We start from the raw sequence: 72,089 nt of genomic DNA on the forward strand, positions 1-72,089 counted from the left end.
GGCTTGAAATGAGTCTTAAGTAATACCTTTTCACCTACATGGTAATTTACAACTTTGTTTTCTTTTTTATCATAGCCTTTCTTCCTTAATTGAGCATTGGTGGTAATGGAACTTAAAGCTTCTCGAATTTTGACATCTAGATCTACCTCAGGGCTAGGTATCTTGGGAAGAGGATCAACCCACTCATTCTGTTCCTTCTTTCGAGATATCAACTCGTGTGGAGAAAAACCTGTGGAAGTGTGTGGCAAATTATTAACTATCTCCTCAAATGGTGTCACAAAATCAACCCAACGAGTTTGCTTGTCTGGAATGTACGTCCGAACAAATCTGTTAAACTCCTTGAAGATCCGCTCAGTCTAATTCGACTGAGGCCTAAAACGTGATATTAAGATCTGCTTCACATTGTGATGGGCCAAAAACTCACGCCATTTGCGGCAAGTAAAGTTTGATGCATTATCTGAAAGTATAGATTCGGGGACTCCGAATCGAGGGAAATAGTCATTTTCAAGAAGCGTATAATAGGCGGAGCACAAGATGTCTTCATAACATACATTCGAACGTATTTAGTGAAGTTGTCGAGAACAGCAACGAGGTATTTGACACCTCCCCTACCCATCGGTAGAGGGCCAGCCAGGTCAATGCTAATGAGCTGATTAGGTCTTTCTGCGATGATCGGATTCAATGGAATTAAAGTAGGAATATTCAGAGCTTTCGCCTTTTGGCAGATGACACAGAATTTTAGCAACTTGTGTATCCGACGATGTAGTTTGGGCACATAACAGTAAGTAGCAATCTTCTTTTTACACTTCTCTGGACCATAGTGGCCCCAAGAAATGTGGGTATACCACAAAAGATGTTCGAAAAAACTGCTAGGTATACAAACAAGCCAGTTGTCTGATGACACAGAGGTACGATGAAATAATACCTGATTATGAATCTTGAAGAATTTGGACAACTTATGGTTTGGATTTTCTTGAAGAAGTCTGATTACTTTTCCCCACTTAGGATCTGTGGTCTGTAGTGTCTGGATTTGCTTGCACAGTTCCAAGAAATATTTTCTATGAATGGGATCCTGCATAAGAAGAACTTTGTAATTCGACATCTGTTCTACCAACTCAATTGTCTCAGGCAGACCTTCTGGTGAACGAGAAAGTGCGTCTGCAATAATGTTATCCTTGCCCTTTATATACACAATATCAAAATCGTATTCTTGCAAAAATAAACACCACCTGGTCAGGCGCGGATGTTGTAATTTACAGGTCAAAAGATACGAAAGTGCTTGATGGTCCGTAAACACTTTTATCTTTCTGCCAAAAATGTAATAATTAAACCTCTTGAAGGACCAAATAACTGCAAGTGCCTCCAGCTCAGTAACTGAATAGGACTTTTCTCATTCTGTTAAGACCCTACTCGCAAAACTAATCACTCTGATCTGCTCTGTTTCGTCTACTAATTCAATCTGAAACAAACAAGATCCAATTCCAACAAACGAAGCGTCTGAGGTGATACAAAATTCTTTGTCCATTTGTGGATGACAGAGAATGTTATTGTTTACAAGACCATCTTTAATTGCCTGAAAAGCTTTCTGACACTCTGGTGTCCAAATCCAATGCGTACTTTTCTTCAGAAGATTGTGCAAAGCGGGATTGTTCATTACTTGACCAGACAGAAATCGTCGAAAGAAAGACGAAAGACCGAGAAATCCTCTTAGTTGCCTCTTAGTTACCGGCGTAGGGAAATTCTTAATCGCAGACAACTTTTCCGGGTCGGGTTTAATCCCTTCAGGTGTAATCACATGACCTAAAAACTTTACCTCACGTTTTCCAAATTTTGACTTTTTCAGATTCGCTGTAACACCATGTTCTTGAAATCTCTGAAACACCTTTCGTAGAATAGCTAAATGATCTTCCCAGTTCTTAGTGGCTATCAACACGTCATCTACATAAACAGTTACCTCATCCAGAAGTTCAGGTCCTAACACAAAATCGAGAGCAGAAATAAATATTACCGAGCTTACATTTAAACCAAAAGGCATGACCTTAAACTGATATGAGCGGCCGGCAAATATAAAAGCAGTATATTTTCTGGATTCCTTGGCCAATTTCAGCTGCCAATAGCTACTTCTTAAATCGAGTGTACTCAAAAATCTAATGCCATGAAATTTTTGCAAGTGCTCCTCAAGTGCTTCAGGCCGAGTCCTTATCGGTACAATTATTTTGTTTATTGATCTGGCGTCCAGTACTAGTCTGACACTACCGTCGTGTTTAAGTACGGACAACAAGGGACTTGAGTACGGCGAATTCGATAACTCGATAACATCCCAAAACAGCATTTTCCTAATCTCATGCTTTACCGCTTCTCGTCGGGCGTAGGGTACTGAATAGCTTGCTTTGCAGAACGTTGAGTGGGGAAGCACTTCCATTTTATACTCGAACCCTTTTATTACTCCTGGTTTCTTTGAAAAGATTTTCTTGTAACTTACTAATAAATGGAACAACTCATATTTCTGCTCCCCCCTGAGTTCAGTCGATTCCTTGGCTTTAGCATCGATCTCGTCTGTGTCAGGAAGTAAGTCTTCATACTCATTGTCATTTATGTCATCCCATTTACTCAGGTCATTTGTCTGATCAAAGCACGGTTTGGCGGTCCTCTGTCGTCTCCAAACCTGATGCAATGTCAACACTGCCTTCACTTTACTCCTTAACAAGTTAACAACAACTTGTTGTTGATTTACGATAAAGGTACACATTCCAGATTCAATATCTATCACTGCTTTTGTTTGTCGAAGAAACTCCATCCGCAAGAGACATGGAACTGACAAGTTCTTTACTATTAGAAAGTGGCAAAAAACCAAAACAGATTCTATCTGCAGTTGAAGCTACGTCTGTAAACTAACTCTCTGTTTCAATGGACCAATCGCTCCCGATATGGAGCAGCCCTGAATCGGCAATGATAAAACTTTTGAAACAGAAGACACCTGTCTGAAGAGACATGATGACATCACATTGATGTTTGCTCCTGTATCAACAATGGCTGTGACAGGAATGTTGGCAATAGAAATCTTAATCGAAGCCTGGACCTGTTCATCATAAATGTCATTAATGACTTGAGCTTCTAGGTCAGGTGCAAGGTCATCTCGTAAGTCAGTCTCATGGTCGTACCGTATCGCATTAACATACTCAGAATCAGAGTATTCGTTAGTACCCCCACTGGAACCGGCAGCGACCTCTACGAGGCTGAAAGGTGCTGCCTCTAATTTTCCGCAGGATGTTTAACCTGTTTGTCATTCATGGCCTTAAGTGTTTGTTCCGTTTCATATTGGTGCTGGTTATGTGGTACAAATGCCGGTGTAGAGGGGTAAAATCCACTGGGTGCATTCACTTGTGAATAAAATACTTGAGACGGCTGCTGTCGCCCGATCTTTTGGTTGCCGGCAGAATCATTTCCTTGTGAAGGAAAGTTCGCATTTGGCACCGTTTGAAAATTGTTCCGCGGTCCTCTATTCTGTGAAAAGTAGTTCTGATGTGCTGGGTGGCCTCCGCCTTGCCCATGCCACTTGCTATTTTTCGACCTATAACTTTGAATGTACACTGGTCCATTTGAAAAATTACCAATCGTTTGTGGAGAATTTCCATACTGCTCAGGCGCAGAATTAAAGGGTGGGTTTCCGTACTGATGTTGTACCTGGTGGTTGTAAATTGGGTGGTATCTCTGCTGATTACTGTAATTGGTTTTCTGCTTCCATTTAAAGTTATTGCCATTTGCGTTTTCATAACGGCTGGCAGGTTGGCAACAGCGGTCGCAGTAGCTCGCTCTCTCCTTCGGCGCATTGTTGTCCGCGTGCGATGCATTCTGCTGGCTGCCAGGGAAGAATTTGCCGCTGCCAACCTTGGAGCGCACATAATCGCTAATTAAATCTAAGGAATCCAGCACAGAAAGGAATGCATCCGTGTCTTCTTCGGACACATTTACTAGTTTCTCTCTAATAGACACAGGGAGTTTGCTTTTGAGAATCATAATTACGTCCTTGGAAGAAATCGGAGAATCCCAGAATTTAATTTTTGCTAGTTACTTCTCGAAGTATCGCCGGAGACTTCCATGCTTCTCATTGAAAATTTCCGCACCATACACCTCCTTCCTTAATCTTTGCTGTACCCCATTACTCCAAAATTTTGCCAAGAACATTTTCTCAAACTCTTCATAATTCCTACACGTGTCTACCATTTCCGTTCCCCATAATGCTGCATCACCAGATATAAAGCCAGTGACGAACTGAATACGCTGTCTGTCTGTCCAGCTCCTGGGAAATATGCCGGAAAAATTCTTTAGGAACACGATGGGGTGTATTTCTCGCTTCTGCGGATGAAAAACAGGAAAAGTGCGATGCTTAACCACACTTTCCTCTTGCATTAAACTCACGATTGTGGGCGGATCATTTATTTTCCCTACTCGGGACTCAACAGGACTGTCGTTTTGCATGTAATCAGGCGGTGAACGATAAGGAGTTGACTGACATTCGTCACCGTCTAAAGAGTTGTTCCCTATAGTTTGCGTATACGTGTGCGGATTTTCTACCCAGTTTCTCAGCATTCTGACTTCGTCCACTACTTGCTGCTTCCACTCGGGAAGATCCCGAGTAAGTGTCCTCCGAATCTGTCCCAATTCAGAAACCACTGTGTCTCCAGACTTACCAGGAGCAGCTAAGATTTCATAAGTTACATCCTTGACAGTCTCCCTAAGCTCCTCCCTGACCTTCTTTTCGATAAAAATATCTTTACCCTTTATCTATTCACCGTAGTGTTCCGACAATGCCTCCGTGTGTGCTTTCACGGTGCTCTAAACCTGTTCTTCAATATTGATTGAGTCTATCTGCCTCGACAGATCCTCCACTACACCTTCAATGTCAGATACTGCATGTCTAACTGAGTTTATTTCTTTGGTAGCTGCCTGAATTTTTGTGTTTGATGTTCCAGATACTTCAGCTATTTCACTTTTCACCTGTTTCTGCATTTTCTGAATTTGATCACTGATCTTAGTTTGCACCTCACCCAAATGGGTATTTAATTCAGCCGTAATTTCTTTACGCAGATCTGTTTTGATTGTGCCTAGCTGTGTTTTTAATGATTCGCTTACAGCATCTAATCGGACGTTAACAGCCTCAATTTGTGTTTTTACTGATTCGCTTACAGCATCTAATCGGGCGTTAACAGTCTCATTTTGTGTTTTTACTGATTCGCTTACAGCATCTAATCGGGCGTTAACAGTCTCATTTTGTGTTTTTACTGATTCGCTTACAGCATCTAATCGGGCGTTAACAGTCTCATTTTGTGTTTTTATAGTCTCATTTACTGCGTCAAACTGTTGTTTCAGCATTTCCATTAACGCACCGAGGTCATTTGTAGCTGCAGCAGGAAGAATTTGGACTTTAGGGTCACTTTCCCCTGTTACAGACATGATTAGTTCAGTTTCCACACGGGAACCTACCGTTCGCGATCGTAAAGGGTATGGGATACTATTAACGTCTTCACTCCCGTCTCCTGTTGTCACCTGTCTCTGTTTACTATCTGCCATTTTCGTCAGTAAACCACGTGTTACGCAAGGCTTTCGTCGTTTGTCAGTGACGTGGTGAGTCCGCTAAGAGCACCACTCTCGCGTGAGCAACAAATGAAATTCTATCTGGCGAGAAGACAAGATGGAACCTAAACGTTTCAGACAAATGAATGAAGATGCTCTTCACTGCAAATTGCACACACTATCCACCATGTTGAAAATGTAATACAGCTATACTAACAATGGGGAGAAATAATTTCTATTATCAGACTACGAATAATTTTACTTTGAAAGATAAAATAAAGCAGATTTTCTATAACGGGAAGGAGATAGAAAGGATGTGGATCGACTTGGAAAAGCAACGTTGCTACTGAAGCACTACACTGCATATGCAAAATTCTGACTTACTTTTTGATGGCTTGATTACCGCTATCTTGTCTCAGCAAATTCACGTCTCTTTTCTTTTCTTTTCTCTCGGTAATTAAACTGCGTTATTCACCAGCATATTTTACGTCATTCTCACAGAGAGATGATGTGTACATGAAACGACAGAACATATATTAACACAAGCACATAGAAATTTTTCAAGAATTTGAACTAATTTTTGGTCAAGTCCCTGTTCGGGCGCCAAGTGTGATGTTACAAAATAAGAGTGATGTTGTTATTCAATGGAAAGTTGGAAATTGAGATTTAGCTTACTGTGTTATCAATCGCAATTAGCGTGAGAATCATGGATTGACCATTGTCATAAAATATTGCATGATGAGATGTGAATAGTTTCTACTTGCAGTTTCGCGTGGCTTGAGGCAGTCTCAACTAGCGTGCTATTGATTAAGAAATTGCGTTATCGTCTTTCTAATTACTTCATGATCGTAGATACGATCATACCCGGTTGTGAAGTTATTGTTATGACAAAACAATTTCCTAAGGGACCAGAAAGTTCTTAAGGGCGCAAAAACAACTGTAACATCACACAAAAGGGAAATTCGATATTAAAGCTGATGCAAGAAGACGATAAAACAGTTTTCTTTTTATCAATGTAACACGCACATTAGACTGCTGATCTTGGTGTCTGTAATATTAGCAAAATGCATATTTAAAATGAAAATAATACTGAGGAGATAATAGGAATGAGCACTGCTAAATGATTCAGTATTCCCAGAACAAATATTTATTATAACTAAAACATATATCGTACCTGAAGCTTAGTACTACAATGACGGTAGATTTATATGTCCATATCATGTCCATTGAGCGCTCTTTTATATGGCCATTGTCTTCTTTGAGTCGCTCGTGCGTCGTCACGGTAAGTTATAACAGTTCTTTACACGTCACTCAAACGTAGACATAACACGTTTTTACACATTTAGTAAAAAATTGGATCAGACTACCACAAATCTGCGTGCGTCTTACGTGAGAAAAACAGTACAAGTCTTCTTAGCGCTCCAGGCTTCATTTGCTCTCCAGCGAACAAAATAGTGAAGGATCGTATATCTATCCGTATTTTTCTGTTTTTATTGCCACCCAAAGACGACAAATTACATCACTAGAAAATTCCACCGTCGCTATGCGACGCCTCATTCTACATTAATCATTATTTACAAACAAGTATTTGCCTTCTGGCTGAAAGTATTAACTACTCGTATTTGCTGTTTTAATGAAGTCAAAAATAGCGATTATCTCAACCAGTGCAGGTTTACTGTATCCCTTGGACTTTCACACTGACAATGAAACACAGAAATTTCATAGGGATTGAATACAAAGGGGACAATGCCGACTTCGGTACGAGAAGAGTGAATCATCCAAGTGTTTGTGTTTGAGCGGCTCCTGGGAGACCAGTATTAGATTCCAATGCACCAGTGCAGGTTTACTGTATCCCTTGGACGTTCACATTGACCATGAAACACAGAAATTGCATCGGAATAGAATACAATAGGGACAACGCCGACTTAAGTACAAGAAGAGTGAATGTTCTATGAGTTTGTGCTTTTGAGCGGCTCCTGGGAGACCAGTATTAGATTTCGATGCAGCAGTGCCGGTTTACTGTATCCCTTGGACCTTCACATTGACCATGAAACACAGAAATTGCATCGGGATTGAATACAAAAAGCACAATGCCTAATTAAGTACAAGAAGAGTGAATCTTCTGAGAGTTGGTGCTTTGCGCGGCTCATGGGAGATTAGCATTAGGTTCCGATTCACCAGTGCAGGTTTAATGTATCCCTTGGACCTTCAAATTGGCCATGAAACGCAGAAATTGCATCGGGATTTAATGCAAAATGCACAATGCCAACTTAAGTACAAGAAGAGTGTATCTTCTACGAGTTTGTGGTTTGAGCGGCTGCTGGGAGACCAGTATTAGATTCTGATGCACCAGTGCAGGTTTACTGTATCCCTTGGACATTCACATTGACCATGAAACACAGAAATTGCACCAGGAATGAATACAAAAGGGACAAAGCCGACTTAAGTTCAAGAAGAGTGAATTCTCTACGAGTTTGTGCTTTGAGCGGCTCCTGGGAGACCAGTATGTGATTGCGATGCACACGTGCAGGTTTACTGTATTCCTTGGACCTTCACATTTACGATGAAACGTAGAAATTGTTTCGAGATTGAATACGAAACACACAATGCCGTCTTAAGTAAAATAAGAGTAAATCTTCTAAGTGTTTGTGCTTTCAGCGGCTCATGGGAGACCAGTATTAGATTACGATTCAACAGTGCGGTTTACCGTATCGCTAGGACCGTCACATTGACCATGAAACACAGCAATTGCATCGTGATTGAATACAAATGGGACAATGCCGTCTTAAGTACAAGATGAGTGAATCTTCTAAGGGTTTGTGCTTTGAGCGGCTCATGGGAGACCAGTATTATATTCCGATGCACCAGTGCAGGTTCCCTGTATCCCTTGGACCTACACATTGACCATGAAACACAGAAATTTCATCGGCATTGAATACAGAAGTCACAATGCCGACTAAAGTTCAAGTAGAGTGAATCTTCTAAGAGTTTGTGCTTTGAGCGGCTCCTGGGAGACCAGTATTAGATTCCGATGCACCAGTGCAGGTGTACTGTATCCCTTGGACCTTCACAATGACCATGAAACACAGAAAGTGCATCGGGAATGGATACAAAAGGGACTATGCCGACATAAGTTCAAGAAGAGTGAAGCCTCTACGAGTTTGTGATTTGAGTGGCTCCTGGGATACCAGTATAAGTTTCCGATGCACCAGTGCAGCTTTACTGTATTCCTTGGACCTTCACTTTGACGATGAAACATAGAAATTGCTTCGGGATTGAATACAAAAGGACAATGCGGACTTAAGTTCAAGAAGAGTGAATCCTCAGCGATTTTGTGTTTTGAGTGGCTCCTGGGAGACCAGTATGAGATTCCGATGCACCAGTGCAGTTTTACTGTATTTCTTGGACCTTCAAATTGACGATGAAACATTGAAATTCCTTCGGGATTGAATACAAAAGACACAATGCCGTCCTAAGTAAAAGAAGGGTGAAACTTCTAAGAGTTTGTGCTTTGAGCGGCTCCTGGGAGCGCAGTATTAGATTCCGATGCACCAGTGCAGGTTTGCTGTATCCCTTGGACCTTCACATTGACCATGAAACACAGAAATTGTATCGGGAATGAATACAAAAGGGGCAATGCTGACCTAAGTTCAAGAAGAGTGAATCCGCTACGAGTTTGTGCTTTGAGCGGCTCCTGGGACACCAGTATGACATTCCGATACACAAGTGCAGGTTTACTGTATTCCTTGGACCTTCACATTGACGATGAACCATAGAAATTGCTTCGGGATTGAATACAAAAGGCACAATGCCGTCTTAAGTAAAAGAAGAGTGAATCTTCTAAGACTTTGTGCTCTCAGCGGCTCATGGGAGGCCAGTATTAGATTCCGATTCACCAGTGCAGGTTTACTGTATCCCTAGGACCGTCACATTGACCATGAAACACAGCAATTGCATCGTGATTGAATACAAATGGGACAATGCCGTCTTAAGTACAAGATGAAAGAATCTTCTAAGAGTTTGTGCTTAGAGCGGCACCTGGGAGATCAGTATTATTTTCCGATGCACCTGTGCAGGTTCCCTGTATCCCTTGGACCTTCACATTGACCATGAAACACAGAAATTGCGTCGGAATTGAATACAGTTGGCACAATGCCGACTGAAGTACAAAATGAGTGAATCTTCTAAGAGTTTGTGCTTTTTGCGGCTCATGGGAGACCAGTATTAGATTCCAATACACCAGTGCAGGTTTACTGTATCCCTTGGACCTTCACATTGACCATGATACACAGAATTTGCATCGGGATTGAATACAAGAGGGACAATGCCTACTTAAGTACAAGAAGAGAGTATCTTATTGGTGTTTGTGCATTGAGCGGCTCCTGGGATACCAGTATTGGATTCCGATGCAGCAGTGCAGGTTTACTGTAACCCTTGGACCTTCACATTGACCATGAACCACAGTAATTGCATCGGGATTGAATACCAAAAGCACAATGCCTACTTAAGTACAAGAAGAGTGAATCTTCTAAGAGTTTGTGCTTTGAGCGGCTCCTTGGGAGACCAGTATTGTATTCCGATGCACCAGTGCAGGTTTACTGTATCCCTTGGACCTTCACATTGACCATGAAGCACAGAAATTGCATCGGGATTGAACACAAAATGCACAATGCCGACTTAGGTACAACAAGAGTGAATCTTCTAAGAGTTTGTGCTTTGACCGGCTCCTGGAAGACCAGTATTAGACACCGATGCACCAGTGCAGGTTTACTGTATCCCTAGGACCGTCACATTGACCATGAAACACAGCAATTGCATCGTGATTGAATACAAATGGGACAATGCCGTTTTAAGTACAATAAGAGTGAATCTTCTAAGAGTTTATGCTTTGAGCGGCTCATGGTAGAGCAGTATTAGATTCCGAAGCACCAGTGCAGGTTTTGCTGTATCCCTTGGAACTTCACATTGACCATGATACACAGAAATTGCATCGGGATTGAATACATGAGGGACAATGCCGACTTAAGTACATAAGGGTGAGTCTTCGAAGAGTTAGTGTTTTGAGCGGCTCCTGGGAGACCAGTTTTAGATTCCAATCCAACAGTGCAGGTTTTCTGTAACCCTTGGAACTTCACATTGACAATGAAACCCAGAATTTGCAACGGGATTGAATATAAAGGGTAATATGCCGACTTAAGTACAAGAAGAGTGAATATTCTAAGAGTTTGTGCTGTGAGCGGCTCCTGGGAGACCAGTATTAGATTCCGGTGCACCAGTGCAGGGCTACTGTATCCCTTGGACCTTCACATTGACCATGAAACACAGAAATTGCATCGGGATTGAATACAAAAGGCACAATGCCTACGTAAGTACAAGAAGAGTGAATCTCCTAAGAGGTTGTGCTTTGAGCGGCTCATGGGAGACTAGTACTAAATTCCGATGCACGTGTGCAGGTTTACTGTACCCCAGGGACGTTCACATTGACCATGAGACACAGCAATTGCATCGTGATTGAATACAAATGGGACAATGCCGTCTTAAGTTCGAGAAGAGTAAATATCCTAAGAGTTTGTGGTCTATGCGGCTCCTGGGAGACCAGTATTAGATTCCGATGCACCAGTGCAGGTTTGCTGTATCCCTTGGACCTTCACATTGACCATGAAACAGAGAAATCGCATCGTGATTGAATACAAAGGCACAATGCCGAATCAAGTAATGGAAGAGTGAATATTCTAAGAGTTTGTGGTTTGAGCGGCGCCTGGGAGACCTGTATTAGATTCCGATGCACCAGTGCAGGTTTACTGTATCTCTTGCACCTCCAACTTGATCATTAGACACAGAAATTAAATCGGGATCGAATACAAAAGCCACAGTGCCGACTTAAGTACTAGAAGATTGAAATTTCTAAGAGTTTGTGCTATGAGCGGCGCCTTAGAAGACCAGTATTAGATTCCGATGCATCGCGCAGTTTTATTGTATCCCTTGGACCTTCACATTGACCATGAAACACAGTAATTGGAACCTGATTGAATACAAGAAGGACAATGCCGACTTGTGTTCAAGAAGAGTGAATTTTCTAAGAGTTTGTGCTTTGAGTGGCTCCTGGGAGCCCAGTATTATATTCCAATGCACCTGTGCAGGGTTACCGTATCCCTTGGACCTTCACATTGACCATGAAACACAGAAATCGCATCGTGATTGAATACAAAGGCACATTGCCGAATCACGTAAAGGAAGAGTGAAATTTCGAAGAGTTTGTGGTTTGAGCGGCTCCTAGGAGACCAGTATTAGATTTCGATGCACCGTAGCAGGTGGACTGTATCATCTGGATCTTCACATTGACCATGATGCACAGAAATTGCATCGGGATTGGACTCAAATGGACAATACGGACTTAAGTACAAGAAGAGTGAATCTTCTAAGAGTTTGTGCTCTGAGCTGCTTCTGGGAGACAAGTATTAGATTCCGATGTCCCAGTGCACGTTTACTGTATCTGTAGGACCCTCACATTGACCATGAAACGTAGAAACAGCATATGGATTGAACACAAAAGGCAAATTGCCGACTAGAGTACAGGAAGAGTGATTCTTTTAAGAGTTTGTGCTTTGAGCACTCCTGGGAGACCAGTATTAGATTCCGATGCACCAGTGCAGGTTTACTGTATTCCTTGCACCTCCAACTTGATCATGAGACACAGAAATTAAATCGGGATCGAACACAGAAGGCACAGTGATGACTTAAGTACAAGAAGATTGAATTTTCTGAGAGTTTGTGCTATGAGCAGCGCCTTGGAAGATTTGTATTAGATTCCAATGCACCGCGCAGGTTAACTGTATCCCTTGGACCTTCACATTGACCATGAAGCACAGACATTGCTTCGGGATTGAATACAAACGTCACAATGCCGACGTAAAGACAAGAAGAGTGAGTGTTCTAAGAAATTGTGCTTTGAGCGGCCCCTGGGAGACCAGTATTAGATTCCGATGCACCAGTACATGTTTACTGTATCCCTTGGACCTGCACATAGACCATGAAACACAGATATTGCTTTGGGATTGAATACAAATGGCACAATGCCAACTAAAGGAAAAGAAAGTGAATCTTCTTCGAGTTTGTGGTTTGAGCGGCTCCTGGGAGACCTGTATTAAATTTCGATGCACCAGTGCACGGTTACTGTATCCTTTTGACCTTCACATTGACCATGAAACACCGAAATTGCATCGGGATTGAATACAAATGGGACAATGCCGACTTAAGTTCAAGAAGAGTGAATTTCCTAAGAGTTTGTGGTCTGTGCGGCTCCTGGGAGACCAGTATTAGATTCCGTTGCACCAGTGCCGGTTTACTGTATCCCTTGGACCTTCACATTGACCATGAAACACAGAAATCGCATCGTGATTGAATACAAATGCACAATGCCGAATCAAGTAAAGGATGCGTGAATATTGTAAGAGTTTGTGGTTTGAGCGGCTCCTGGGAGACCAGTAATAGATTCCGATGCACCAGTGCAGGTTTACTGTATCTCTTGCACCTCCAACTTGATCATTAGACACAGAAATTAAATCGGGATCGAATACAAAAGCCACAGTGCCGACTTAAGTACGAGAAGATTGAAATTTCTAAGAGTTTGTGCTATTAGTGGCGCCTTAGAAGACCAGTATTAGATTCCGATGCACCGCGCAGTTTTACTGTATCCCTTGGACCTTCACATTGGCCATGAAACACATTAATTGCATCCTGATTGAATACAAGAGGTACAATGACGACTTATGTACAAGAAGAGTGAATTTTCTAGGAGTTTGTGCTTTGAGTGGCTCCTGGGAGCCCATTATTAAATTCCATTGCACCTGTGCAGAGTTACCGTATCCCTTGGACCTTCACATTGACCATGAAAAGCAAAAATCGCATCGTGATTGAATACAAAGGCCCAATGCCGAAACAAGTAAAGGAAGAGTGACTATTCTAAGGGTTTGTTGTTTGAGCGGCTCCAGGGAGACCAGTATTAGATTTCGATGCACCGGTGCAGGTTGACTGTGTCATTTGGATCTTCACATTGGCCATGATACACAGAAATTGCATCGGGATTGAACACAAATGGACAATGCCGACTTAAGTAAAAGAAGAGTGAATCTTCTAAGAGTATGTGCTCTGAGCTGCTTGTGGGAGACAAGTATTAGATTCCGATGTACCAGTGCACTTTTACTGTATCCCTTCGACATTCACATTGACCATGAAACGCAGAAACTGCAACGGGGGTTGAATACAAAAGGCACAATGCCGACTTGTGTACAAGAAGAGTGAATCTTTTAAGAGTTTGTGCTTAGAGAGGCTCCTGGGAGACCAGTATTAGATTCCGATGCACCAGTGCAGGTTTACTGTATCCCTAGCACCTCCAACGTGATCATGAGACACAGAAATTAAATCGGGATCGAACACAAAAGGCTCAGTGCCGACTTAAGTACAAGAAGATTAAATTTTCTGAGAGTTTGTGCTATGAGCGGCGCCTTGGAAGACCTGTATTAGATTTCAATGCACCGCGCAGGTTTACTGTATCCCTTGGACCTTCAGATTGACCATGAAGCACAGAAATTGCTTCGGGATTGAATACAATAGTCACAATGCCGACGTAAGTACAAGAAGAGTGAATCTTCTAAGAATATGTGCCTTGAGCGGCTCCTGGGAGACCAGTATTATATTTCGATGCACCAATGCACGGTTACAGTATCCTTTTGACCTTCACATTGACCATGAAACACAGAAATTGCATCCAGATTGAATACAAAAGGAACAATGCCGACTAAAGGAAAAGAAGAGTGAAACTTCTTCGAGTTTGTGGTTTGAAAGGCTCCTGGGAGACCTGTATTAGATTTCGATGCACCAGTGCACGGTTACAGTATCCTTTTGACCTTCACATTGACCATGAAACACAGAAATTGCATCGTGATTGAATACAAAAGGGCAATGCCGAATCCAGTAAAGGAAGAGTGAATAATCTAAGAGTTTGTGGTTTGAGCGGCTCCTGGGAGACCAGTATTAGATCCCGATGCACCAGTGCAGGTTAACTGTATCCCTTGGACCTTCACATTGACCATGAAAGACAGAAATTGCATCGGTATTTAAAACAAAAGTCTCAATGCCGACATAAGTGCAAGAAGAGTGAATTGTCTAAAAGTTTGTGTTTGAGGGGTTCTTTGGGTGACCAGTATTAGATTCCGATGCACCAGCGCAGGCTTACTGTATTCCTTGGACCTTCACATTGACCATGAAACACAGAAATTGTATCGAGATTGAAATCAAAAGGGACAATGCCGACTTAAGTACAAGAAGAGTGAATCTTCCACGAGTTTGTGCTTTGAGCTGTTCATTGGGAGACCAGTATTAGATTCCGATGCACTAGTGCAAGTTTTCTGTGTCCCTTGGACCTTTACATTGACCATGAAACACAGAAATTGCATCGGGATTCAATACAAAAGGCACAATGCCGACTTAATTACAAGAAGAGTGAATCTTCTAAGAGGTTGTACTTTGAGCACCTAATTGGAGACCAGTATTAGATTCCGATGCACCAATGCAGGTATACTGTAACCCTGGGACCTTTACATTGACCATGAAGCACAGAGATTTCATTGGGATTCAATACAAAAGGCACAATGCCGACTTAATTACAAGAGGAGTGAATCTTCTAAGAGGTTGTGCTTAGAGCGGCTCCTGGGAGACCAGTATTAGATTCCGATGCACCAGTGCAGGTTGACTGTATAATTTGGACTTTCACATTGACCACGAAACACAGAGATTGCATCGGGATCGAACACAAAAGGGACAATGCAGACTTAAGGACAAGAAGAGTGAATCTTCTAAGAGTTTGTGCTTTCTACGGCTCAAGGGAGACCACAATAATATTCCGATGCTCCGGTGCAGGTATACAGTATCGCTTGGAATTTTAATTTGACCATGAAACACAGAAATTGCATCGGGATTGAATACAAAAATCACAATGCCGACTTAAGTACAAGAAGAGTGAATCTCCTAAGAGTTTGTACTTTGAACCTTTCGTGGGAGACCAGTATTAGATTCCGATGCGCCAGTGCTGGTTTAATGTATCCCTAGGACCTTCACATTGACCATGAAACACAGAAATCGCATCGTGATTGAATACAAAGGCACAATGCCGAATCAAGTAAAGGAAGAGTGAATATTCTAAGAGTTTGTGGTTTGAGCGGCTCCTGGGAGACATGTATTAGATTTCGATGCACCAGTGCACGGTTACTGTATCCTTTTGACCTTCACATTGACCATGAAACACAGAAATTGCATCGGGATTGAATACAAATGGGCCAATGCCGACTTAAGTTCAAGAGGAGTGAATTTCCTAAGAGTTTGTGGTCTATGCGGCTCCTGGGAGACCAGTATTAGATTCCGATGCACCAGTGCAGGTTTACTGTATCCCTTGGACCTTCACATTGACCATGAAACACAGAAATCGCATCGTGATTGAATACAAAGGCCCAATGCCGAAACAAGTAAAGGAAGAGTGACTATTCTAAGGGTTTGTGGTTTGAGCGGCTCCAGGGAGACCAGTATTAGATTTAGATGCACCGGTACAGGTTGACTGTGTCATTTGGATCTTCACATTGGCCATGATACACAGAAATTGCATCGGGATTGAACACAAATGGACAATGGCGACTTAAGTACAAGAAGAGTGAATCTTCTAAGAGTATGTGCTCTGAGCTGCTTGTGGGAGACAAGTATTAGATTCCGATGTACCATTGCACGTTTACTGTATCCCTTCGACATTCACATTGACCATGAAACGCAGAAACTGCATCGGGATTGAATACAAAAGGCACAATGCCGACCTGTGTACAAGAAGAGTGAATCTTTTAAGAGTTTGTGCTTTGAGAGGCTCCTGGGAGACCAGTATTAGATTCCGATGCACCAGTGCAGGTTTACTGTATCCCTAGCACCTCCAACTTGATCATGAGACACAGAAATTAAATCGGGATCGAACACAAAAGGCACAGTGCCGACTTAAGTACAAGAAGTTTAAATTTTCTGAGAGTTTGTGCTATGAGCGGCGCCTTGGAAGACCTGTATTAGATTTCAATGCACCGCGCAGGTTTACTGTATCCCTTGGACCTTCAGATTGACCATGAAGCACAGAAATTGCTTCGGGATTGAATACAAAAGTCACAATGCCGACGTAAGTACAAGAAGAGTGAATCTTCTAAGAATTTGTGCCTTGAACAGCTCCTGGGAGACCAGTATTATATTTTCAATGCACCAGTGCACGGTTACAATATCCTTTTGACCTTCACATTGACCATGAAACACTGAAATTGCATCGTGATTGAATACAAAAGGACAATGCCGAATCAAGTAAACGAAGAGTGAATATTCTAAGAGTTTGTGGTTTGAGCGTCTCCTGGGAGACCAGTATTAGATACCGATGCACCAGTGCAGGTTTACTGTATCATTTGGACTTTCACATTGACCATGAAACACAGAAATCTCATCGTGATTGAATACAAGGGCACAATGCCGAATCAAGTAAAGGAAGAGTGACTATTCTAAGAGTTTGTGGTTTGAGCGGCTCCTGGGAGACCAGTATTAGATACCGATGCACATGTGCAGGTTTACTGTATCCCGTGGATGTTCACATTGACTATGAAACACAGAAATTGCATCGGGATTGAATACAAAATGGACAATGCCTACTTAAGTACAAGATGAGTGAATCTTCTAAGAGTTCGTGCTTTGAGCGTCTCCTAGGAGACCAGTATTAGATTTCGATGCACCAGTGCAGGTTAACTGTATCCCGTGGACTTCCAACTTGACCATGAGACACAGAAATTAAATCGGGATCGAATACAAAAGGGACAGTGCCGACTTAAGTACAAGAAGAGTGCACTTTCTAAGAGTCTGTGCTTTGTGCGGGTCCTTGGCAGACCAGTATTAGATTACGATTTACCAGTGCAGGTTAACTGCATCCCTTTGACCTTCAGATTGACCATGATACAAAGAAATTGAATCGGGATTGAACATAAAGGGACAATGCCGACTTAAGTACAAGAAGAGTGAATCTTCTAAGACTTAGCGTTCTCGGCGGCTCCTGGGAGACCAGTATTCGTTTCCGATGCACCAGTGCAGGTATACTGTATCTCTAGGACCGTCAAATTACCATGAAACACTGAAATCGCATCGGGATTGATTGCAAATGGCACAAAGCGCGACTTAAGTACAAGAAGAGTTAATGTTCTTAGGTTTTGTGCTTTGAGCGGCTCCTGGGAGCCCAGTAGTAGATTCCGATGCACCAGTGCAGGTTTACTGTATCCCTTGGACCTTCACATTGACCATGAAACATAGAACTTGCATTGGGATTGAATACAAAAAGCACAATGCCGACTTACGTACAAGAAAAGTGATTCTTCTAAGAATTTGTGTTTGAGCGGCTCATGGGAGACCAGTATTAGATTCCGATGCACAAGTGCAGGTTTACTGTATCCATTGGACCTTCACATTGACTATGAAACATAGAAAATGCATCAGTACTGAATACAAATGGCACAATGCCGACTTAAGTACAAGAAGAGTGAATCGTCTAAGAGTTTGTGCTTTGCGCGGCTCCTGGGAGACCAGTATTAGATCCCGATGCACCAGTGCAGGTTAACTGTATCCCTTGGACCTTCACATTGGCCATGAAACACAGAAATTGCATCGAGATTGAAATCAAAAGGGACAATGCCGACTTAAGTACAAGAAGAGTGAATCTTCCACGAGTTTGTGCTTTGAGCTGTTCATTGGGAGACCAGTATTAGGTTCCGATGCACCAGTGCAGTTTTTCTGTGTCCCTTGGACCTTTACATTGACCATGAAACACAGAAATTGCATCGGGATTCAATACAAACGGCACAATGCCGACTTAATTACAAGAAGAGTGAATCTTCTAAGAGGTTGTACTTTGAGCACCTCCTTGGAGACCAGTATTAGATTCCGATGCACCAATGTTGGTTTAATGAATCCCTAGGACCATCACATTGACCATGAAACACAGAAATCGCATCGTGATTGAATACAAAGGCACAATGCCGAATCAAGTAAAGGAAGAGTGAATATTCTAAGAGTTTGTGGTTTGAGCGGCTCCTGGGAGACCAGTATCAGATTTCGATACACCGGTGCAGGTTGACTGTATCATTTGGATCTTCACATTGACCATGATACACAGAAATTGCATCGGGATTGAACACAAAAGGACAATGCAGTCTTAAGTACAAGAAGAGTAAATCTTCTAAGACTTTGCGCTTTCGGCGGCTCCTGGGAGACCAGTATTAGATTCCGATGCACCGCGCAGGTTTAATGTATCCCTTGGACCTCCACATTGACCATGAAACACAGAAATTGCATCGGGATTGAATACAAAAGACACAATGCCGACTTAAGTACAAGAAGAGTGAATCTTCTACGACTTTGCGCTTTCGGTGGCTCCTGGGAGATCAGTATTCGATTCCGATGCACCAGTGCAGGTATACTGTATCTCTTGCACCTTCAAATTACCATGATACACAGAAATTGGATCGGGATTGATTGCAAATGGCACAAAGCGCGACTTAAGTACAAGAAGAGTGAATCTTCTAAGATTTTGTGCTTTGAGCGGCTCCTGGGAGCGCAGTACTAGATTCCGATGCACCAGTGCAGGTTTACAGTGTCCCTTGGACCTTCACATTGACCCTGAAACATAGAAATTGCATTGGGATTGAATACAAGAAGCACAATGCCGACTTACGTAGAAGAAGAGTGAATCGTCTAAGAGTTTGTGTTTGAGCGGATCTTAGGGTGACCAGTATTAGATTCCGATGCACCAGCGCAGGCCTACTGTATTCCTTGGACCTTCACATTGACCATGAAACACAGAAATTGCATCGAGATTGAAATCAAAAGGGACAATGCCGACTTAAGTACAAGAAGAGTGAATCTTCCACGAGTTTGTGCTTTGAGCTGTTCATTGGGAGACCAGTATTAGGTTCCGATGCACCAGTGCAGATTTTCTGTGTCCCTTGGACCTTTACATTGACCATGAAACACAGAAATTGCATCGGGATTCAATACAAAAGGCACAATGCCGACTTAATTACAAGAAGAGTGAATCTTCTAAGAGGTTGCACTTTGAGCACCTCCTTGGAGACCAGTATTAGATTCCGATGCACAAATGCAAGTATACTGTAACCTTGGGACCTTTACATTGACCATGAAACACAGAAATTTCATTGGGATTCAATACAAAAGACACAATGCCGACTTAAGTACAAGAGGAGTGAATCTTCTAAGAGGATGTGCTTTGAGCGGCTCCTGGGAGACCAGTATTAGATTCCGATGCACCAGTGCAGGTTTAATGTATCCCTAGGACCTTCACATTGACCATGAAACACAGAAATCGCATCGTGGTTGAATACAAAGGCACAATGCCGAATCAAGTAACGGAAGAGTGAATATTCTGGGAGACCAGTATTAGATTTCGTTACACCGGTGCAGGTTGACTGTATCATTTGGATCTTCACATTGACCATGATACACAGAAATTGCATCGGGATTGAACACAAAAGAACAATGCCGTCTTAAGTACAAGAAGAATGAATCTTCTAAGACTTTGCGCTTTCGGCGGCTCCTGGGAGACCAGTATTAGATTCCGATGCACCAGTGCAGCTTTACTGTATCTCTTGCACCGCCAACTTGATCATGAGACACAGAAATTAAATCGGGATCGAATAGAAATTGCACAGTGCCGACTTAAGTACAAGAAGATTGAATCTTCTAAGAGTTTGTGCTATGATCGGCGCCTTGGAAGACCAGTATTAGATTCCGATGCACCGCGCAGGTTTAATGTATCCCTTGGACCTCCACATTGACCATAAAACACAGAAATTGCATCGGGATTGAATACAAAAAACACAATGCCGACTTAAGTACAAGAAGAGTGAATCTTCTAAGGGTTTGGGCTTTCAGCGGCTCCGGGGAAACTAGTATCAGATTGCGGTGCACCGTTGCAGATTGACTGTATCATTTGTATCTTGACATTGACCATGATACACAGAAATTGCATCGGGATTGAATACAAATGGGACAATGTGGACTTAAGTACAAGAAGAGTGAATCTTCTAAGACTTTGCGCTTTCGGCGGCTCCTGGGAGACCAGTATTAGATTTCGATGCACCGGTGCAGGTTGACTGTATCATTTGGATCTTCACATTGACCATGATACACAGAAATTGCATCGGGATTGAACACAAAAGATAATGCCGACTTAAGTACAAGAAGAGTGAATCTTCTAAGACGTTGCGCTTTCGGCGGCTCCTGGGAGGCCAGTATTAGATTCCGATGCACCAGTGCAGGTTTACTGTATCCAGTGGACTTTCACATTGACCATGAAAAACAGAAATCGCATCGTGATTGAATACAAAGGCACAATGCCGAAACAAGCAAAGGAAGAGTGAATATTCTAAGAGTTTGTGGTTTGAGCGGCTCCTGGGAGATCAGTATTAGATTTCGATGCGCCAGTCCTGGTTTACTGTATCTCTTGCACCTCCAACTTGATCATGAGACACAGAAATTAAATCGGGATCGAATAGAAAAGGCACAGTGGCGACTTAAGTACAAGAAGATTGAATCTTCTAAGAATTTGTGCTATGATCGGCGCCTTGGAAGACCAGTATTAGATTCCGATTCACCGCACAGGTTTAATGTATCCCTTGGAACTTCACATTGACAATGAAACACAGAAATCGCATCGTGATTGATTACAAAGGCACAATGCCGAATCAAGTAAAGGAAGAGTGAATATTTTAAGAGTTTGTGGTTTGACCGGCTCCTGGGACACCAGTATTAGATTTCGATGCACCGGTGCAGGTTGACTGTATCATTTGGAACTTCACATCGACCATGAAACATAGAAATTGCATTGGGATTGAATACAAAAAGCACAATGCCGACTTACGTACAAGAAGAGTGATTCTTCTAAGGATTTGTGCTTTGAGCGGCTCATGGGAGATCAGTATTAGATTCCGAAGCACCAGTGCAGGTTTACTGTATCCATTTGACCTTCATATTGACTATGAAACATAGAAAATGCATCGGGATTGAATACAAAAGGCACAATGCCGACTTAAGTACAAAATGAGTGAATCTTCTAAGAGTTTGTGCTTTGCGCGGCTGCTGGGAGACCAGTATTAGATCCCGTTGCACCAGTGCTGGTTAACTGTATCCCTTGGACCTTCACATTGACCTTGAAAGACAGAAATTGCATCGGGATTGAAATCAAAAGTCTCAATGCCGACATAAGTATAAGAAGAGTGAATCTTCTAAGAGTTTGTGTTTGAGCGGTTCTTTGGGAGACCAGTATTAGATTACGATGCACCAGTGCAGGTTTTCTGTGTCCCTTGGACCTTTACATTGACCATGAAACACAGAAATTGCATCAGGATTCAATACAAAAGGCACAATGAAAACTTAATTACAAGAAGAGTGAATCTTCTAAGAGATTGTACTTTGAGCACCTCCTTGGTGACCAGTATTAGATTCCGATGCACCAATGCTGGTATACTGTATCCCTGGGACCTTTACATTGACCATGAAGCACAGAAATTTCATCGGGATTCAATACAAAAGGCACAATGCCTACTTAAGTACAAGAGGAGTAAATCTTCTAAGAGGTTGTGCTTTGAGCGGCTCCTGGGAGACCAGTATTAGATTCCGATGCACCAGTGCAGGTTTACTGTATCTCTTGCACCTCCAACGTGATCATGAGACACAGAAATTAAATCGGGATCGAATACAAAAGGCACAGTGCCGACTTAAGTACAAGAAGATTGAATCTTCTAAGATTTTGTGCTATGATCGGCGCCTTAGATGTCCAGTATTAGATTCCGATGCACCGCGCAGGATTAATGTATCCCTTGGACCTCCACATTGACCATGATACACAGAAATTGCATCGGTATTGAATACAAAAGACACAATGCCGACTTAAGTATAAGAAGAGTGAATCTTCTAAGGGTTTGTGTTTGAGCAGCTCCTGGGAAACCAGTATCAGAATGCAGTGCACCGTTGCAGATTGACTGTATCATATGGATCTTCACATTGACCAAGAAACACAGAAATTTGCCCCGGGATTGAATACAAAAGGGACAATGTGGACTTAAGTACAAGAAGAGTGAATCTTCTAAGACTTTGCGCTTTCGGCGGCTCCTGGGAGACCAGTATTCGATTCCGATGCACCAGTGCAGGTATACTGTATCTCTTGGACCTTCAAATTACCATGAAACACAGAAATTGCATCGGGATTGATTGCAAATGGCACGAAGCGCGACTTAAGTACAAGAAGAGTGAATCTTCTAAGATTTTGTGCTTTGTGCGGCTCATGGGAGCCCAGTAGTAGATTCCGATGCACCAGTGCTGGTTTACTGTAACCCTTGGACCTTCACATTGACCATGACACATAGAAATTGCATTGGGATTGAATACAAAAAGCACAATGCAGACTTACGTACAAGAAGAGTAATTCTTCTAAGAATTTGTGCTTTGAGCGGCTCATGGGAGACCAGTTTTAGATTCTGATGCACCAGTGCAAATTTACTGTATCCATTGGACCTTCACATTGACTATGAAACATAAAAAATGCATCGGGATTGAATACAAATGGCACAATGCCGACTTAAGTACAAGATGAGTGAATCTCCTAAGTGTTTGTGCTTTGCGCGGCTCCTGGGAGACCAGTATTAGATCCCGATGCACCAGTGCAGGTTAACTGTATCAATTGGACCTTCACATTGACCATGAAAGACAGAAATTGCATCGGCATTGAAATCAAAAGTCTCAATGCCGATATAAATACAGGAAGAGAGAAACTTCTAAGAGTGTGTGCTTTGAGCGGCTTCTGGGAGACCAGCATTAGATTCCGATGCACCAGTGCAGGTTTACCGTATCCCTTGGATCTTCACATTGACCATGAAAGACAGAAATTGCATCGGGATTGAATACAAAATGCACAATGCCGACATAAGTACAAGTAAAGTGAATCTTCTAAGAGTTTGTGCATTGAGCGGCTCATGGGAGACCAGTATTAGTTTCCGATGCACCAGTGCAGGTTTACTGTATCCCTTGGACCTTCACATTGACCACGAAACACAGAATGTGCATCGGGATTGAATCCAAAAGGCACAATGCCGACTTCAGTACAAGGTGAGTGAATCTCCTAAGAGTTTGTGCTTGAGGGGCTCCTGGGTGACCAGTATTAGATTCCGATGCACCAGCGCAAGTTTACTGTATTCCTTGTATTTTCAACATGACCATGAAACACAGAAATTGCATCGGAATCGATTTCAAAATGCAAATTGCTGACTTAAGTACAAGAAGAGTGTGTCTTCTAGGGGGTTGTACTTTGAGCAGCTCCTTGGTGACCAGTCATAGACTCCGATGCACCAGTGCAGTTTTACCGTATCCCTTGGACCTTTGCATTGACCATGAAGTACTGAAATTGCATCTGGATTCAATACAAAATGCACAATGCGCGACTTGAGTACAAGAAGAGTTCATCTTCTAAGAGTCTGTACTCTGACCGGCTCCTTGGAGCCCAGTATTAGATTCTGATGCACCAGTGCAGGTTTACTGTGTTCCTTGGACCTTCACATTGACCATGAAACACAGATATTGCATCGGCATTGAATACAAAAGGGACAATGCCGACTTAAGTACAAGAAGAGTAAATCTTCTGAGAGTGTGTGCTTTGAGCGGCTTCTGGCAGACCAGTATTAGATTTCGATGCACCAGTGCAGGTTTACTGTATCCCTTGGATCTGCACATTGACCATGAAAGACAGAAATTGCATCGGGATAGAAACCAAAATGGACAATGCAGACTTAAGTACAAGAGGAGTGAATCTTATGAAAGTTTGTGCTTTGAGCGGCTCATGGGAGACCAGTATTAGATTCCGATGCACCAGTGCAAGTTTACTATATCCCTTGGACATTCACATTGACCATGAAACACAGATATCGCATCGGGATCGAATACAAAAGGCACAATGCAAACTTAAGTACAAGAAGAGTGAATCTTCTACGATTTTTTGGGTTGAGCGGCTCCTTGGGAGACCAGTATTATATCCGATGCACCAGTGCAGGTTTACTGTATCTCTTGGACCTTCACATTGACCATGAAAGACGGAAATTGCATCGGGATTGAAATCAATAGGGACAATGCCGACTTATGTACAAGAGGAGTGAATCTTCTAAGAGTTTGTACTTTGAGCGGCTCCTGGGAGACCTGTATTAGATTCCGATGCACCAGTGCCTGTTTACTGTATCCCTTGGACCCTCACATTGACCATGAGACACAGAAATTGCATCGGGATTGAATACAAAAGGGACAACGCCGACTTAAGTACAAGTAGAGTGAATTATCTACGAATTTGTGTTTTGAGCGGCTCCTGGGAGACCCGTATTAGATTCCGATGTACCAGTCCACGTTTACTGTATCCCTTGGACCTTCACATTGACCATGAATCGCTGAAACACCGTCGGGATTGAATACAAAATGTACAATGCCTACATAAGTACAAGAAGAGTGAATCTCCTTAGAGTTTGTGGTTGAGGGGCTCCTGGGAGACCAGTATTAGATTCCGATGCACCAGTGCAGGTTTTATGTATCCCTTGGACCTTTATATTGACCATGAAACACAGAAGCTGCATCGGGATTCAATACAAAAGGCACAATGGCGACATAAGTGCAAGAGGAGTGAATCTTCTAAGAGTTTGTGCTTTGAGCGTCTCCTGGGAGACCAGTATCTGATTCCGATGCAGCAGTGCAAGTTGACTGTATCATTTGGACTTTCACATTGACCATGAAACACAGAAATTGCATCGGGATTAAATACAAATTGGACAATGCCGACTTAAGACCAAGAAGAGTGAATCTTCTAAGAGTTTGCGCTCTCAGCGGCTCCTGGGAGACCAGTATTTTATTCCGATGCTCTGGTGCAGGTATACTGTATCACTTGGAACTTCACATTGACCATGAATCTCAGAAATTGCATCGGGATTGAATACAAAAGGCACAATGCCGACTTAAGTACAAGAAGAGTTAATCTCCTAAGAGTTTGTACTATGAACGGCTCCTGGGAGACCAGTATTAGATTCCGATGCACCAGTGCTGGTTTACGCCATCCCTTGAACCTTCACATTGACCATGAAAGACAGAAATTGCATCGGGATTGAAATCAAAAGTTCCGATGCCGACTTAAGTACAAGAAGAGTGTATCTTCTAAGAGTTTGTGTTTTGAGCGGATCCTGAGAGACCAGTATTAGATTCTGATGCAACAGTGCATGTTTACTGTATCCCTTGGACATTCACATTCACCGTGAAACACAGAATCAGTATCGGAATTGAATACAAAAGGGACAGTGATAACTTAAGTACAAGAAGAGTGAATTTCCTAAGAGTTAGTGCTTTGAGCGGCTCCTTTGAGACCAGTATCACATTCCGATGTACCAGTGCACGTTTACTGTATCCCTTGGCCTTTCAGATTGACCATGAAACACAGACACTGCATCGGGATTGAATACAAAAGGGACAATAGCACTTAAGTACAAGAGGAGTGAACCTTCTAAGGGGTTGTACGTTGAGCAGTTACTTGGACACCCATCATAGACTCCGATGCACCAGTGCTGTTTTACTGTATCCCTTGGACCTTTACATTGACCATGAAGCACTGAAATTGCATCGGGATTCAATACAAAAGGCACAATGCGGACTTAATTACAAGAAGAGTAAATCTTCAAAGAAGTTGAGTTTGAGCATCTCCTGGGACACCAGTATTAGATTCCGATGCACCAGTGCAGGTTGACTGTATCCCTTGGACCTACACATTGACCATGAAACACAGAAATTGCATCGGGATTGAATACAAAATGCACAATGCCGACATAAGTACAAGTAAAGTGAATCTTCTAAGAGTTTGTGCTTGAGGGGCTCCTGGGTGACCAGTATTAGATTCCGATGCACCTGTGCAAGTTTACTGTATTCCGTGTATTTTCAACGTGACCATGAAACACAGAAATTGCATCGGAATCGATTTCAAAATACAAATTGCTGACTTAAGTACAAGAAGAGTCGGTCTTCTAGGGGGTTGTACTTTGAGCAGCTCCTTGGTGACTAGTCATAGACTCCGATGCACCAGTGGAGTTTTACCGTATCCCTTGGACCTTTACATTGACCATGAAGCCCTGAAATTGCATCTGGATTCAATACAAAAGGCACAATGCCGACTTAAGTACAAGAAGAGTGAATCTTCTACGAGATTGTACTTTGAGCAGCTCCTTGTAGACCAATATGAGATTCAGATGCACCAGTGCAGGTACTGTATCCCTTAGATCTTCACATTGACCATGAGAGACAGAAACTGCATCGGGATAGAAACCAAAATGGATAAAGCCGACTTAAGTACAAGAAGTGTGATTCTTCTAAGAGTTCGTGCTTTGAGCGGCTCGTGGGAGACCAGTATTAGATTCCGATGCACCAGTGCAGGTTTACTTCATCTCATGGATATTCACATTGACCATGAAACAGAAATTGTATTGGGATTGAACACAAAAAGGACAATGCCGACGTAAGTACGAGAAGAGTGAGTCCTCTTGGAGTTTAAGCTTTGAGCGAATCCTTTTGAGACCAGTATTAGATTCCGATGCACCAGTGCAGGCTCACAGTATCCCTTGTACCTTCACATTGACCATGGAGCACAGAAATTGCATCGGGATTGACTACAAGATACACAATGCCGACATAAGTACAAGAAGAGTGAATCTTCTAAGAGTTTGTACTTTGAGCAGCTCCTTGGAGACCAGTATGAGATTCCGATTCACCAGTGCAGGTTTACAGTATCCCTTGGACCTTCACATTGACCATGAAACCCAGAAATCGCATCGGGATAGAATACGAATGGCACAATGCCCACTTAAGTACAAGAAGAGTAAATCTTCTACGAATTTTTGGTTTGAGCGGCTCCTTGGGAGACCAGTGTTAGATTCCGATGCACCAGTGCAGGTTAACTGTGTCCCTTTGCCCTTCACATTGACCATGAAACACTGAAATTGCATCGGGATTGAATACAGAAGGGCGAATGCCGACTTCAGTACAGAAAGAGTTAATTTTCTAAGGGTTTGTGGTTTGAGTGGCTCCTGGGAGACCAGTTTTAGATTCCGATGCACCAGTGCCGGTTTACTGCATCCCTTGGACCTTCACATTGCCCACGATACACAGAAATTGCATCGGGATTGAATACAAAAGGGACAATGCCAACTTAAGTACAAGAAGAGTGAGACTTCTAAGAGAATGCACTTTCAGCGGCTCCTGGGAGACCAGTATCAGATTCCGATGCAGCAGTGCAGGTTTACTGCATCCCTTGGACCTTCACATTGACCATGAAACACAGAAATCGCATCGTGATTGAGTACAAAAGGCACAATGCCGAATCAAGTAAAGAAAAGTGAATCTTCTAAGAGTTTGTGGTTTGAGCGGCTCATGGGAGACCAGAATTCGGTTCCGATGCACCTGTGCAGGTTTACTGTATCCCTTGGACCTTCACATTTACCATGTAACACAGAAATTGCATCGGGATTGAATACAAAAGAGACAATGCCGACTTAAGTCCAAGAAGAGAGAATCTTCTAAGAATTTGTGATTTGAGCGGCTCCTGGGATGCCCTGTAGTAGATTCTGATGCACCAGTGCAGGTTTATTGTATCCCTGGGATCTTCACATTGACCATGATACACAGAAGTTGCATCGGGATTGGATACAAAAGGCACAATGCCGACTGAACTACAAGAAGAGTGAATCTTCTAAGAGTTTGATTTTTGAGCGGCTCCTGGGAGACTAGTATTAGATTCCGATACACCAGAGCAGGTTTACTGTTTTCCTTGAAACTTCACATTGACCATGAAACACAGAAATTGCATCGGGATTGAATGCAAATGGCACAATGCCGACTTAAGTACAAGTGGAGTGAGTCTTCTAAGAGTTTCTGTATGAGCGGCTCATGGGAGACCAGTATTATATTCCAATGCACCAGTGCTGGTTTACTGTATCCCTTGGTCCTTCACATGGACCATGAAGCACAGAAATTGCATTGGGATTGAATACAAGATCCACAATGCCGACATAATTACAAGAAGAGTGAATCTTCTAAGAGTTTGTACTTTGAGCAGCTCTGTGGAGACCAGTATCAGATTCCGATGCACCAGTGCAGGTTTACTGTATCCCTTGGACCTTCACATTGACCATGAAACACAGAAATCGCATCGGGATCGAATACAAAAGGCACAATGCCAACTTAAGTACAAGAAGAGTGAATCTTCTACGAATTTTTGGTTTGAGCGGCTCCTTGGGAGACCAGTATTAGATTCCGATGCAGCAGTGCAGGTTTACTGTATCCCTTGGACCTTCAACTTGTCCATGAAACACAGAAATGCCATTGGGATTGAGTACAAAAGACACAATGTCAACTTAAGTAGAAGAAGAGTGAATCTTCTACGAATTTGTGGTTGAGTGGCTCCTGGGAGACCTCTATTAGATTCCGATGCACCAGTGCACGTTAACTGTATCCCTTTGCCCTTCATATTGACCATGAAACACAGAAAATGCATCGGCATTGAATACAGAAGGGAGACTGCCGACTTCAGTACAAGAAGATTGAATTTTCTATGAGTTTGTGGTTTGAGTGGCTCCTGGGAGACCAGTATTGGATTCCGATGCACCAGTGCAGGTTTATTGCATCCCTTGGTCCTTCACATTTACCATGTAACACAGAATTTGCATCGGGATTGAATACAAAATGACAATGCCGACCTAAGTATAAGGAGGGTGAGTCTTGTAAGAATTTGTGCTTTGAGCGGCTCCTGGGAGACTAGAATTAGATTCGGACGCACCAGCGCAGGTTTACTGTATCCCTTGGACATTCAAATTGACCATGATACACAGACATTGCATCGGGGCTGAATACAAAAGAGACAATGCCGACTTGAGTAGAAGAACAGTGAATCTTCGAAGAATTTGTGATTTGAGCGGCTCCTGGGATGCCCTGTAGTAGATTCTGACCCACCAGTGCAGGTTTACTGTATCCCTGGGATCTTCACATTGACCATGATACACAGAAGTTGCATCGAGATTGGATACAAAGGGCACAATGCCGACTGAAGTACAAGAAGAGTGAATCTTCTAAGAGTTTCTGTATGAGCGGCTCATGGGAGACCAGTATTATATTCCAATGCACCAGTGCAGGTTTACTGTATCCCTTGGACCTTCACATGGACCATGAAACACAGAAATTTGCTTTGGCATTGAATGCAAGAGGGACAATGCCGACTTAAGTACAAGAAGTGTGAATCTTCTAAGAGTTTGTGATTTGAGCGGCTCCTGGGAGACCAGTATCAGGTTCCGATCCACCGGTGCCGGGTTACTGTATCCCTAGGACCTTCACATTGACCACGAAACACAGAAATTGAATCGGGATTCAATAAAAAAGCCACAATGCCTAGTCATGTACAAGAAGAGTGATTCTTCTAAGAGTTTGTGCTTTGAGCGGCTCATGGGAGACCAGTATTAGATTCCGATACACCTGTGCAGGTTGACTGAATCATTTGCACCTTCAAATTGACCATGAAACACAGACATTGCATGGGGTGGTGAATACAAAAGGGACAATGCCGACTTAAGTACAACAAGAGTGAAATTTCTAAGGGTTTCTGATATGAGCGGCTCCAGGGAGATCAGTAGTAGATTCCGATGCACCAGTGCAATTTTACTGTATCCCTTGGACCTTTACATTGACCATGAAACACAGAATTTGCATCGACATTGAATACAAAAGGGACAATGCCGACTTAAACACATAAAGAGTGAATCTTCTAAGAGTTTGTGCTTTTAGTGGTTCGTGGGAGGCCAGTATTAGAATCCGATGCACCAGTGCAGGTTTAGTGTATAACTTGGACCTTCACATTGACCTTGAAACACCGAAATCGCATCGTGATTGAATACAAAATGCACAATGCCAACTTAAGTACAAGAAGAGTGAATCTTCTACGAATTTGTGGTTTGAGCGGCTCCTGGGAGACCTCTATTAGATTCCGATGCACCTGTGCACGTTAACTGTATCCCATTGTCCTTCACATTGACCATGAAACACAGAAAAGGCATCGGTATTGAATACAGAAGGGACAATGCCGACTTAAGTACAAGAAGAGTGAATTTTCTAAGAGTTTGTGGTTTGAGTGGCTCCTGGGAGATCAGCATTAGATTCCGATGCACCACTGCAAGTTTACTGTATCCCTTGGACCTTCGCAATGACCATGAAACACAGAAATTGCATCGGGATTGAATACAAAAGGGACAATGCCGACGTAAGTACAGGAAGAGTGAATCTTCCAAGAGAATGCACTTTCAGCAGCCCCTGGGAGACCAGTTTTAGATTCCGATGCAGCTGTGCAGGTTTACTGCACCCCTTGGACCTTCACATTGACCATGAAACACAGAAATCGCATCGTGATTAAATACAAAAGGCACAATGCCGAATCAAGTAAAGAAGAGTGAAACTTCCATGAGTTTGTGCAATGAGCGGTTCCTGGGAGAACAGTATTAGATTCCGATACACCTGTGCAGGTTGACTGAATCATTTGGACCTTCACATTGACCATGTAATACAGAATTTGCCTCGGGATTGAATACATAAGGGACCATGCCGACATAAGTACAAGGAGTGTGTATCTTATAAGAATTTCTGCTTTGAGCGGCTCCTGGGAGACCAGTATTAAATTCCGACGCACCAGCGCAGATTTACTGTATCCTTGGACCTACACATTGACCATGAAACACAGACATTGCATCGGGATTAAATACAATAGAGACAATGCCGACTTAAGTACAAGAAGAGTGAATCTTCTAAGAGTTTGTGATTTGAGCAGCTCCTGGGATGCCCTGTAGTAGAATCTGATGCACCAGCGCAGATTTACTGTATCCCTTGGATCTTCACATTGACCATGATACACAGAAGTTGCATCGGGATTGGATGCAAAAGGCAAAATGCCGACTTAAGTACAAGAAGAGTGAATCTACTAAGAGATTGTGCATTTAGTGGCTCTTGGGAGGCCAGTATTAGATTCCGATGCACCAGTGCAGGTTTACTGTATCCCGTGGACGTTCACATTGACCATGAAACACAGGAATTGCATAGGGATTGAATACAAAAAGCACAATGACCACTTAAGTACAGGGAGATTGAATCTACTTAGGGTTTGTGCTATGAGCGGCTCCTGGGAGCCCAGTATCAGATTCAGATGCACCAGTGCAAGTTGACTGTATCATTTGGACTTTCACATTGACCATGAAACGCAGAAATTATATGGGGATTGATACAAAAGCGACAAATCCGACTTATGTACAAGAAGATTGATTCTTCTAAGAGTTGGTGCTTTGAGCGGCTCATGGGAGACCAGTATTAGATTCTTATGCACCAGTGCAAGTTTACTGTATCCCTTGGACCTTCACATTGACCGTGAAACACAGAAATTGCATCGGGATAGAATACAAAAGGCACAATGCCGATTTAAGTGCAAGATGAGTGAATCTTCTAAGAGTTTGTGCTTTGAGCGGCTCCTGGGGGACCAGAATTATATTCCGATGCACCAGTGGGGTTTACTGTATCCCTTGGATCTTCACATTGACCATGAGAGACAGATATTGCATCGAAGTAGAAACCAAATGGACAATGCCGACTTAAGTCCAAGGAGAGTGATTCTTCTAAGAGTTTGTTCTTTGAGCGGCTCCTGGGAGACCAGTATTAGATTCCGATGCACCAGTGCAGGTTTACTGCATCCATTGGACATTCACATTGTCCATGAAACACGGAAATTGAGTTGGCATTGAATACAAAAGGGACAAAGCCGACATAACTACAAGAAGAGTGAATCTTCTGAGAGTTTCTGCTATGAGCGTATCCTGGGAGCCCAGTATTAGATTCCTATGCACCAGTGCAGGTTTACTGTATCCCTTGGACCTTCTCACTGACCATTAAACACAGAAATTGCATCGCGATTGAATACAAAAGGGACAATGCCGACTTAAGTACAAGAAGAGTGAATCTTCTAAGAGAATGCATTTTCAGCGGCTCCTGGGAGACCAGTATTAGATTCCGATGCAGCAGTGCAGGTTTACTGCATACCTTGGACCTTCACATTGACCATGAAACACAGAAATCGCATCGTGATTGAATACAAAAGACACAATGCCGAGTGTAGTAAAGAAAAGTGAATCTTCTAAGAGTTTGTGGTTTGAGCGGCTCATGGGAGACCAGTAGTAGATTCCGATACACCAGTGCAGGTTTACTATATCCCTCGGATCTTCACATTGACCATGAAACACAGAATTCGCATCGACATTGTATACAAAAGGGACAATGCCGACTTAAATACATAAAAAGTGAATCTTCTAAGAATTTGTCCTTTTAGGGCTCTTGGGAGGCCAGTATTAGAATCGGATGCATCACAGCAGGTTTAATGTATCCCCTGGACCTCCACATTGACCATGGAACACAGAAATTGCATCGGGATTGAATACAAACGGCACATTGCCGACTTAAGTCCAAGAAGAGTGAATCTTCTACGAATTTGTGGTTCGAGCCGCTCCTGGGAGACCAGTATTAGATTCCGATGCACCAGTGTACGTTAACTGTATCCCTTTGACCTTCACATCGACCATGAAACACAGATGTTGCATCGGGATTGAATACAAAGGGCGAATGCCGACTTAAGTACAAGAAGAGTGAATTTTCTAAGTGTTTGTGGATTGAGCGGCTCCTGGGAGACCAGTATTAGATACCGATGCACCAGTGCAGGTTTACTGTATCGCTTTCACCTTCCCATTGACCATGAAACACAGAAATGGCATCATCATTGAATACAAAAGCACCATGCCGAATCAAGTAAAGAAGAGAGAATCTTCAAAGAGTCTGTGCTTTGAGCGGCTCATGGGAGACCAGTATTAGATTCCGATGCACCAGTGCAGGTTAACTGTATCCCTTGGATCTTCACATTGACAATGAGACACAGAAATTGCATCATGATTGAATAGAAAAGGCACAATGACGAGTTAAGTACAAGAAGAGTGAAACTTCTAAGAGTTTGTGCATCGAGCGGTTCCTGGGAGACCAGTCTTAGATTCCGATGCAGCAGTGCAGGTTTACTGTATCCATTGGATCGTCACATTGACCATGAGACACATAAATTGCATCGGGATTGAATGCAAGAGGGACAATGCCGACTTAAGTACAAGGAGAGTGAATCTTCTACGAATTTGTGGTTTGAGCGGCTCCTGGGAGGCCGATATGAGATTCCGATGCAATAGTGCACGTTAACTGTATCCCTTTGCCCTTCACATTGACCATGAAACACAGAAAATGCATCGGGATTGAATACAGAAGGAAAAATGCCGACTTAAGTACAAAATTAGTGAATTTTCTAAGATTTTGTGGTTTGACTGGCTACTGGGAGACCAGTATTAGATTCCGATGCACCAGTGCAGGTTTACTGTATACCTTGGACCTTCTCATTGACCATGAAACACGGAAATTGCATCGGGATTGAATACAAAAGGGACAATGCTGACTTAAGTACAAGAAGATTGAATCTTCTAAGAGAATTCATGTTCAGCGGCTCCTGGGAGACCAGTATTACATTCCGATGCAGCAGTGCAGGTTTACTGCATCCCTTGGACCTTCACAGTGACCTTGAAACACAGAAATTGCATCGTGATTGAACACAAAAGGCACAATGCCGAATCAAGTAATGAAAAGTGAATCTTCTAAGAGTTTAAGGTTTGAGCGGCTCATGGGAGACCAGTAGTAGATTCCGATCCACCAGTGCAGGTTTACTGTATCCCTTGGATCTTCACATTGACCATGAGACACAGAAATTGCATCGGGATTGTATAGAAAAGGCTCAATGACGACATAAGTACAAGACGAGTGAAACTTTTATGAGTTTGTGCATTGAGCGGTTCCTGGGAGACCAGTATTAGATTCCGATGTTCTTGTGCAGGTTGACTGTATCATTTCGACCTTCACATTGACCATGTAACACAGAATTTGCATCGGGATTGAATACAAAAGGGACAATGCCGAATTAAGTACAAGGAGGGTGAATCTTCTAAGTATTTGTGTTTTGAGCGGCTCCTGGGAGACCAGTATCAGGTTCCGATCCACCGGTGCCGGGTTACTGTATCCCTAGGACCTTCATATTGACCAAGAAACACAGTAATTGCATCGGGATTGAATAAAAAAGCCACCACGCCTACTTGTGTACAAGAGGAGTGAATCTTCTAAGAGTTTGTGTTTTGAGGGGCTCCTAGGAGACCAGTATTAGATCCCGATGCACCAGTGCAGGTTTACTGTATCCGTTGACCTTCACATTGACCATGAAACAGAGAAATTATATCGGCATTGAATACAAAAGGGAAATTGCCGACTTAAGTACAAGAAGAGAGATTCTTCTATGAGTTTGTGCTTTGATTGTCTCCTGGGAGACCAGTATTAGATTCCGATGACCACTGCAGGTTTACTGTATCCCCTGGACCTCCACATTGACCATGAAACACAGAAATTGCATCGGGATTGAATTCAAAAGGCACATTGCCGACTTAGGTACAAGAAGAGTGAATCTTCTACGAATTTGTGGTTCGAGCCGCTGCTGGGAGACCTGTATTGGAATCCGATGTACCAGTACACGTTAACAGTATCCCTTTGACCTTCACATTGACCATGAAACACAGATATTGCATCGGGATTGAATACAAAGGGAGAATGCCGGCTTAAGTACAAGAAGAGTGAATTTTCCTAAGAGTTTGTGGATTGAGCGGCTCCTGGAAGACCAGTATTAGCTACCGATGCACCAGTGCAGGTTTACTTTATCCCTTTGACTTTCCCATTGACCATGAAACACAGAAATCGCATAATCATTGAATACAAAAGCACAATGCCGAATCAAGTAAAGAAGAGAGAATCTTCAAAGTGTTTGTGCTTTGAGCGGCTCATGGGAGACCAGTATTAGATTCCGATGCACCGATGCAGGTTAACTGTATCCCTCGGATCTTCGCATTGACAATGAGACACAGAATTTGCATCATGATTGAATAGAAAAAGCACAATGTCGAGTTAAGTACAAGAAGAGTGAAACTTCTAAGAGTTTGTGCATCGAGCGGTTCCTGCGAGACCAGTCTTAGATTCCGATGCAGCAGTGCAGGTTTACGATATCCATTGGACCCTCTCATTGACCATGAAACACAGAAATTGCATCGGGATTGAATACAAAAGTCACAATGATGTCTTAAGTACAGGACGAGTGAATCTTCCAAGAGAATATACTTTGAGCGGCCCCTGGGAAACCAGTATTAGATTCCTGATGCACCAGTGCAGGTTTACTGTATCCCTTGGACCTTCACAGTGACCATGAAACACAGAATTTGCATCGAAATTGAATACAAAAGGACAATGCCGACTTAAATGCAAAAGAGTGAATCTTATAAGAGATTGTGTTTTTAGTGGCTCTTTGGTGGCCTGTATTAGAATCCGATGCACCAGTGCAGGTTTACTGTATCCCTTGGACATTCACATTGACCATAAAACACAGAAATTGCGACGAGATTGAATACAAAAGGCACAATGCCAACTTAAGTACAAGTAGAGTGAATCTACTAGGAATTTTTGGTTTGAGCGGCTCCTGGGGGACGTGTATTAGATTCCGATGCCCCAGAGCACGTTTTCTGTATCCCTTTGACTTCACATTGACCATGAAACACAGAATTTGCGTCGGGATTGAATTCAAAAGTAACAATGCCGACTTAAGTACATGAAGAGCGAATTTTCTAAGAGTTTGTGGATTGAGCGGCTCCTGGGAGCCCAGAATTAGATTCCGATGCGCCAGTGCAGGTTTACTGTATCACTTGGAACTTCCCATTGACCATGAAACACAGAAATCGCATCGTAATAGAATACAAAAGGCACAATGCCGAATCAAGTAAAGAAGAGTGAATCTTTTAGGAGTTTTTGTTTTGAGCGGCTCCTGGGAGACCAGTATTAGCTACCGATGCACCAGTGCAGGTTTACTTTATCCCTTTGACTTTCCCACTGACCATGAAACACAGAAATCGCATAATCATCGAATACAAAAGCACAATGCCGAATCAAGTAAAGAAGAGTGAATTTTCAAAGAGTTTGTGGTTTGAGCGGCTCATGGGAGGCCAGTATTAGATTCCGATCCACCAGTGAAGGTTTACTGTATCCCTTGGATCTTCACACTGACCATGAGACACAGGAATTGCATCGGTATTGACTAGAAAAGGCACAATGACGACTTAAGTACAAGAGGAGTGAAACTTCTAAGAGTTTGTGCATCGAGCGGATCCTGGGAGACCAGTATTAGATTCAGATGCAGCAGTGCAGGTTTACGGTATCCATTGGATCTTCACATTGACCATGAGACACATAAATTGCATCGGGATAGAATAAAAAAGGGACAATGCCGACTTAGGTACAGGAACATCGGATCTTCTAAGAGTTTGCGTTTTCAGCGGCTCCTGGGAGACTAGTATTAGATTTTGATGCACCAGTATAGGTATACCGTATACCTTGGACCTTCACATTGACCATGAAGCACAGATATTGCATTGGGATTGAATACAAAAGGCACAATGCCCACTTAGAAATTAGAAGAGTGCATCATCTAAGCGTTTGTACTTTTAACGGCTCCTGGGAGACCAGTATCAGATTCCGATGGACCAGTGCAGGATAACTGCATCAATTGGACCGTCACATTGACCATGAAACACAGAAATTGCATTGGGATTGAATACAAAAGAAACAATGCCGACTTAAGTACAGGGAGAGCGAATCTTCTACGAATTTGTGGTTTGAGCGGCTCCTGGGAGACCGCTATTAGATTCCGATGCACCAGTGCAGGTTTACTGTATTCCTTGGACCTTCTCATTGACCTTGAAACACGGAAATTGCATCGGGATTGAATACAAAAGGGACAATGCTGACTTAAGTACAAGAAGATTGAATCTTCTAATAGAATGCACTTTCAGCGGCTCCTGGGAGACCAGTATTAGATTCCGATGCAGCAGTGCAGGTGTTCTGCATCCCTTGGGCCTTCACATTGACCTTGAAACACAGAAATCGCATCGTGATTGAACACAAAAGGCACAATGCCGAATCAAGTAAAGAAAAGCGAATCTTCTAAGAGTTTGTGGTTTGAGCGGCTCATGGGAGACCAGTAGTAGATTTCGATCCACCAGTGCAGGTTTACTGTATCGCTTGGAACTTCACATTGACCATGAGACACAGAAACTGCATCGGGATTGTATAGAAAAGGCTCAATGACGACATAAGTACAAGACGAGTGAAGCTTCTATGAGTTTGTGCATTGAGCGGTTCCTGGGAAACCAGTATTAGATTCCAATGTACCTGTGCAGGTTGACTGTATCATTTCGACCTTCACATTGACCATGTAACACAGAATTTGCATCGGGATTGAATACAAAAGGGACAATGCCGACATAAGTACATGGAGGGTGAATCTTCTAAGTATTTGTGCTTTGAGCGGCTCCTTGGAGACCAGTATTAGATTCCGATGCACCAGCGCAGGTTTACTGTATCTCTTGGACCTTCACATTGACCATGAAACACAGACATTGCATTGGGATTGAATACAAAAGAGACAATGCCGACATAAGTACAAGAAGAGTGAATCTTCTAAGAGTTAGTGATTTGAGCGGCTGCAGGGATGCCCTGTAGTAGATTCTGATGCACCAGTGCAGGTTTACTGTATCATTTGAATCTTCACTTAGACCACGATATACAGAGGTTGCATCTGGATTGAATGCAAAATGCACAATGCCGACTTAAGTACAAGTGGAGTGAGTCTTCTAATAGTTTGTGTATGAGCGGCTCATGGGTCCCCAGTATTACATTCCAATGCAGCAGTGCAGGTTTACTGTATCCCTTGGACCTTCACATTGACCATGAAACACAGAAATTGCATCGGGATTGAATGCAAGAGGGACAATGACGACTTAAGTACAAGAAGAGTGAATCTTCTAAGAGTTTGTGATTTGGGCGGCTTCTGGGAGACCAGTATTAGATTCCGATCCACCATTGCAGAATTACTGTATCCCAAGGACCTTCATATTGATCAAGAAACACAGAAATTGCATCGGGATTGAATAAAAAAGCCACCACGCTTACTTATGTACAAGAAGAGTGAATCTTCTAAGAGTTTGTACTTTCAGCGGCTCATGGGAGACCAGTATTAGATTCCGATGCACCAGTGCAGCTTTACTGTATCCCTTGGACCCTCTCATTGAGCATGAAACACAGAAATTGCATCGGGATTGAATACAAAAGTCACAATGATGTCTTAAGTACAGGACGAGTGAATCTTCCAAGAGAATATACTTTGAGCGGCCCCTGGGAAACCAGTATTAGATTCCTGATGCACCAGTGCAGGTTTACTGTATCCCTTGGACCTTCACAGTGACCATGAAACACAGAAATTGCATCGGGATTGAATACAAAAGGGACATTGCCGACTTAAGTACAAGAAGAGTGAATTTTCTAAAGGATTGTGATTTGAGCGGCTCCTGGGAGACCAAGAGTAGATTCCAATGCACCAGTGCAGTTTTACTGTATCCCTTGGACCTTCACATTGACCATGAAACACAGAATTTGCATCGAAATTGATTACAAAAGGACAATGCCGACTTAAATACATAAAGAGTGAATCTTATAAGATATTGTGTTTTTAGTGGCTCTTTGGTGGCCTGTATTAGAATCCGATGCACCAGTGCAGGTTTACTGTATCCCTTGGACAATCACATTGACCATAAAACACAGAAATTGCGACGGGATTGAATACAAAAGGCACAATGCCAACTTAAGTACAAGTAGAGTGAATCTACTACGAATTTTTGGTTTGAGCGGCTCCTGGGGGACGTGTATTAGATTCCGATGCCCCAGAGCACGTTTTCTGTATCCCTTTGACTTCACATTGACCATGAAACACAGAATTTGCATCGGGATTGAATTCAAAAGTAACAATGCCGACTTAAGTACATGAAGAGCGAATTTTCTAAGAGTTTGTGGATTGAGCGGCTCCTGGGAGCCCAGAATTAGATTCCGATGCGCCAGTGCAGGTTTACTGTATCACTTGGAACTTCCCATTGACCATGAAACACAGAAATCGCATCGTAATAGAATACAAAAGGCACAATGCCGAATCAAGTAAAGAAGAGTGAATCTTCTAGGAGTTTGTGTTTGAGCGGCTCCTGGGAGACCAGTATTACCTACCGATGCACCAGTGCAGGTTTACTTTATCCCTTTGACTTTCCCATTGACCATGAAACACAGAAATCGCATAATCATTGAATACAAAAGCACAATGCCGAATCAAGTAAAGAAGAGTGAATTTTCAAAGAGTTTGTGGTTTGAGCGGCTCATGGGTGGCCAGTATTAGATTCCGATCCACCAGTGAAGGTTTACTGTATCCCTTGGAACTTCACACTGACCATGAGACACAGAAATTGCATCGGGATTGACTAGAAAAGGCACAATGACGACTTAAGTACAAGAGGAGTGAAACTTCTAATAGTTTGTGCATCGAGCGGATCCTGGGAGACCAGTATTAGATTCAGATGCAGCAGTGCAGGTTTACGGTATCCATTGGATCTTCACATTGACCATGAGACACATAAATTGCATCGGGATTGAATGCAAATTGCACAATGGCGACCTTAGTACAAGTAGAGTGAGTCTTCTAAGAGTATGTCCTATGAGCGGCCCCTGGGTGACCAGTATTAGATTCCGATGCACCAGTGCAGGTTAACTGTATCAATTGGACCGTTCAATTGACCATGAAGCACAGATATTGCATTGGGATTGAATACAAAAGGCACAATGCCCACTTAGAAATAAGATGAGTTAATCTTCTAAGAGTTTGTACTTTTAACGGCTCCTGGGAGACCGGTATCAGGTTCCGATGCACCAGTGCAGGATTACTGTATCCCTTCGACATTCAAGATGACCAAGAAACACATAAATTGCATCGGGATTGAATACAAAAGGCACAATGCCAACTTAAGTACAAGTAGAGTGAATCTTCTACGAATTTAAGGTTTGAGCGGCGCATGAGAGACAATTATTTATTTACGATGCACCAGTGTAGGTTTTCTGTATCAATTGGACAGCCTTATTGATCATGAAACACAGAAATGGCATCGGGATGGGATACAAAACGCACAATGCCGACTTAAGTACAAGAAGAGTGAATCTTCTAAGAGTTTGTGTCTTGAGCGGCTCCTGGGAGACCAGTATAAGATTCCGATGCACCAGTGCAGGTTTACTGTATCCCTTGGACCTTCACATTGACCATGAAACACAGAAATTGCATCGGGATTGAATGCAAATTGCACAATGGCGACTTTAGTACAAGTAGAGTGAGTCTTCTAAGAGTATGTCCTATGAGCGGCCCCTGGGTGACCAGTATTAGATTCCGATGCACCAGTGCAGGTTAACTGTATCAATTGGACCGTTCAATTGACCATGATACACAGAAATTGCATTGGGATTGAATATAAAAGTAACAATGCCGACTTAAGTACAAGGAGAGTGAATCTTCTAAGAGTTTGTGCTTTGAGCGGCTCCTGAGGGACCAGTATTAGATTCCGACGCACCAGCACAGGTTTACTGTATCCCTTGGACATTCAAGATGACCAAGAAACACAGAAATTGCATCGGGATTGAATACGAAAGGCACAATGCCAACTTAAGTACAAGTAGAGAGAATCTTCTACGAATTTGTAGTTTGAGCGGCTCCTGGGAGACCTGTATTACATTCCGATGCACCAGTGCACGTTTACTGTATCTCTTTGAACTTCACATTGATCATGAAACAGAGAAATTTCATCTAGATTGAATTCAAAAGGGACAATGACGACTTAAGTACAAGAAGAGAGATCTTCTAAGAGTTTGTGCTTTGAGCGGCTCCTGGGAGACCAGTATTAGATTCCGACGAACCGGTGCAGGTTTACTGTATCCCTTAGACCTTCACATTAATCATGAATGACAGATATTTCATCGGGATTGAAATCAAAACGGACAATGCCGACATGAGTACAAGAAGATTGTAACTTCTAAGAGTTTGTGCTTTGAGCTGCTCCTGGGAGACCAGTATTAGATTCCGATGCAGCAGTGAAAGCTTACTGTATACCTTGGACCTTAACTTTGACCTTGAATTACAGAAATGGCATCGGGTTTGAATACAAAAGGGACAATGCCGACTTAAGTACAAGAAGAGTGAATCTTCTATGAGTTTGTGCTTTGATCGGCTCATGGGAGACCAGTATTAGATTCCGATGCACCAGTGCTGATTTACTGAATCCCTTGGACCGTCACATTGACCGTGAAACACAGATATTGCATCGGGGTTGAATACAATAGGGACAATGCCGACTTAAATACATAAAGAGTGAATCCGCTAAGGGTTTGTGTTTTTATAGGCCCCTGGGAGACCAGTATTAGAATCCGATGCACCATTGCAGGTTTAATGTATCCCTTGGACCCTCACATTGACCATGAAACGCAGGAACAGCAACGGGATTGAATACAAAATGAACAATGCCAACTTAAGTACAAGTAGAGAGATCTTCTACGAATTTGTGGCTTGAGCGGCTCCTGGAAGACCTGTATTAGATTCCGATGCACCAGTGCACGTTTACTGTATCTCTTTGACCTTCACTTTGATCATGAAACACAGAAATTTCATCCGGATTGAATTCAAAAGGGACAATGACGACTTAAGTACAAGAAGAGCGAATTTTCTAAGAAATTGTGGTTTGAGCGTCTCCTGGGAGACCTGTATTAGATTTCGATTCACCAGTGCAGGTTTACTGTATCCCTTGGACCTTCACATTGACCAAGAAACACAGAAATCGCATCGTGATTTAATACAAAAGGCACAATGCCGAATCAAGCAATGAAGTGTGAAGCTTCTAAGAGTTTGTGGTTTTAGCGTCTCATGACAGACCAGAATTAGATTCCGATGCACCAGTGCAGGATTACTGTATCCCATGGACCTTAACATTCACCATGAAACACAGAAATGGCATCGGGATTGAATTCAAAAGGGACAAGGCCTACTTGAGTACAACAAGAGTGAATGTTCTAAGAGTTTGTGTTTGGGCGGCTACTGGTAGACCAGTATTAGTTTCCGATGCACTAGTGCAGGTTTACTGAATCCCTTGGACCTTCACTTTGACCATGAATTACAGAAATTGCATCGGGTTTGAATACAAAAGGGACATGCCGACTTAAGTACAAGAAGAGTGATTCATCTAAGAGTTTGTGCTTTGAGCGGCTCCTGGGAGACCATTATTAGATTCCGACGAACCGGTGGAGGTTTACTGTATCCCTTAGACCTTCACATTGATCATGAATGACAGAAATTTCATAGGGATGGAAATCAAAACGGACAGTGCCGACTTAAGTACAAGAAGAGTGATTCTTCTAAGAGTTCGTGAGTTGAACGGCTCCTGGGAGACCAGTAATAGATTCCGATGCACCAGTGCAGGTTTACTGTATCCCTTGTACCTTCACATTGACCATGAAACACAGAAATTGCATCGGGATTGAATACAAAAGGCACAATGCCGACTTAAGTACAAGAAGAGTGAATCTTCTAAGAGTTTGTGCTTTGAGCGTCTCCTTGGGGACCAGTAATATATTCCGATGCCCCAGAGCAGGTTTACTGTATCACATGGACCCTCCACATTGACCATGAAACACAGAAATTGCATCGAGATTGAATACTAAAGGGACAATGCCGACTTAAGTACAAGAACAGTGAATCTTCTAAGAGTCTCTGCTTTTGAGCGGATAATGGGAGACCAGTATTAGATACCGATGCTCCAGGGCAGGTTTACAGTACCACTTGGACCTTCATATTGACCATGAAACACAGATATCGCATCAGAATTGAATACATAAGGCACAATGCAGACTTAAGTACAAGGAGGGTAAGTCTTTTAAAGAGTTTGTGTTTGAGCGACTCCTGGGAGACCAGTAATAGATTCCGATGCCCAGTGGAGGTTTACTATATCCCTTGGACATTCACATTGCCCATGAAACACAGAATTTGTATCGGGATTGAATACTAAAGGCACAATGCCGACTTTACAAGAGGAGTGAATGTGCGAAGAGTTTGTGCTTTGAGCAGGTCCTGGGAGACCAGCATTAGTTTCCGATGCACCAGTGCAGGTTTACTGTATCACATGGACCTTCACATTGACCATGAAACACAGAAATTGCATCGAGATTGAATACTAAAGGGACAATGCCGACTTAAGTACAAGAAGAGTGAATCTTCAAAGAGTTTCTGCTTTGAGCGGATAATGGGAGACCAGTATTAGATACCGATGCACCAGGGCAGGTTTACAGTACCACTTGGACCTTTATATTGACCATGAAACACAGATTTCGCATCAGAATTGAATACATAAGGCACAATGCAGACTTAAGTACAAGGAGGGTAAGTCTTTTAAAGAGTTTGTGTTTGAGCGACTCCTGGGAGACCAGTAATAGATTCCGATGCACCAGCGCAGGTTTACTATATCCCTTGGACCTTCACATTGACCATGAAACAGAGAAATCGCATCGTGTTTGAATACAAATGTGACAATGCGGAATAAAGTGCAAGAAGAGTGAATCTTCTAAGGGTTTGTGGGTTGTGCGGCACATGGAAGACCAGTATTTGATTCCGACGCACCAGTGCAGGTTTACTGTATCCCTTGGACTTTCACATTGACCATGAAACACAGATATCGCATCGGGATTGATTTCAAAAAGCACAATGACGACTGAAGTACAAGAAGAGTGAATCTTCTAAGAGTTTGTACATTGAACGGCTACCGGGAGACCAGTATTAGATTCGAATGCACCAGTGTTGGTTTACTGTATCCCTTAGACCCTCACATTGACCATGAAACTGATATCGCATCGGGATTGAATACAAAAGGCACAATGCCGACTTAAGTACAAGAAAAGTGAATCTTCTAAGATTTTGAGCTTTGAGCTGCTCCTGGGAGTCCAGTATTAGATTCCGATGCACCAGTACAGGTTTACTGTATCCCTTGGCCCTTCACATTGACCATAAAACACAGAAATTGCACCGGGATTGAATACATAATGCACAATGCCGACTTAAGTACAAGAAGAGTGAATCTTGTAAGGGCTTGTGCTTTGAGCGGCTCATGGGAGACCAGTATTAGATGCCGATGCGTCAGTGCAGCTCTACTGTATCCCTCGGACTTTCACATTGACCATGAAACACAGAATTTGCATCGGGATTGAATACAAAACTCACAATGCCAACTTAAGTACAAGAAGAGTGAATCTTCGAAGAGTTTGTGCTTTGAGCGTATCCTGGGAGACGTGTAATAGATTCCGATGCACAAGTGCATGTTTACTGTATCCCTTTGACTATCACATTGACCATGAAACACAGATATTGCATCGGGATTGAATACAAAAGTGACAATGCCGACTTAAGTACAAGAAGAGTGAATTTTCTAAGAGTTTGTGGTTTAAGCGGCTCCTGGAAGACCCATATTAGATTCCGATGCACCAGTGCAATTTTACTGTATACCTTGGACCTTCACATTGACCACGAAACACAGAAATTGCATCGGGATTGAATGCAAAGCGCACAATGTCGACTTAAGTACAAGAAGAGTAAATCATCTAAGGGTTTGCGCTTTGAGCGGTTCCTTGGAGACAAGTATTACATTCCGATGCACCAGTGCAGGTTGACTGTATCATTTGGACCTTCACATTGAAAATGAAACACGGAAATTGCATCGGGATTGAATACAAAGGCACAATGCCGACTTAAGTACAAGAAGAGTGAATCTTTTAAGGGTTTGTGCTTTGAGCGGCTCCTGGGAGACCAGTATTAGATTTCAATGCACCTGTGCTGGTTGACTGTACCTTTTGGACCTTCACATTGACCATGAAACAGGGAAGTTGGATCGGGGTTGAATACAAAAGGGACAATGCCGACTTAAGTACAAGAAGAATGAATCTTCTAGGAGTTTGTGTTTTCAGCGGATCCTGGGAGACCCGTATTAGATTCCGATGCACCAGTGCAGGTTTACTGTATCCCTTGTACCTTCACATTAACCATGAAACACAGAAATTGCATCGGGATTGAATTCAAAAGGCACAATGGCGACTTAAGTACAAGAAGAGTGAATCTTCTAAGAGTTTGTACTTTGCACGGCTACCGGGAGACCAGTATTAGATACGAATGCACCAGTGCAGGTTTACTGTATCCCTTGGATTCTCACATTGACCATGAAACACAGAAATTGCATAGGGATTGAATACGAAAGGGACAATGCCGACTTAAGTACAAGAAGAGTGATTCTTCTAAGAGTTTGTGCTTTGAGCAGCTCCTGGGAGACCAGTATAAGATTCCGATGCACCAGTGCAGGTTTACTGAATCCCTTGGACCTTCATATTGGCCATCATACACAGATATTGCATCGGGATTGAATACAAAAGGGACTATGTCGACGATAGTACAAGAAGAGTGAATCTTCTAAGAGTTTGTGGTTTTAGTGGCTCCTGGGAGACCAGTATTAGATTCCGATGAACCAGTGCTGGTTTACAGTATCCCTTGGATATTCACATTGACCATCAAACACAGAAATTGCATCGGGATTGAACACAAAAGGCACAATGCCGACTTAAGTACAAAATGAGTGAATCTTCTAAGAGTTTGTGGTTATAGCGGCTCCTGAGAGACCCATATTAGATTCTGATGCACCAGTGCATTTTTACTGTGTCCCTTGGACCATCACATTGACCATGAAACACAGAAATTGCATCGGGATGGCAATACATAGGGGACAATGTTGACTTCGGTTTAAGAAGATTGAATTTTGTAAGAGTTTGTGTTATGAACGGCTCCTGGGAGACCAGAATTATTTTCCGATGCACCAGTGCAGGATTACTGTATCTCTTTGACCTTCACATTGACCAAGAAACACAGAAATCCCATCGGGATTGATTACAAAAGAGACAATACCGACAAGAAGAGTGAATCTTCTAAGGGTTTGTGCTTTGAGCGGCTCCTGGGAGACCAGTATTAGAATCCAATGCACCTGTGCTGGTTGACTGTATCTTTTGGACCTTTACATTGACCATGAAACAGGGAAATTGCATAGGGATTAAATACAAAAGGGACAATGCCGACTTAAGTACAAGAAGAATGAATCTTCTAGTAGTTTGTGCTTTCAGCGGCTCCTGGGAGACCCGTATTAGATTTTGATGCACCAGTGCAGGTTTACTGAATCCCTAGGACCTTCATATTGACCATCATACACAGAAATTGCATCAGGATTGAATACAAAAGGGACTATGTCGACGATAGTACATGAAGAGTGTATCTTCTAAGAGTTTGTGCTTTGAGCGGCTCATGGGAGACCAGTTTTAGATTCCGATGCACTAGTGCAGGTTTGCTGTATCCCTTGGACCTTCAGCTTGACCATGAATCTCAGATATGGCATCGGGATTGAATTCAAAAGGCACAATTGCGACTTAAGTACAAGAAGAGCGAATCTTCTAAGAATTTGTCATTTGAACGGCTACCGGGAGACCATTATTAGATTCGAATGCACCAGTGCAGGTTTACTGTATCCCTTGGATTCTCACATTGACCATGAAACACAGAAATTGCATCGGGATTGAATACGAAAAGGACAATGCCGACTTAAGTACAAGAAGAGTGAATCTTCTAAGAGTTTGTGCTTTGAGCAGCTCCTGGGAAACCAGTATTAGTTTCCGATGCAACAGTGCAGGTTTACTGAATCCCTTCGATCTTCACATTGACCATCATACACAGAAATTGCATCGGGATTGAATACAAAAGGGACTATGTCGACGATAGTACTAGAAGAGTGAATCTACCAGTATTAGATTCTGATGAAACAGTGCTGGTTTACAGTATCCCTTGGACATTCACATTGACCATCAAACACAGAAATTGCATCGGGATTGGATACAAAAGGCACAATGCCGACTTAAGTACAAAATGAGTGAATCTTCTAAGAGTTTGTGGTTTGAGCGGCTCCTGAGAGACCCATATTAGATTCCGATGCACCAGTGAATTTTTACTGTATCCCTTGGACCATCACATTGACCATGAAACACAGAAATTGCATCGGTATGGCAATACATAGGGGACAATGCCGACTTCGGTTTAAGAAGAGCGAATTTTGTAAGAGTTTGTTTTATGAAAGGCTCCTGGGAGACCAGAATTACTTTCCAATGCACCAGTGCAGGATTACTGTATCTCTTGGACCTTCACATTGACCATGAAACACAGCACTTGCATTGGGATTGAAATCTTAAGGCACAATGCCGACTTAAGTACAAGAAGAGTGAATCTTCTAAGAGCTTGTGCTGTGTGCGGCTCATGGTAGACCAGAATTAGATTCCGATGCACCAGTGCAGGTTAACTGTATCCCTTCGACCTTCACATTGACCATGAAACACAGAAATTGCATCAGGATTGAATACAAGAGGCACTATGCTGAATTAAGTACAAGAAGAATGAATCTTCTAAGAGTTTGTGCTTTGAGCGGCTCATGGGAGACCTGTATTCGATTCCAATGCACCTGTGCTGGTTGAGTATATCTTTTGGACCTTCACAGTGACCATGAAACAGAGAAATTGCATCGGGATTGAGTACAAAAGGGACAATGCCGGCTTAAGTATAAGAAGAATGAATGTTTTATAAGTTTGTGCTTTCAGCGGCTCCTGGGAGACCAGTATTAGATTCCGATGCACCAGTGCATGCTTGCTGTATCCCTTCGACCTTCACATTAACCATGAAACACAGAAATTGCATCGGGATTTAATTCAAAAGGCACAATGTCGACATAAGTACAAGAAGAGTGAATCTTCTAAGGATTTGTGCTTTGAGCGGCTCCTGGGAGACCAGTATTAGATTCCAATGCACCTGTGCTGGTTAACTGTATCTTTTGGACCTTCACATTGACCATGAAACAGGGAAACTGCATCGCGATTGAATACAAAAGGCACAATGCCGACCTAAGTACAAGAAGAATGAATCTTCTAGGAGTTTGGGCTTTCAGCGGCTCCTGGGAGACCCGTATTAGATTCCGATGCACCAGTGCAGGTTTACTGTATGCCTTGTACCTTCACATTAACCATGAAACACAGAAATTGCATCGGGATTGAATTCAAAAGGCACAATGGCGACTTAAGTACAAGAAGAGTGAATCTCGTAAGAGTTTGTACTTTGCACGGCTACTGGGAGACCAGTATTAGATTCGAATGCACCAGTGCAGGTTTGCTGTATCCCTTGGACCTTCTGCTTGACCATGGAACTCAGAACTTGAATCGGGATTGAATACAAAATGCACAATCCCGACTTTGTCACACGAAGAGTGAATCTTCTAAACGTTTGTGCCTTGAGCAGCACCTGGGAGACCAGTATTAGATTCCGATGCACCAGTGCAGGTTTACTGAATCCCTTGGACCTTCATATTGACCATCATACACAGAAATTGCATCGGGATTGAATACAAATGGGACTATGTCGACGATAGTACAAAATGAGTGAATCTTCTAAGAGTTTGTGGTTTGAGCGGCTCCTGAGAGACCCATATTAGATTCTGATGCACCAGTGCATTTTTACTGTATCCCTTGGACCATCACATTGACCATGAAACACAGAAATTGCATCGGGATGGCAATACATAGGGGACAATGTCGACTTCGGTTTAAGAAGAGTGAATTTTGTAAGAGTTTGTGTTATGAACGGCTCCTGGGAGACCAGAATTATTTTCCGATGCACCAGTGCAGGATTACTGTATCTCTTTGACCTTCACATTGACCAAGAAACACAGAAATCCCATCGGGATTTAATACAAAAGAGACAATACCGACTTACGTACAAGAAGAGTGAGTCTTCTAAGAATTTGTGCTTTGAAGGGCTCATAGGGACCAGTATTAGATTCCGATGCACCAGTGCAGGTTTACTGTATCACATGGCCCTTCACGTTGACCATGAAACACAGAAATTGCATCGGGATTGAATACAAAGCGCACAATGCCGACATAAGTACAAGAATAGAGTATCTTCTGTGAGCTTGTGCTTTGAGCGGCTAATGGAAACCAGTATCAGATTCCGATGCACCAGTGCAAGTTTACTGTATACCTTGGACCTTCACATTGACCATGAAACACAGCACTTGCATTGGGATTGAAATCATAAGGCACAATGCCGACTTAAGTACAAGAAGAGTGAATCTTCTAAGAGTTTGTGCTTTGAGCGGCTCCTGGGAGACCAGTATTAGATTCCGATGCACCAGTGCAGGTTTACTGTATCCCTTGTACCTTCACATTAACCATGAAACACAGAAATTGCATTGGGATTGAATACAAAAGGCACAATGCCGACTTAAGTACTAAATGAGTGAATCTTCTAAGACTTTGTACTTTGAGCGGCTCATGGGAGACCAATATTAGATTCCGATGCACCAGTGCAGGTTTCCTGTATCCCTTGGACATTCTGCTTCACCATGAAACTCAGAACGTGAATCGGGATTGAATACAAAATGCTCATTCCCGACTTTGTCACATGAAGAGTGAATCTTCTAAACGTTTGGCCTTGAGCAGCTCCTGGGAGACCAGTATTAGATTCCGATGCACCAGTGCAGGTTTACTGAATCCCTTGGACCTTCATATTGACCATCATACACAGAAATTGCATCGGGATTGAATACAAAAGGGACTATGTCGACGATAGTACAAGAAGAGTGAATCTTCTAAGAGTTCGTGATTTGAGCGGCTCATGGGAGACCAGTTTTAGATTCCGATGCACCAGTGCAGGTTTGCTGTATCCCTTGGACCTTCAGCTTGACCATGAATCTCAGAAATGGCATCGGGATTGAATTCAAAAGGCACAATTGCGACTTAAGTACAGGAAGAGCGAATCTTCTAAGAATTTGTAATTTGAACGGCTACCGGGAGACCATTATTAGATTCGAATGCACCAGTGCAGGTTTACTGTATCCCTTGGATTCTCACATTGACCATGAAACACAGAAATAGCATCGGGATTGAATACGAGAAGGACAATGCCGACTCAAGTACAAGAAGAGTGAATCTTCTAAGAGTTTGTGCTTTGGGCAGCTCCTGGGAAACCAGTATTAGATTCCGATGCACCAGTGCAGGTTTACTGAATCCCTTGGATCTTCACATTGACCATCATACACAGAAATTGCATCGGGATTGAATACAAAAGGGACTATGTCGACGATAGTACTAGAAGAGTGAATCTTCTAAGAGTTTGTGCTTTGAGTGGCTCCTGGGAGACCAGTATTAGATTCCGATGAAACAGTAATGGTTTACAGTATCCCTTGGACATTCACATTGACCATCAAACACAGAAACTGCATCGGGATTGAATTCAAAAGGCACTATGCTGAATTAAGTACAAGAAGAATGAATCTTCTAAGAGTTTGTGCTTTGAGCGGATCATGGGAGACCTGTATTCGATTCCAATGCACCTGTGCTGGTTGACTGTATCTTTTGGACCTTCACATTGACCATGAAACAGAGAAATAGCATCGGGATTGAGTACAAAAGGGACAATGCCGACTTAAGTACAAGAAGAATAAATGTTCTAGGAGTTTGTGCTTTCAGCGGCTCCTGGGAGACCGGTATTAGATTCCGATGCACCAGTGCAGGTTTACTGAATCCCTTCGATCTTCACATTGGCCATCATACACAGAAATTGCATCGAGATTGAATACAAAAGGGACTATGTCGACGATAGTACTAGAAGAGTGAATCTTCTAAGAGTTTGTGCTTTGAGTGGCTCCTGGGAGACCGGTATTAGATTCCGATGAAACAGTGCTGGTTTACAGTATCCCTTGGACATTCGCATTGACCATCAAACACAGAAATTGCATCGGGATTGAATACAAAATGCACAATGCCGACTTAAGTACAAAATGAGTGAATCTTCTAAGAGTTTGTGGTTTGAGCGGCTCCTGAGAGTCCCATATTAGATTCCGATGCACCAGTGCATTTTTACTTTATCCCTTGGACCATCACATTGACCATGAAACACAGAAATTGCATCGGGATGGCAATAGATAGGGGACAATGCCGACTTCGGTTTAAGAAGAGTGAATTTTGTATGAGTTTGTGTTACGAACGGCTCCTGGGAGACCAGAATTATTTTCCGATGCACAAGTGCGTGATTACTGTAACTCTTTGACCTTCACATTGACCAAGAAACACAGAAATCCCATCGGGATTTTATACAAAAGAGACAGTACCGACTTACGTACAAGAAGAGTGAGTCTTCTAAGAATTTGTGCTTTGATGGGCTCATAGGGACCAGTATTAGATTCCGATGCACCAGTGCAGGTTTGCTGTATCACATGGCCCTTCACATTGACCATGAAACACAGAAATTGCATCGGGATTGAATCCAAACGCACAATGCCGACTTAAGTACAAGAAGAGCGAATCGTCTAAGAGTTTGTGCTTTGAGCGGCTCCTGGGAGACCAGTATAAGATTCCGATGCACCATTGCAGGTTTACTGTTTCCCTTGGACCTTCACATTGACCATTAAAACACAGAAATTGCATCGGGATTGAATACAAGAGGCACAATGCCGACTTAAGTACAAGAAGAGTGAATCTTCTAAGAGCTTCTGCTTTGTGCGGCTCATGGGAGACCAGCATTAGATTCCGATGCACCAGTGCAGGTTTACTGTATCCCTTGGACCATCACATTGACCATGAGACACAGAAATTGCATCGGGATTGAATACGAAAGGGACAATGCCGACTTAAGTACAAGAAGAGTGAATCTTCTAAGAGTTTGTGCTTTGAGCAGCTCCTTGGAGACCAGTATTAGATTCCGATGCACCAATGCAGGTTTACTGTATCCCTACGACCTTCACATTAACCATGAAACACAGATATTGCATCGGGATTTAACTCAAAAGGCACAATGGCGACTTAAGTACAAGAAGAGTGAATCTTCTAAGAGTTTGTACTTTGAACGGCTACCGGCAGACCAGTATTAGATTCGAATAAACCAGTGCAGGTTTACAGTATCCCTTGGACATTCACATTGACCATGAAACACAGAAATTGCATCGGGATTGAATACAAAAGGCACAGTGCCGACTTAAGTACAAGATGTGTGAATCTTCTAAGAGATTGTACTTTGAGCGGCCCATGGGAGACCAGTATTAGAATCCGATGCACCAGTGCAGGTTTGCTGTATCCCTTGGACCTTCAGCTTGACCATGAAACTCAGAAATTGAATCGGGATGAAATACAAAATGTACAATGCCGACTTTGGCACATGAAGAGTGAATCTTCTAAACGTTTGTGCTTTGAGCGGCTCCTGAGAGACCAGTCCTAGATTCCGATGCACCAGTGCAGGTTTACTGTAATCCTTAGACCCTCACATTGACCATGAAACTGATATCGCATCGGGATTGAATACAAAAGGGACAATGCCGACTTAAGTACAGGAAGAGTGAATCTTTTAAGAAATTGAGCTTTGAGCGGCTCCTGGGAGTCCAGTATTAGATTCCAATGCACCTGCACAGGGTTACAGTATTCCTTGGACCTTCACATTGACCGTGAAACACAGAAATTGCATCGGGATTGAATACAAGGGGGACAATGCCGACTTAAGTACAATATGAGTGAATCTTCCATGGGTTTGTGCTTTGACCGGCACCTGGGAGACCAGTATTAGATTCCGATGCACCGGTGCAGGGTTACTGTATCCCCTGGTTTTTCACATTGACCATGAAACAAAGAAATGGCATCGGGATTGAATTCAAAATGCACAATGTCAACTTTAGTACAAGAGGAATGAATTTTCTAAAAGTTAGTGTTTTGAGCGGCTCCTCGGAGACCAGTATTAGATTCCGATGCACCAGTGCAGGTTTACTGCATGCCTTGGACCTTCACATTGACCACGAAACACAGAAATAGCATCGGGATGGAATATATATAGGACAATGCCGATTTAAGTTTTATAAGAGTGAATTATTAAGCGTTTGTGCTTTGAGCGGCTCCTGGGAGACTAGTATTAGATTCCGATGCACCAGTACAGGTTTACTGTATCCCTTGGCCCTTCACATTGACCATAAAACACAGAAATTGCACCGGGATTTAATACATAAGGCACAATGCCGACTTAAGTACAAGAAGAGTGAATCTTCTAAGAGCTTGTGTTTTGAGCGGCTCATGGAAGACCCATATTAGATTCCGATGAACCAGTGCGGTTTTACTGTATCCCTTGGACCTTCACATTGACCATTAAACACTGAAATTGCATCGGGATGGAATACATAAGGTACAATGCCAACTTCAGTTTAAGAAGAGTGAATTTTGCAAGTGTTTGTGTTATGAACGGCTCCCAGGAGACCAGTATTATTTTCCGATGCACCAGTGCGGGATTACTGTATCTCTTTCACCTTCACATTGTCCAAGAAACACAGAAATCCCATCGGGATTGAATACTAAAGAGACAATTCTGACTTACGTACAAGAAGAGTGAGTCTTCTAAGAATTTGTGCTTTGAATGGCTCATGGGGACCAGTATTAGATTCCGATGCACCAGTGCAGGTTTACTGTATCCCTTGGACCTTCACATTGACCATTAAATCACAAATATTGAATCAGGATAGAATACAAGAGGAACAATGCCGACTTAAGTACAAGAAGAGTGCATCTTCTAAGAGCTTGTGCTTTGTGCGGCTCATGGGAGACCACCATTAGATTCCGATGCAGCAGTGCAGGTTTACTGTATCCCTTGGACCTTCACATTGAACATGAAACACAGAAATTGCATCAGGATTGAATACAAAAGGCACTATGCTGACTTAAGTACAAGAAGAATGAATCTTCTAAGAGTTTATGCTTTGAGTGGCTCTTGGGATACCAGTTTTAGATTCCGACGAACCAGTGCAGGTTTACTCTATCCCTTCGACCTCCTCATTGACCAAGAAACACAGAAATTGCATCGGGATTGAATACAAAACTCACAATGCCGCCTTAAGTACAAGAAGAGTGAATCCTCTAAGGGTTTGTGCTTTGAGCGGCTCCTGGGAGACCAGTATTAGTTTCCAATGCACCAGTGCTGGTTGACTATATCTTTTGGACCTTCACATTGACCATGAAATAAAGAAATTGCATCAGGATTGAATACAAATGTGACAATGCCGACGTTAGTACAAGAAGAGTGAATCTTCTGGAGTTTGGGATTTTTGGGGCTCCTGGGAGACCAGTATTAAATTCCGATGAACCAGTGCAGGTTTACAGTATCCCTTCGACCTTCACATTGACCTTGAACACAGAAATTGCTTCGGGATTAAATACAAAAGGCACAATGCCGACTTAAGGACAAGATAAGTGAATCTTCTAAGAGTTTGTGCTTTGAGCGGCTCATGGGAGACCAGTATTAGATTCCGATGCACCAGTGCAGGTGTGCTGTATCCCTTAGACCTTCTAATTGACCATGAAACACAGATATTGCATCGGGATTGAATACAAAAGGGACAATGCCGACGTTAGTACAAGAAGAGTGAATCTTCTGAGAGTTTGTGATTTTTGGGGCTCCTGGGACACCAGTATTAGATTCCGATGAACCAGTGAAGCTTTACAGTATCCCTTCGACTTTCACATTGACCATGAAACACAGAAATGGCATCGGGATTGAATACAAAAGGCACAATGCCGACTTCAGTACAAGTTAAGTGAATCTTCTAAGAGTTTGTGCTTTGAGCGGCACCTGGGAGTCCAGTAATTGATTCCGATGCACGAGTGTGGGTTACTGTATCCCTTGGACCCTCACATTGACCCTGAAACTGATATCGCATTGGTATTGCATACAAAAGGCACAATGCCGACTTAAGTACAAGAAGAGTGAATCTTCTAAGATTTTGTGCTTTGAGCGGCTCCTGGGAGTCCCGTATTAGATTCCAAAGCACCTGTGCTGGTTTACTGTATCCCTTGGACCTTCACATTGACCATGAAACACAGAAATTGCATCGGGATAGTATACAAAACGGACAATGCCGTCTTAAGTACAATAAGAGTGAATTTTCTAAGAGTTTGTGCTTTAACCTGCACCTGGGGTCCAGTATTAGATTCCGATGCACCAGTGCAGGTCTACTGTATCCATTGGACCTTCACATTGACCATGAAAGAAAGAAATTGCATCGGGATTGAATACAAAATGCACAATGCCAACTTTAGTACAAGAAGAATGAATTTTCTAGGAGGTAGTGTTTTGAGCGGTTCTTCAGACACCAGTATTAGATCCGATGCACCAGTGCAGTTTTACTGTATCCCTTTGACCTTCACATTGACCATGAAACACAGAAATCGCATCGGAATTAAATAAAAAAGAGACAATGCCGACTTAAGTACAAGAAGAGTGGGTCTTCTAAGAGTTTGTGCTTTCAGCGGCTCATGGGGACCAGTATTAGATTCCGATGCACCAGTGCAGGTTTGCTGTATCACATGGCCCTTCACATTGACCATGAAACACAGAAATTGCATCAGGATTGAATACAAAGTGCACAATGCCGACTGAAGTACAAGAAGAGTCAATCTTCTAAGAGCTTGCGCTTTGAGCGGCCCATACGAGACCAGCATTTGATCCCGATGCACCAGTGCAGGTTTACTGTATCCCTTGCACCTTCACATTGACCATGAAACACAGATATTGCATCGGGATTGTATGCAAAAGGCACACTGCCGACTTAAGTACAAGAAGAGTGAATCCTCTAAGAGATTGTTCTTTGAGCGGCTCCTGGCAGACCAGTATTAGATTCCGATCCCCCAGTGCAGGTTGACTGTATAATTTGGACCTTCACATTGACCGTGAAACACAGAAAGTGGATCGGGATCTAATACAAAGGCACAATTCCAAACTAAGTAAAAGAAGAGTGAATCTTCTAAGAGTTTGTGGTTTGAGCGGCTCCTGGGAGAGCAGTATTAAATTCCGATGCACCAGTGCACGTTAATTGTATCCATTTGACCTTCACATTGGCAATGAAACACAGAAATTGCATCGGGATTGAATACAAAAGTTACAATGCCGACTTAAGGACAAGAAGAGTGAATTGTCAAAGAGTTTGTGGTTTGAGCGGCTCCTGGGAGACCAGTATTAGATTCCGATGCACCAGTGCAGGTTTACTGTATCCCTTGGACCTTCACATTGACAATGAAACACCGAAATTGCATCGGGATTGAATACAAATGGGACAATGCCGCCTTAAGTACAATAAGAGTGAATCTTCTAAGAGTTCGTGTTTTCAGCGGCTCCTAGGCGACCAGTATTGGATTCCCATGCACCAGTGCAGGTCTTCTGTATCCCTTGGACCTTCACATTGACCATGAAACACAGAAATTGCATCGGGATTGAATACAAAAGGGACAATGCCGACTTAAGTACAAGATGGGTGAATCTTCTAAGAGTTTGTGCTTTGAGCGGCTCCTGGGAGACCAGTATTAGATTCCGATGCACCATTGCAGGTTTACTGTATACCTTGGACCCTCACATTGGCGATGAAACACAGAAATTGCATCGGGATTGAATACAAAATGGACAATGCCGACTTAAGTACAAGAAGGGTGAATCTTCTAAGAGTTAGTGCTGTGAGCGGCTCCTGGGAGACCAGTATTAGATTCCAATGCACCAGTGCGTGTTTACCGTATCCCATGGACCTTCACATTGACCATGAGACAGAGAAATAGCTTCGGGATTGAATACAAAAGCAATGTGTCTGTATTAACTGAGAGTCAATTCTGCTGAAAGTTTTTAGTTCCATGCGTGAACACTGCATGCGATTCTACTGGCATACTAAATTATATTTCACGCAAACAATCTTCTTAAAAACAAATTTTCACTCGTTTGCAACTTGGAAGTCTTGGTACCTTAATGGGTACGTGTTGATCCATATGTCTCAAGTCAACATTCAGTCGTCTAATGACTTTTCTGTCTTTTACCATTGCTTGCTCCTTTGAATACGATTTTATATGTGAAAAATGGCACAGATCATCACGATTCGGAGTCTATCATATATAGTAGGATGAAGATAAGTGTGTACCATCTACGAATGGATCATATCCAATATTGCACTACTGCTCAAGATATCCTTCAGGTTGAAGAGAGCTTTACCTTTAAGTAATCATCAGGTGCTGTGTAACTGTCATTGTTCATAAAACTTGCTTGATGCCAATTTCTGTGGTAATGTGATTAGGATATTTAGTTGAAATAACGACGTAATTAGAAAACATTCTTGAAAAAATTGATCGGTATGCCACTGCCATGTTTTAAACTCTTCTTGTGCTGATAATATAATTTATTTTGATGAACGACCACAATACTAATTAATGTTTTTGTTTTTAGATACGTGAGATGACTGTAATGCTATGCCGCTCAACAGGAAGTATATTAGCACCCATGTGTGCAAAAAAAGACAAAAAAATCTTGTTGTTGTTGTTGTGGTCTTCAGTCCTGAGACTGGTTTGAGGCAGCTCCCAGTACGTACTGCAGACTACATTCGTCTGAATCTGCCTAGTGTATTCATATCTTGGTCTCTCTCAACGATTTTTACCCCCCACGCTGCCCTCCAGTACTAAACTGGTGAACCCTAGATGCCTCAGAACATGTCCTACCCAACTATCCCTTCTTCTAGTCAAATTGTGCTACAAACTCCTCTTCTACCCAATTCTATTCAATACCTCCTCATTAGTTATGTGATCTACCCACCTAATCTTCAGCATTCTTCTGTAGCACCACATTTCGAAAACTTCTATTCTCGTCTTGTCCAAACTATTTATCGTCCATGTTTCACTTCCAATCTTAGACCTCCAAAATCTAAACTACTATAAATATGTGTTAAAAACACCGTCACTTACTGCCAATTTACTCTGCCCAAATGAAAACGATCTTTCTCTTGTTCACAAAACATAAAACTGTCTATGAAAATGTACGATTCTCTGTGCTACACTTACGTTTACCTATCAGTTCCAAGGATTAGTTATTTAACAGTACATTAGAAAGTGAATTTCTGTTCAATGAAATTCATGTATTTCTCGTTCTTATCTAACACTGCAGTATACAATTTCTGTAGATTACTGTTTCTACAAAAACAGCTTTGTGGACATATTGACACATGTAGCGTCAAAATTGTATGGGGTCTGAAGTAAAGAATGAAAACTGTTTTTTGTTATATATATATATATATATATATAAAAAATTATTAATCGAATTCACATAAATGTTTGTGTGACTTTGAAACTTTCTTAATTTACTTACTTTACTTTACGCGGTCAAGCCCAGAGGACCGCACGCTGCTACAAGGTTCCTCCACCACTGCGTTGTGTTTTGTGCCTCCTGGCGCCAATCATTCTCTATTCCAATCTGAAGCAGGTCCACATGGATCCCATCCCTCCATGTCTTCTTCGGTCTTCCGAATGGGCGTCTCCCATAGGGAGTATAACCCATAGCTTTCAAAGGCCACCGCCATTTATACATGCGAATAAAATGTCCTGCCCATACAAGGCGCTTGGTTCTCATCAATCTTACAGTGTTTGGTCTATTGTACATTTCGTCTAGTTCACAATTGTGTCTGATCGTTCATTCTCCAGTGATCTCATCTTGTACCGGATCAAAAATCTTCCTTAAGGCTTTACACTCAAAAACAAGAAGATTGTTCAAATGTTTTCTGCGGACACTCCTTGTTTCACAACCATTCAGTACTTCGGGTTCAGTCATTGTTTTATGCAGCTGGAGTCTGAAATTCCTCGAGAGACCACGCGATGCAAGAAGTTGACTGAGACCAAAGTACGATCGGTTGGTGGCCTGGGTTCTCGCTTTGATTTCTGCTTCACTTGCTGCGTCTTCTGTAAAGATTACCCCCAGATATTGAAATTCACGAACCCTTTTTATGATCGGTTTCCGACTAACAAAGGCTGGAGTGGGTCTGTTGAATAAGCATGGGTCGTCCTCTTCACCAGATATTACGTCTTTGATTCATTCACAAGGCGTCCAATTTTGCTTGCTTCTGCCTCCACGGTTTCACTCATACGGATTAGTTCCTCCTTAGATCTGGACAATAGGGCCACATTATCAACAAACGCGAGATATTTGATTTTGTCACCCTCTATCCCTATGCCCTCGAAGCTTTTACGAGAGACTTCTCTCATTATCTTCTCGAGTGTAGGGTTGAACAATACCGGTGACACATCATTTCCTTGTCTGAAGCCTGTGTTTATGTTAAAGCTCTCCGTGAGTTGGTTCACTTTGCCTTTCCAATCAGTGAGACAAATTCCAACTAAACTGACGAGTTTCTTAGGTATTCCAAACTCCCTTAGACAGTTCCTCAGGCTCTCCCGGTGGATGCAGTCATGCGCCATCTTAAAATATATCAAGAGCACATGAAGTTCTTCGCCATAATCCCTAAACTTTTCCGTGAGTTGTCGCAGCACAAAGATGTTGTCGACAGTTGAACGACCCTTTCTGAATCCCCCCCCCTTCCCCCCCCCCCGCCTCCCCCAGATATTCACCAATCACTTCTTCTGTAAATGGCTGTATTCTATCCACTATTCAGTTGGACAAGATCCCGTAGTAGACATTCAGTTGAGCGATTCGTCTGTAGTTAGTGCAGTTGATTTAGTCACCTTTCTTGTGTATATGGCACGTGACAGCTGTCTTTCAGTCTTCTTTCTAAGTCTTTAAGTCGAAAGTACTTTATCATCAGTTTCCAGAAGCAGTTCGCCAGTAATTTGTGTCTTGTGCCGACCTTTTCATGTCAAAGTACCATTTGCAACCTGTGTCCTCAGTTACTTGCTGGAGGTATTCCAGTCTCTGTCTTCCTCTACAGTTTTTACCTCTACAGCTCCCTCAAGCACCATGAAAATTATTCTCTGATGTCTTAACGCATGTCCTGCCATCCTGTCACTTCTGTTCTTCAATGTTTTCCAAATATTCCTTTCATTGCGGATTCTACAGAGAACCTCCTCGTTTCTTACTTTATTAGACCACCTTATTTTCATCAGTCTCCTGTGTCACTACAAGTCAAATTCTTCGATTAATACCTGTTCCCGCATTCCGACAGTCCATGACTCCCGCCATACAGTGCTGTGCTCCAAACGTACGTCCTCAGAAATTTCTCCCTCAGTCTAACGTCTATGATGTTAAAAGACTTCTCTTCCCCAGAAACGACCTTCCTGACTGTGGTAGTCTGCTTTTTTGTCTTCCTTGCTCCGTTTTTCGTGATCTATTTTGTTACCCCGGTAGCAGAATTCCTTATCTCCCCCTACGTCGTGATCCCTAATTCAGGTGTCATGTCTCACTGTTCTCATTTCTGCTACTTCTCATTACTTTCATCTTTTTTGGATTCCCTCTCAATCAATATCCTATACTTATTTGACTGTTCATTCCATTCTGCAGATCCTGTAAGTCTTCTTCACTTTCACTGAGCAATGTCATGAGCGAATCTTTTTGTTTACATCCCTCACCTTGAATTTAATTTCACGCTTGAAATTTTCTTTTATTTTTCGTCAGTGCCTTTGCGATGTACAGATTGAACTATAGGGGCGAGTGATAACATCTTTCTCTATAGTGATAACATCTTTCTCTATATCTTACCCTTATTTTTCTCAGAATTTCGAATATCTTGCACCATTTTACGTATTCGAACGCTTGTTCCACGTCGGCAAATCCTATTAACGCGTGTCGATTTTTCTTAAGTCTTGCTATTATTATCAACCGTAAAGTTAGAATTGTCTCCCTGGTATCTCTGCCTTCTCCAAAATCATACTGGTCGTCATCTAACACATCCTATATTTTCCTTTCCATTTTTCTGTTTGTCTTTCTTGTCCTCATCTTGGATGCATGAGCTGTTAAACGCATTATAATATAATTCTCGCACCTTTCTGACCTTGCTCTCTTCGAAATTGTATGGATAATGTTTTTCCGATGGGCTGGTGGTACATCGCCAGTCTCATATATTCTACACACCGATGTGAATAATTGTTTTGTTGCCGCTTCCCCATGATTTTAGAAATTCTGATGGAATGTTTTACCTATTCCTCCTGCCGTATTTGATCTTAAGTTTTCCAAAGCTCATTTAAATTAATAGTCTAATACTGAATCCCTTTTCTCCTCCCTTTCAACTACAGTTTCATTCTTCTTCTATCACGTCGTGAGATAACTTCTCTCCCACATTAAGCCCTTCAATGAACTCATTTCACCGGTCTACTTGCATTTAACTATGGTATTCCGATTCCACTCTAAATGTTACCGCCTTTGCTTTTACTTTCACCGAAGGTTGGTTTGACATTTTTATATGCTAAATCTGTCTTTCTGACAATATATTCGGTTTAAAATTCTTCACAATCTTCATGCATTCATTTCTCCTTAGCTTCTTCACACCTTCAGTTTACTTCTGTCCTAAGTAATTTGTATTTATGTATACTTGAACTGCGTTAAACTCTTTTGTAATTCTTCCTCCGTCGATCAACTGAAGTACAGTGATCAGCCAGGACATAATGACCACCGACCTACGATCGATATAAATCCGTCCAACAGTAGCATCGTCACCTGGCGAGGAATTACTGCCAGACACATGCGCAGTGCATGTAGCATCACTGAGATTGCTGCGCATGTGTAGAATGGAGAAGGAGCGCGATAAATCTGAGTTTGACCAAGGGCAGGTTGTGATGAGCCGGGCGCTCGGCACGAGAATTTCGGAAACTGCACTTCTTGTCAGGTGTTCTAGGAGTGCTGTGGTGAGCGTCTTACACACGTGGTGAAAGCTAGGTGGAACCACGTCCAGACGTCATGGGGCTGTCGAGCAGTGTAGGCTGGGCAGACTGGTGAAACCGGACATCTGGCGAACTGTTGCGGTGCTAATATCAGACTGCAATGTTTCGCTGAGTACAAGTACGTCTGGATACACAGTGCAGCAAACACTTGTAACGACGGCCCTCCGCACCCAACGACCCGTGCATGTGTCAATGTTAACCCCACGACATCGACTACTACGACATAAATGGGCACGTGATCCTCGGCACTTTTACGTTGGCGCATGGTCTGATGAATCGTGATACCTTCTTCATCGCAGTGATTGGAGCGAGTGAATCCATCGTCTTCCAGGGGAACGGCTCCTTTTAACCTGTACTGGCAGTGGCTCCATTATGCTCTGGTAAATGCTCACGCGGGTATCCATCGGTCCAGTGGAGCTCGTGCAAGGCGCCTTGACGGCCAAGGAGTATCGTACATTAGTTGCAGACCACATAACCCCTTCATGACGATCATGTTTCCTGGTGCTGGAGGCACTTTTCAGCAACACATTGCGCCATGTCACAAGGCCAGTACTATGATGGAGTGGTTCGAAGAACATAGTGACGAATTAAAATAGATTTGCTGCCACCCCTCCCTCCCCCCCCCCCCCAACTCCTCATAACTGAATACATCTGGGTTTCAATTGAACGTTGCGTCAGCGCTCATCGTCCGCTTCCCCGGAATTTATGGGAATTAGGTGGCTTGTGAGTGCATATGTGGTGCAAACTCCCTCCAGCGACTTACCATGCCATATTGTGTCTCTACTGTTATCCCTGCCAAAGGTGGACATACTAACTATCAGGTCGTAATGTTCTAGCCGTTCAGCGTTCTTCTTCTGTTATCCAAGGTTTCTTCACAATTATCTTCCTTATATCTTTGTTTTTTTTTTCTAAATTGTGTGATAGGCTTTTTTAAAGACGTGTATTCCTCTTCAACTGAACTGCCTACGTAACTAGCCGGCAGCGGTGGCCGAGCGGTTCTAGGCGCTTCAGAATCGCGCAGCTGCTACGGTCGCAGGTTCCAATTCTGCCTCGGGAATGGATGTGTGTGATGTCTTTAGGTTAGTTAGGTTTAGGTAGTTCTAAGTTCCAGGGACTGATGACCTTAGATGTTAAGTCACATAGTTCAAAATGGTTCAAATGGCTCTTAACATTATGGGACTTAACATCTATGGTCATCAGTCCCCTAGAACTTAGAACTACTTAAACCTAACTAACCTAAGGGCATCACACGCATCCATGCCCGAGGCAGGATTCGAACCTGCGACCGTAGCAGTCACGCGGTTCCGGACTGAGCGCCTAGAACCGCATGGCCCCCGCGGCCGGCTAAGTCCCATAGTGCTCAGAGCCATTTGAACTATTTGAACCTACGTAACTATCCTTTATCGCAGCATATATAGTCTCAGAAGGCCTCAAGCGTATCTCTTCATGGCTTACTACTTGCGTATCCCACTTCTTTGATCGTTCCTGAATAGTTCCTTATACTTTATCCTACTCTTTATCATTACGAAATTGTGGTTATATATGCTCCTGGGTACGCATTATAATCCAATATCTGATGTAGGAATCTCCACCTGATCATAATGTAATCTAACGAAAATTTTCCCATATTCGCTGGTCTTCTCCGAGCGTACGTCGTCCACTTGTGATTCAGCAGAAATATTCACCGTTACTAGATGGAATTCATTGCAGAAGTCAGTTAGCCATATTCATCTCTCATTCTTAGTGCCAATCCCATATCCCTCCCCTACAACGGCATCCAAATCCCTTTGCAGTTGGAATTTCACTTCTTCCTGGCCATAATATGGTCAAAGCAGCGATCTTTCTTTGTTACAAAACGACACTTTTCCAAACGTAGTATTCTACGGGACACTTATTACGCACTAAAGACGGAATGTAACTGTTGAACATGTTCATGATTGTCTTTAGAAAAGGCTATAATGTCATCCCGATGTACCATACATTGTTTTTGTTTCAAACCATGTAGAATTCTGATCATTAGTCGGTGAAATGTCTCCGCCATGTTTCTCAATCCCAATGTCAAAGCCGGTACTGTAGAAACCGGAAAATGTGCTTTGGTTCATTCCTTCCGTGCTACCTCAATCTGATGGTAACCATTTTGCAAAGTCATGGTCATAATACACTCCTGGAAATTGAAACAAGAACACCGTGAATTCATTGTCCCAGGAAGGGGAAACTTTATTGACACATTTCTGGGGTCAGATACATCACATGATCACACTGACAGAACCACAGGCACATAGACACAGGCAACAGAGCATGCACAATGTCGGCACTAGTACAGTGTATATCCACCTTTCACAGCAATGCTGGCTACTATTCTCCCATGGAGACGATCGTAGAGATGCTGGATGTAGTCCTGTGGAATGGCTTGCCATGCCATTTCCACCTGGCGCCTCAGTTGGACCAGCGTTCGTGCTGGACGTGCAGACCGCGTGAGACGACGCTTCATCCAGTCCCAAACATGCTCAATGGGGGACAGATCCGGAGATCTTGCTGGCCAGGGTAGTTGACTTACACCTTCTAGAGCACGTTGGGTGGCACGGGATACATGCGGGCGTCCATTGTACTGTTGGAACAGCAAGTTCCCTTGCCGGTCTAGGAATGATAGAACGATGGGTTCGACGACGGTTTGGATGTACCGTGCACTATTCAGTGTCCCCTCGACGATCACCGGTGGTGTACGGCCAGTGTCGGAGATCACTCCCCACACCATGATGCCGGGTGTTGGCCCTGTGTGCCTCGGTCGTATGCAGTCCTGATTGTGGCGCTCACCTGCACGGCGCCAAACACGCATACGACCATCATTGGCACCAAGGCAGAAGCGACTCTCATCGCTGAAGACGACACGTCTCCATTCGTCCCTCCATTCACGCCTGTCGCGACACCACTGGAGGCGGGCTGCACGATGTTGGGGCGTGAGCGGAATACGGCCTAACGGTGTGCGGGACCGTAGCCCAGCTTCATGGAGACGGTTGTGAATGGTCCTCGCCGATACCCCAGGAGCAACAGTGTCCCTAATTTGCTGGGAAGTGGCGGTGCGGTCCCCTACGGCACTGCGTAGGATCCTACGGTCTTGGCGTGCATCCGTGCGTCGCTGCGGTCCGGTCCCAGGTCGACGGGCACGTGCACCTTCCGCCGACCACTGGCGACAACATCGATGTACTGTGGAGACCTCACGCCCCACGTGTTGAGCAATTCGGCGGTACGTCCACCCGGCCTCCCGCATGCCCACTATACGCCCTCGCTCAAAGTCCGTCAACTGCACATACGGTTCACGTCATCGCTGTCGCGGCATGCTACCAGTGTTAAAGACTGCGATGGAGCTCCGTATGCTACGGCAAACTGGCTGACACTGACGGGGGCGGTGCACAAATGCTGCGCAGCTAGCGCCATTCGACGGCCAACACCGCGGTTCCTGGTGTGTCCGCTGTGCCGTGCGTGTGATCATTGCTTGTACAGCCCTCTCGCAGTGTCCGGAGCAAGTATGGTGGGTCTGACACACCGGTGTCAATGTGTTCTTTTTTCCATTTCCAGGAGTGTTCAAGAAAGAACATGTCTAGTTACTGAAAGGAACACCTCAATTGGATAACACAAACAAAGGAGGATCGGTAGAATGTTTTGTGTACGCATATCGAAGATAAGTATTAACATATAAACATCAGTATGTGACGATAGCACCAATATCGTCAGTTTTCAGCAGGCAGAGTATAGGGTGTTAGATGCATTTTTGTGGGATTTGCCAACTGAGATCTCACTTAAAGTATTTGCAGAGTCTTCAGAACATTTAAAAGCAATTGTAACAGTCAAGACAACTTTGGTTGAAAGAAACATAGTGACCAAGCCTACAGAGAAGGATGTAGTAGTTAGTACTGAGATTATGCGTTAGAGATGTGGTCAGCTGGAATAAATCCCACGATATTGTGGAAAGTGGCGGTGTTAAATGTGTAAACAGGCTGGACACTCCAAATGGAAATGCTGGCGGAGGGTTGTAGCATGGAATTCGTAACCCAATGTTAAACTAATCAGGGAATGTTGCAGTCACTTTGCAGCTCTCCTAAGCAATGTCAGCGTGAGACACACCTGTGCAGAATCATCGCATAGTGGAGCTAGATGGAACATTAATCCACCTTAATTCGTTGCTGAGAGAAACTAATTGACGGAAGGATCAGCACAGAAGTTAGGGAAACCGACTAAGTTGTGACTAGGTATTTTAGACTCGATTCATGGGATATACTACCGAAAGGTACAGGAAAGGTATTTTGGGTGGATTAGGGACAGACATGCCAGTTAAAACTTTGTGTGTGGCTGAGGCCTTGATGGAAATCGAAAAATTTGCTAAGGCACATATTTTATTCACCACAGTTTATCCTGTCTAGGAGAGTTTTATGGAAACCAAGTATTGCCTGTTAGCACTGGCAGTTCTATTTCACAAAAAGTAGCCCTATCAAGAGGTGCACAGACAGATAACTTAAAAGTAGAAAGAATTGAATAGTAACTTCAGGAATGAATATTCAAATCTGGTGCAGTCTACTGATTTAACTGCACTTTGGGGGATGGTATACCATTTGCAGGTGACAGGTAGAAGTTGAAGAGCCTATTAGAACAATAAGTGGAAATGTTCAGCACCTGAACCGCTGCCAGCTAATGCAGCATACGACCTCTACTGGAAATGAACCACTAGTACAAAAAATCAGCACCCAGATTCACTTCATCTAAAACCAGTTGTGATTAGATTTATTAACCAGGTGGTCTATGACTGACGAGGAGAGTATCACACCTTCTGGCTCACAGATAGTAACAATATCAAAAATGAGCCCAGATGAAATAACGCCTCGTGATTTCATTGTGGCTACATGTGCCTATATCACAGTCATAGATGTCTGCCCAGTGCCTAACACCACACAGGACTTAGATACCTGAGAACAAAGCCATCATACACTCCTGGAAATTGAAATAAGAACACCGTGAATTCATTGTCCCAGGAAGGGGAAACTTTATTGACACATTTCTGGGGTCAGATACATCACATGATCACACTGACAGAACCACAGGCACATAGACACAGGCAACAGAGCATGCACAATGTCGGCACTAGTACAGTGTATATCCACCTTTCGCAGCAATGCAGGCTGCTATTCTCCCATGGAGACGATCGTAGAGATGCTGGATGTAGTCCTGTGGAACGGCTTGCCATGACATTTCCACCTGGCGCCTCAGTTGGACCAGCGTTCGTGCTGGACGTGCAGACCGCGTGAGACGACGCTTCATCCAGTCCCAAACATGCTCAATGGGGGACAGATCCGGAGATCTTGCTGGCCAGGGTAGTTGACTTACACCTTCTAGAGCACGTTGGGTGGCACGGGATACATGCGGACGTGCATTGTCCTGTTGGAACAGCAAGTTCCCTTGCCGGTCTAGGAATGGTAGAACGATGGGCTCGATGACGGTTTGGATGTACCGTGCACTATTCAGTGTCCCCTCGACGATCACCGGTGGTGTACGGCCAGTGTAGGAGATCGCTCCCCACACCATGATGCCGGGTGTTGGCCCTGTGTGCCTCGGTCGTATGCAGTCCTGATTGTGGCGCTCACCTGTACGGCGCCAAACACGCATACGACCATCATTGGCACCAAGGCAGAAGCGACTCTCATCGCTGAAGACGACACGTCTCCATTCGTCCCTCCATTCACGCCTGTCGCAACACCACTGGAGGCGGGCTGCACGATGTTGGCGCGTGAGCGGAAGACGGCCTAACGGTGTGCGGGACCGTAGCCCAGCTTCATGGAGACGGTTGTGAATGGTCCTCGCCGATACCCCAGGAGCAACAGTGTCCCTAATTTGCTGGGAAGTGGCGGTGCGGTCCCCTACGGCACTGCGTAGGATCCTACGGTCTTGGCGTGCATCCGTGCGTCGCTGCGGTCCGGTCCCAGGTCGACGGGCACGTGCACCTTCCGCCGACCACTGGCGACAACATCGATGTACTGTGGAGACCTCACGCCCCACGTGTTGAGCAATTCGGCAGTACGTCCACCCGGCCTTCCGCATGCCCACTATACGCCCTCGCTCAAAGTCCGTCAACTGCACATACGGTTCACGTCCACGCTGTCGCGGCATGCTACCAGTGTTAAAGACTGCGATGGAGCTCCGTATGCCACGGCAAACTGGCTGACACGGACGGCGGCGGTGCACAAATGCTGCGTAGCTAGCGCTATTCGACGGCCAACACCGCGGTTCCTGGTGTGTCCGCTGTGCCGTGCGTGTGATCATTGCTTGTACAGCCCTCTCGCAGTGTCCGGAGCAAGTATGGTGGGTCTGACACACCGGTGTCAATGTGTTCTTTTTTTCATTTCCAGGAGTGTAGAACTTATTAAAGAGTTGGAAGAAAGAAAATGCAATATAGGGCTTTCAACAGGAACGAAAAAGAAACTCACAGGAAATTAATACTTAGGAAACTACACCTTAATTTATAGTGAAATATGGCTAAAATTAGAAAAGTAAGAGAACAAGAAAGTCTTTCTTTGTCATAAATAATAATTTTCCAACATAAAAATATTATAAACTGCCAAATTTGGAAAATCGGTGAAATGGGAAACACGTGTCTCATGAACCTAACTAGATCCCTATTTTCATGTGAACCAAGCACTTTTAGAGCTACATTTTTTATTTTGTAACGATTTTATCTTGATGGTAATTCTGATTTATATATTTAACGAATTAGTAGTATATATTAAAGGAATCAGTAGCAAAACACATTTATTCTCCTGACAATGAAGAACATGAAATGCTACCTAGAAGTCTTCAAAATAACATTTGAAGGTGAGTTATACACATCACACACACCAATGTTTTCTGCAGTTTATGAAGTTTTCTGAAACATATACATACCAATACATACGACCTATGTACAAACGAGAATTACTGAGGTGCGCATTGATGTTTCTAAACAATGTCTATGCTATATAACAGAACACAATTAACTACTTTTGTCATTGTTGGAATGGAGAATGTGGTGATTTGATGTGGTTTTCGAGAAACAGACACAAGATAAATACTCGCCGCCCCGTTTGATCACTCACCGGCTTCTATACATCCACCCCATGGTCAGTAGTATTTTTCTACAAGTTCCGAAAGCATTTCGCTATATGCTAGCATTACGCATATATGAAATACAGGTGTCCCAACGCCCAAAACTACGTGTTACTTTAGTGGTACAGACGTATCCCATCAACTGCTAAAGGGTTAAACAGCAATGAGGAGGTAATCAGTTGCATTCTAATTATCGATAAGAAGTGAGTTAATCCAAACATAAAATTTCCATTGGAAATGGAGTAGGACGGAAAGTTGTTTCTCTTAGATGTATTCGTGGAACGGAAAGCATATCGCAATTCGGCCATTCTATGTAACGAAACAGATGCATACAGACGTCTCTCTCAACAGACGGGGCTTACTTCACCCACCTAACAACAGTGCTTCACAGAACACCATAACTCACAGAGCCAGGACTATTGTTGGACACAGAGCATATCGGCTCTGAGATGAATCATCTGAGAATGGTACTCAGAAGGAACGGATATCCAAGCCATGATATTAGGTGAACGCTGTCGAGAAGCCAAGATGCTATTTCCCTTCAACAAAACAATGGGGTCCAACACATAGTGCTGTTTCTATTCTGCGGTGCAACAACCAGTAATATAGGTAGAGCAAGACAGGCAAGGAATCAGACCGGTGTTTCACCTACCCACGAAGACTAAGGACATGTAGCAACCTGTTAACGATGTGCCAGATATTCATAATATCGGTTGCAGGTATAGCTGCAGTTACATGGATCAGTTTACACAGACTGTTGCTGATCGCTGTTTTGATCATAAGCGGCACCTGAAGTACAGGAATTTTTAAAATTCTGTAATGGCTCAACGCGGCCTATTAATGTTGTCTTTGAGCAAGAGAATTCTCGCTCGCACGTTGAGCCACTGCGACTCTGTGATTGGAAAAGCAATGGAAATTAGACTCTGTGATAAAACTCCAATAGAGAAGCCGGTTATGCATTCTACAATGCTTCGAATTGTGCACTTGTTAAGGAGAGAACATAGAAGAAGACTTCTTGTAATTTACCGCCCGATACGAGTGACTGCACTATTGACAATAGTGTAGAAAGTGCACAAACAGTATTAAAGAACACAGAGGGCATCACCTAAGTATGCGCTATTTCTGTGATGATGTAATGACGTAATCCAACTAACCACATGCTGGCTCTTGGGTGTAAATGTGTCAGCCGCACCAACTTTGCGACGTCTGAGGTTTAGAATCCCTCATCCCCAACAGCTGTTGGAGTAAACTGGCTAGGGCACTCCCGAGTGGTACTGCGTATGGGCAGGGAGGGCGGAGAAGTTCTTGTATTCTGCTTACGCGATAATATACAAAAGGTTGAGTGGTCAGGACCTGCAAGTGGACATCCAGGAATGCCGTTAAACGACAGAACAGGAAATAAAATAAAATAAACCAAAATATATCAGTGTACGGTATACAAGGGGCGCGCCTTGGGTCGGATGGCAACTGGTTTAGGCCATTGTATGAGGTCGAACAACTAACTGGTCAGACAGTGTTAAAGATTTATAATTAAAGTGGGCAACAGAAGGGAATCCGGTGCATGTTCACTTATGTAGGTGGGCGGTCCTGGAATGCAGAGCCAGAGGCTCTGCCTCCCACGAAAGAGAGCGAGGCAACTGCGTTCTGCACTGCACAATCCTCTAGTGTTCACACACGTGACCTGCATCCCACGCACGCTATTGGCTAAAGCCGATGACGTGAATTCACTAGCAGTTTCAGCAGAGGACTCAAGGCGTGTCTTATCAGCTGCTTTAACAGGTCAGAAGTGCCTCTGTTCCGAAAGGCAGGCAACTTGCGTGTGTGTTATGGGAGAAGCTTGTAAGGATTTGGCTGTGCCTTTGAAACAAAGGTTTGGGACAAATTCTCCAGAATACTCATTGACTGGCTGACCCTGTACAGTACGTTAATAGTCTGTCTTCACCACCTTTCTGTGTTTTGTAGTATGTTACGAGCACCCATCTATGTACTACTATGTACTATATCAGTACCGATCTCTCTCTGTCTCTCTCTCTCTCTCTCTCTCTCTCTCTCTCTGTCTATCTGTCACTTTCTCTCTCTCTCTCTCTCTCTCTCTCTCTCTCTCTCTCTGTGTGTGTGTGTGTGTGCACGCGGGTACCTATGCACTCATCATCCTCCTTATGTCGCCGTTTGCATCGTCGTCAATGTCCGTCACAGCCCTTCCGTCATCTCCATCTTGCCACTGCCGAAGTAGTCTCACCACCTCCATCTTCGCTTTCGCCACTGCACTCAACTCACTGCCGCCATCTTCATCGCTGCTGTAATCATTATCTTCTGTCATCGTCATCATATCC

This window comes from Schistocerca serialis, chromosome 5, assembly GCF_023864345.2.
Source record: "Schistocerca serialis cubense isolate TAMUIC-IGC-003099 chromosome 5, iqSchSeri2.2, whole genome shotgun sequence".
Lineage (NCBI taxonomy): Eukaryota > Metazoa > Arthropoda > Insecta > Orthoptera > Acrididae > Schistocerca > Schistocerca serialis.